A 72,089-nucleotide genomic window follows, 5' to 3' on the forward strand; every position below is an offset into this window, starting at 1 on the left:
TGAGATAATGGTGCATCACCTGCAGCATGAATTTATTTATTTACTTTTGTTTGTGATGAGCTTGCTCTCTAATTATGGTTTAAATTTTTATAGTTAATACAGTTTTCATGCACTGTAAAAAATATTTTATATCTTTTTTGTATTCTTTGTTATACAGTTATTTGTTCTTTCTGAACGAAGACATTCTACAATGGTTTTAAGCAAGGATAAATTCTAAATTACATTGAAATCTAATTATTTATATGCTAAATGTGGTAAATGGTCTTCTGAAATGCCTGTGGCCACAACTAATAAGACTTCTTAAATATAAGCATCATCTCTAACTCTTTTGTTACCAAGACTTAAAATTGAGGCATTTTTTTCTGTTGACTGCATAGTTTAGCATATTACTTCCACAAAATACTGATGAATATTGTAAAGATTTGTTGGCCTGAGAAACAGCAGAATATAGTCTCACATGTCCTTGCAGGATGCCCTTGAATAACAGTTTGCAGACAGTTTTTGTAACGTTGTGGCTCCCTCTTCTGGCAAAGAAGTGAATTGCATTTTGAGATAATGGTGTTGAAGGGTTAGTTCACCCAAAAATGAACGTTTTGTCATCATTTACTCACCCTCACGTTGATTGCAAACCTGTATGTGTTTCTTTATTCTGATGAACACAAAAGGAAGATATTCTGAAGTAACCATTAACTTGCATAGTATTTTTTTTTTTTTTTTTTTTTTTCAATACTATGAAAGTCAATGGGGACCAGCAAATGTTTGGTTACCAACATTCTTTAAAATATCTTCTTTTATGTTCCACACAAGAAAGAAACTTGTACAGGTTTGGAACAATATGAGGGTGAGTAAATGATGACAGAATTTTCATTTTTGGTTAAACTATCCCTTTAACTGTGTGCCTTATTCAACTACTCAATCTGAAGATCATACATAGAGCCCATGTATGTATATAGAGAAGAGACTACATGAGAGACAGCCTAGAGAAATACTTGCCACAGAAGAGATACCCTGATAATATTTGCAACAGTGATCTCAATGTAAAATAGCTAAATGTCTCCTTATTGTTTCTCTCTGTATACTGTCATGTCAGCATTGAGCCCATTGCTGATCCCTATATATAATGTGGTGCAAGCACGCAAAGTACATGTATTAATGACTTGAATTGTTTTAGAAGTGCTTATATATATATATATATATAGGGTAAAGTTTTCACTTTTGCTGTACTGATAAAATACCAGAACATGGGATTTTTTTTGTCATGTAGGCTAATGCAAACAAAATAAATGAAAATATACATAAATAATTCACATTTTCCACAATTCATTGTTGAAGACAAGGAGCAATGTTTGAAGCTCCATGCCGGGTACAGTTTAAAACACTCATTTGAACATGCTAAAATAGATATTAGGCCTATATTTAAGTGAAATTTGCTGACACATTTTATACTCTGGATTGTTTTCAAATATTTTGAATGTATCCATATGCACAGCGCCTAAAATTAACACTCGCCAAGTGCCAAATGTGAGTAAAAATGTGTTGGCGAGTATATGAAACGGTGTCAATTGCTAGTTGCTCAGTAACATTTTTATGAATGCTAACAATGCAATGTTGTAAGAACATGAACCTGAACAAATGTGAATGCTGCATCATCACGAAAGTTTAAACCTTGCCGATAAATATTCAAGCGTAAGAAGACACGAAAGGGAACTCAATTCATTACTCACGCGCTGAAAACATCCGAAGCACGCACCCAGAAAGCCATGTCTCAGACAGTGTGCGAATACTGAATTGAGTTCTCTTTCGTGTCTTCTTGCGCTTTAAAGGACAAATTCACACTAAGTATCCTAGTAAACATAGTCGGTTATGTCTTAATTGAATGTAAATAGTTTTCTAGGAAGAAAATGCATGCGTACAGTATATTGGATCCGTGCAGGTCTTAAAGTGACAGCAGCCTAATAATCCTGCTGCTGTCTGTGTCTTTAATGTTAATCAAACAACAAAAGATAAAGAGAATATCACTAACAGCTCTTGACTGAATAACTTTTTTTAAACTTAATAAGGATTAATCTATATTTAATTTATACAGAGAAAACTATGCAGTTATTTTACAAATGATTAGCCTAATTTATTACATTTCTGTACCTGAAAACTACAGTTAGACCTAACCGAAAAACGTACCTGAAAAGCACAGTTTATTTCATTTGTATCTTTGCTCTGTTGCATTTGTTTGTGCTATTACTGACTGTTTATTTGTCTTTAATAATGTTTTAAATTTATATTAGTTGGGCTTAGCAATGGTTTCGAAATTGGAATAGAGAATTGTGAAATTTTCACAGGTAGGCTAAAACTTCGGTGTCATTACTACCTGTTTTTGCATGGATGGTAAAAAAAATATCCCATAATTAATGCAGTTCAATATGAGACCACATATTGCATAAATAACTGATGATTCCTCAACAACTGATGATTGCCTGATTTTCTGAGCGACCTAGCATGACCCTACTCACATTAATAATTACAACAAAAACAGTTTGTTTTCATGATAAGACAAGAATAACTATTTCTTCACAATCAAAAAGAGTAAGGAAATGAAAAGCTTACCTATTTGATTGACAGGCATATCTGAAAACGAGGGCTTTGGTCCTCAATGAAGCTCGCTGAATTATATAATTAAATGACATGTTCTGCTTATATAAAGTCTTTATATGGTCATTTAGTTTATATATAACCAATCTCACTTTTATTTTGATCAAGTAAACATTGTGATATGAACCTTACTTTAGTTTAGTTTCCCTTCCAGAAGACGGCGCCGTGGTTCAGCCACATCAATGCCAAACACAGAAGAAGCGAAGAAGAGCGACTCCGGAAATTAGTAACCATCAGAAAAGACTTCGGGATAGAAAACCAAATCGTTTTATGTAAAAATGGCTTTTGTGTCCAATAGTGATGATTTATTTGACTCCATTATCATGGCCGATAACAGGTAAAATCAACTAGTTGTTTACATGCGTCACGTGAGGGTGTTTTCGTTTCTCTCAGTAGTTCAGTGTGTCAGTGGGTCTAGTTCAGTGACTGTAACTGTAAATGTTTTTGTATTTAGCCTCATAAATTCTCTCTTATTTTAGGTTTCGTGTTGAAGGTTATCAGGAAGGGTTTGAGGAGGGAACTCGACAGGGAACCTTCGAGGGTCGAAACCACGGGCGGCTACACGGAGCCAAACTCAGTGCTGAGGTGAAATAGACTAATACACACACATTATGCCATATTCAGTGGCTTTATTAATTAAATAAATATCATCTATCTTGTTCCTTTAGAAGGACTCTAGCAATACATGTCTTTACATGTTTCACATCTTTTCAGTATTCATATTGACCGACTCTTCTGGAAAAGCAGTGCCAGGTTTTTCCTATTGTGTTAGATTGTTATCACAATGACTTTTGAACAGCAGTTGACATGAGTGACAGCAGTGTGACGTACAGTAATTAATCTAAAATGACCTTAAACTTCATTTTTATAATTGTTAATATTATACATTTTAATTCCCTTTGTCTCATTCCTTTATTAATATTATTCATGATGGAATTTATTGAGAAACAACATCAAGCTTATCTACACTACCAGTCAAAAGTTTGGACTAAATAAGGTTTTTTTTAATTTATTTTTTTTATTTTAAATGTTTTTGGAAGAAGTCTCTTATGCTCACCAAGGCTGCGTTTATTTGATTAAAAAATATATATATATATATACAGTAAAATACAGAAATATTGCAAAATATTATTACAGATTAAAATACCTGATTTCTGTTTGAATGTATTTTAAAATATAATTTATTCCTGTGATTCAAAGCTGAATTTTCAGCATCATTACTCCAGTCTTCAGTGTCACATGATCCTTCAGAAATCATTCTAATATGCTGATTTACTGCTTAAGAAACACTTATGATTATTATCAATTTTGAAAACTGTTTTTGCTGCATAATATTTTTGACCATGATAGACTAAAATTCAAAAGTTTGGTGTAAGTATGATTTTAAATAAATTAAATAACTTTTATTCAGCAAAGATGCATTAAATTGATCAAAAGTGTCAGTAGAGCAATTTATAATGTTACAAACGATTCTGTTTCAAATATGCTGTTCTTTTAAACTGTTTATTCATCAAAGAATCCTGAAAAAAAAATTATGTTTCCACAAAAATATTAAGCAACAAGAACTGTTTTCAATATATAACTGATCATTATAAAGGAACTATTATTAATAATAAAGCATTAATAATAATTGAGCACCAAATCAGAATATTAGAATGATTTCTGAAGGATCATGTGACACTGAAGACTGGAGTAATGTTGCTGAAAATTCAGGAATAAATTACATTTTAAAATATATTAAAATAGAAAAAAAGTTATTTTAAATTATAATAATATTTCCCAATATTACTGTATGGAATAATCAAATAAATGCAGCCTTGGTGAGCATAAGAAACTTCTTTTAAAACACATTTAAAAAATCTTAATTATTGAATTAGTGTATATTGAATTAAAATCGAATGAATGCAGTTTTATATATAACTTTAACCAACTTTTGTTTCAGTGAAAAGGTAAATGCCTGTTACACTTTTATTTTTCCAGGTGTCTTTTTATTATGGATTTGCTCTTGCATGGAAATGTCTTCTTCAAAACAACAGTGATGTTAAAGCAAGGTATGTTCTGCAGCATTTAACAAACAAATTGAAACAAACAATCCATCTCCCTGCTAACTTTCAGAGTTTCTCCTAGAAAAAGGCTGAAAGCTATGGAGTCTTTGATAGCAGTGATCCAGAACTTCCCATACGAAGACCCTCAGTATGAGAAACTTCAGGAGGATATGGAAAGAGTGCGTGCCAAATTTAGACAGGTGCTCTCTTTAACCATATCACATTTTCTTTTTGTTTTTCATATTAATAATTTTTTTTTTTTCATCTATCTAACACATCTCACCTCTACAGGTGTGCTCTTTATTGAATGTGGCAACAGACTTTAGAGAATATTTGAGTGGATCATCAGGAATGTCTTTCTGAGACTACAGGAGCTTTCTAGCAGTCATGGCAAACTCCTATGATCACATGATGATCATCTGCAGACAGCCGCTCCTGATGACGGTTGGTGTTCACATGGAGTCAGTGTGTACAGGAGTGGACCGTCATCACTCTCACTGGATTCGTACGGCAGAATTCTGGAGCAGTTCTTAATACTGAATCCTAGACACTGAATGGAAGAGTTTGAGTGGTATTCTTAGGAGTTTGGTGGTTTTGAAGTGAGATATAAAGGGTTGCAATGGCAGTATTATGAGTCGATTTAATATACAAGACAAATCACTGTCTTTTATAAGAATATTCTTTCTTGCAAAATGATTTTTAATATTTTTAACCCTTCAGGTGTGCAGAAGAATGGCCTTATTGTGCATACAAAGGTGTATTTCTGCATTTTTAATGGACTGCTGTTCAAAGAAGAAGAGTATAAACTCCATCTTGTGGTGAAATTGGAGAATTGTTCTTGCAGTTAGGTGGCTCCGCCTGCTGGTGAACTGCAAGTACAGCAGGGTTGTCACTTGAATTAGAATGAATTAAAATCAGTAATAAAATGAATATAAGCAGCACAGACAGTTTTGCAGGAAATGCTGTACAAGTTTTGACTTGATTGAAATGCTTAATAAAATTGGCAAGTCTTTATTTCACTATAAAATTAATGATTCACATTTGTTTTATTGTATAGATATATATATTAATAATATAATTATATGTATGTACATATATATATAAATATATACATATATAATAAGAATCATAATAAATATATATATATATATATATATATATATATATATATATATATATATATATATATATATTCATAATATATAGTCAGTACCGGTGAAAAGTTTGGAAACATTATTTTTTTTTAATGTTTTTGAAAGAAGTCTCTTATGCTCATCAAGCCTGCATTTTTTAAAATAAAAAATACAGACAAAAACAGTAATGTGAAATATTATTACAATTTATAATAATGGTTTTCTATTTTCAATATACTTTAAAATATAATTTATTTCTGTGATGCAAAGCTGAATTTTCAGCATCATTACTCCAGTCTTCAGTGTCACATGGTCCTTCAGAAATCATTCTAATATGCTGATTTATTATCAATGTTGGAAATAGTTGTGCTGTAATATTTCTTTATAACCTGTGATACTTTTTTCAGGATTCTTTGGTGAATAAAAAGTTAAATAAGAACAGCACTTATTTAAAATAGAAATCTTTTGCAACAATATACACTACCATTCAAAAGTTTGGGGTCAGTAATTGTCTTTCTTTTTTTTTCTTCTTTTTTTTTTGAAAGAAACTAATACTTTTATTTCACCAAGGATGTGTGAAATTGATCAAAAGTGATAGTAAAGATTTATATTATTAAGCAGCACAACTGTTATCACTATGTGCTTAATATAAACATTTAGCACATATATAAATATTAAGCAGCAGAACTGTTTCCAACACTGATAATAAGTCAGCAAAAAAGTACATTGTATATCTTTTATTTCGAATATATACAAATGTCATTTACATATTTTTGTCAAGAGATTTTAAGCAGCTTTTTTGAAGAGTGCGTACGAGCTCTGTGATTGAATCTGGAAATAAAGCAAAATAACAGAAAAATGAGAATTAGTCCTCAGATGCCATGTCCGTAATTTATAGCAAAAAATGTAGCATTAATTCGATCTCAAACGGATTCATTTAGAGAAGTTATTACTCCACCACCTGCGTGACATCATTCACCAACGTGGCTGAACGACAGGTTTGCGACAATACGGTTTCGGGAAACAGTCATGACTAGCTAGTTATTTTGTTCAACGATGCATCGTGCTATGGTAGTGAGGCAGCGAGTTACGCTGTTGTACGGGAAACGCACCCCTGGTCAGCAGCGTCTTCTGACAGATAGTTTCCCTCCCCTCTCCTGGGCCCAGAATGGGGACAGTTGCTGTGGCCGCAACAACAATGCTGTAGTGGGGCCCGTGCGAGAGGCCAGGGGGCTGCGCGACGCGCTCTGGTTTTGTTCCGCTCCCCGCACACTTGAAGTCTGAGGTGCAGATCAGAATTCAGGCAGACAAGAGCTGGCAGCATATTAGAGGGTGTTTCTGGAGATGGCAGCTGGTCTTCGCCGTGGGCAGCAGCAGGTAAACACTAGGCCCGTTGGCGGCACCTTCTGAGCCCTGACAGATAAAACCCTGCTCTTCCCTGAAGACCTCCAGTCAGCCGCTGCGGGCCCTGCTGCTACATACAAGGTTTGAGGCATTAACTGGAAGCCAGAACTACACATATTATAAAATGACCCTTAGAAGTACTGGACACTGAATATCGTGACATTTATTTTCTGATGACGAGGGCGGGGCAACCTGTCACTCACATGAGATCGACCAATACCAAACCCCAATCAATTCCCCATGAACAAAATCAAGTCCCGCCCCACATTTATTCTTGTTCGAGAAGCCGTTTCACTATATGTCACAATAGGGAAGAAAAGTGTCGCAACTTCCGATTAAAACGAATTCAAAAAGTGTGATTTTAGTGGATGTATGTACAGTATAAAGTCAGTTGTCCTCAAGTTCACTCATAGTTCATCACACTAACTATGAATGTGTTACACTAATGTTGTGTCACGCTATCTATTGTTTTATCATCCACATCTTTATCATCCTTCTTGAGAAATGTTTTGCTCGAAAGTGTGCTTGTTCTGTCCTTCTTTTCTTGGTTTGATATTTTGGTATCCAATATAATGATTTAATGTTTCTAATATACTTTTACGTGTGATTCAAGTTTCTAAAAACTTTTGGAGCCACTATCCACCTTATTTTGCCATGCGGAAGTAAGCTATTTTAGACTTAAATAACTAAAAATAACATTAAATGGTAAGTGCAGTAAACGGTAAAACTATTTTTTGAAAATACACTGATGACAGTGCATTAAAATAATATGATAAATACCAGTTTGCAGTATCAAGCAGCATAACAAGCTATTTTGTACTGCTAAAAACAACTGGAGGCTGACCACACCGGAAGCATCACACATTTACTTTACAAATGGCCGCACCTGCTCTTACATTAAAAATATTATGTTTAAGAAATTGTCATCCACAAATGAAAATTTTGTCATTGTTTACTCATCCTCTGTCTTTCCAAACTTGCATGAACGAAGATATTTTGGTGTTGAAATGGCATGGATGCCACTGACTTTCTTTGTATGTAGGTAATATTTTTTTCTTCTGCAGAAGAAAGAGAGTCACACAGGTTTGGAATGACATGAGGGTGAATAAATGATGACAGGATGTTCATTTTTAGGGGCAACTCTCCTTTTAACCTTTTGTTTATTCTACACAAATATTATTAGAGTTTATGAGAGTCAGGTGTGTCTCTATCATTTGTATGATACATGATGTTTCTCAGATATTGTGTGTGTGAGCGAGGGAGGGAGAGACTAATTCCAAATGCAGAACAGAAGAACATGAACTTGGGGGGTGTAAGACAGAGGGCTGAGTCTGTGAAAGAGAGTTAGAGGAGCAATGTTTCTTTGGTTTCCTTTCAGTTGTGGAACAGAGTGGATGGGGCCAGCGAAAGGGAGGGAGGCCGAGAAAATGAAGCAGGACGCTGGAAGGTTTCAGAAAATGTTCAGGAATTTCAGGAGCAGGTGGCGAGTGGTGACATGAAAGGAGGACGTGACAAATGCAACCGACGGGCACTTGAAAAAAAGGCCCCAAGTTGAATGGTGGCATAGTATCTCCCTTTTTTGCCTTGGTGCCTCATACCCCCCACTCTTTCCCTCACACACACACACACACACAAGCTCCAATCTCAGCATTGAGCTGCTCGCTTCCTCGCATGGTTCATGATGTGGATGATAAATGCGCAATTCCTATTCACATCACAGACAAGAAAGGTTCAGCCACTTCACTCAGATGAAGGGGTGGGGGGGCAGCATGTGGCCAGGAGGGAGGCTGGTTGAGTTTTGGCTACTGGTCATATACTGTATACGCTAATATAACATTTCAGTTCTGATGTAATGATCTCACTGAGCACTGACGCCATGAAACTTTATCATCATTTAACACTGATCGGAGTCGCTGTAGACCTGAATATGATCGTTTGTGTCTTAAAAGTGAATTGCGTCTTGAAAATGAAAGTTTTTTAAAAATATCTTTGACTCAAATGTGAATAAAATGAGAGATTAGCCATTTTTTTGGTAAAAGTAGTAGAAATTCATTATATCTGTCTGTTTTACATGGAAATATCTATCATTAAATGATCTCCAGAATAAAACGAATAGCAAAACAAGGTTCCATGGATGTTAATAATAATAATAATAATAATAATAATAATATGTTTAATTTATATAGCACCTTTCCAAAGCTCAAGGACAATTCACAATAACAGTAAGGAACAAACAATCATTTCACACATAATCACTTAAAGGATTAGTTCACTTTCAAATGAAAATTAGCCCAAGCTTTACTCACCCTCAAGCCATCCTAGGTGTATATGGCTTTCTTCTTTCTGATGAACACATTCTGAGATATTTTAATATCCTGTCGCATCCAAACTTTATAATGGCAGTGAACAGGGGTCACGAGTATGATGAAAGTGCTTCCATCCACATCCATCCATCATAACCGTACTCCACACGGCTTCGGGGGGTTAATAAAGTCCTTCTTAAGTCGATGCGTTTGTGTAAAAAAATATGCATATATTTAACAAGTTAAAATTTATTAACCCCTGGAGCCATGTGGAGTACGTTTATGATGGATGGAAGCACTTTCTTCAGCTTCATACTCGTGACCCCTGTTCACTGCCATTATAAAGCTTGGATGTGTCAGGATATTTATTAAAATATCTCCGATTGTGTTCATCAGAAAGAAGAAAGTCATATACACCTAGGATGGCTTGAGGGTGAATAAAGCTTGGGCTAATTTTCATTTGAAAGTGAACTAATCCTTTAAATGGATAGTGGACATTTGCCCAGTCCAAGACATGAGCGATTGCAGTTGCATATCACAATACTAGTCCAAACAGTCGAAAACAAAAGCCATAACATTGTATTACAGACAGCATAGAAATGTGAACAGTTGTAGTATGTCAGCTGCAGATGCCTAATGGTACTCAAGGAAGCATTATGACTGGTATACAGAGTTTTGGAAAAAGTTTAGGAAGAAACACATTATGACTGGCAATATTGGTTAAACAAATATGTTTTGAGTTTAGACTTCAATTCATGCAGTGTGGTTAATGTCATAAGGGCCAGGGGTAAAGAGCTCCATAGCTTAGGAGCTAAAACGGAAAAAGACCTGCCACCCATAAGAAGTTCACAGCCAGAAGATCGGAGACGTCAAGTGGGAATATAAGGAGAAAGTAATTCAGAGAGAGAGAAGGAGCAAGACCATTGAGTGACTTAAAGGTAAGCAAAATAATTTTGTAAGTAATACAAGAAGACAGGTAACCAGTGAGGTTAAATATAATAGGAGTGAAATGAGCAGACCGTTGTGTGTAAGTTAACATTCTTGCGGCAGAGTTTTGAATATATTGCAAACGGGAGATAGAGTGTGCTGGTAGTCTAGAAAATCGAGGCGAGATGTGATAAATGCATGATTCAGCATCTTTTGTGCTGACATAGAGATGGATTTTGGCAATACGACGGAGTTGAAAGAATGCAGCTTTACAGAGTTGATTAATATAAGCATCTAAGGTCGGTGAAGAGTCAAGAATGATGCCCAAGTTTTTGACGGTGGCAGATGGTGTAATTGATGTAGCTTCAAGGTCAAGTCTGGGAGCATTAGTTATGTTTTTTGTTAGAGTTGGGGGACCGATAATTAAGATATCTGTTTTAGTCACATTCAAAATGAGAAAACTGGAGATTAGCCAGGTCTCACTGATACATTACGATAGTGATGCAGTCTGGTGAATAGAGTCCGGTTGGCAAGCAGTATCTGAATATAGTCAGCATAACAGTGGTATTGAAAACCATGGCGGCGAATAATTTCTCAGAGAGGCAAATGTAAATAATAAATATTAATGGGCCGAGAACTGAGCCCTGTGGAACACCCATGTTTGAGTAAGACAGTGGGAGATTTTTAATTGTGCATGGTGATGTAGTATTGTCTGTCTGTCTGTCGGGAAAACCAGGATAACAGCTCCTGAGATACCTCCTGAGACATGTTAAAGGGTTAGTTCATCTAAAAATGAAAATTCTGTCATCATTTACTCACCTTCATGTCGTTCCAAACCCTTAAGACTTTTGTTCATCTTCGGAACACAGATGAAGATATTTTAAAGAAATCTGAGCGATTTCTGTCCCTCCATTGACAGCTACACAACTACCACTTTGGTGCTTCATAAAGCGATCATAAAACTAATCCATATGAATTGAGTGGTTTAGTCCAAATTTTCTGAAGAGACACAATCACTGTATATGATGAACAGATTTAATTTAGGCTTTTATTCTCATATAAACATTCATCAACTCACACATCAGTTATGGTAAACGGAAGCTCAAGCATGTTTGCTTGAAGTGCGAGAACCAATGAGGTTCATTCTCGTGTTACGCATCACATTTGAGCTTCAGCAAGAGGTTTGTTCTCGTGCATCAGAGGTTCGGTGAGCTTCTGTTTATGTTCACTGATGAATGTTTATATGCGAATGTTCATAATATAAAGTGATTGTGTCTCTTCAGAAAATTTCGACTAAATTGCTCAATTCATATGGATTCGTTTTATGATCGCTTTATGAACTTTTTGAAGCGTCAAAGTGTCATTCAGTGGAGGGACAGAAATCGATCAAATTTCATTAAAAATATCTTCATTTGCGTTCTGAACATGAGCAAAAGACTTATGGGTTTGGAATGACATGAAGGTGAGTAAATGATGACAGAATTTTAATTTTTGGGTGAACTATTCCTTTAAAGGTTCTTAATGGTACCATCAATGCCAATAAAGAAGAGGAGGAAACTCCATCTCCATCCCCCATTCAACACCTGTATGACTTACTTTCTTCTGTGGAACATAAAAGAAGATATTGTTTGAGAATTATCTCAGTGTTTTCTTGTCCATGCAATGGAAAACAGGTTGGTTACCAACATTCTTCAAAATATCTTCCTTTGTGTTCTGCAGAAGAAAGATAGCCATACAGGTTTGTAATTATATGAGAGTGAGTAAATGATGACAGAATTTTCCTTTTTGGATGAACTATCCCTTCACTTTATGTATGAATGTCAATGTATTATAACCATGACATGTATAAAGCATGACCCATTCTTTAATGCTCTCTAATATGCATGTTATCACAAAAATGTTACTTGTACATTGTTCATGGAATTTGTTTTCTGGAATCTTTTAGTTGGACTTTCGTCTAACATTTTTAAATGTTACAACTTGTTTCAGAATGTTCAGAGAACATTCAAAAGTAACTCCCACAAAGTAATTCCCACAATGTTAGCAAAATGGAATGTTTCAAATAACCAAGAAAATACCTATTTAAATGTAAAAAAAATGGATGTTTTGAACATTCAGAAATGTTTTCATAACAAAACATTCTTAGAACATATTTTTGTTAGCTGGGTACCACCATGAAAAAGTTGGCAGGGAGACCATACCCACAATATGCTCTTTTCACATGTGAACAGAGTTTAGTTTTTGCATGCAGCCACAATGTCAGATCTTGGAAAGGCAAACCCTCAAAAGGTAGCACTTGAGCCTTTGAAACAGTGTGTATGAGGGGAGCAATGTTGCTCCTTCCTCTGAAACCACAGACACTGAGATGCCAAAAGCCAAAGACACAGTATTATCTCAGACTTCAGTCAGTAGCAAAGGTGCGTGAAATAGTCCGAGTTCTTTCTTTCTTGCAGTCTCCTCACTGATGTCTGCAGTGTGTTTCAAAACACAACATCAAAGACCGTCTGTCGGGGATGACAGATAATACTTTGACAATAAAAGAAGGGTATCTATCACCTGCTTGATACATGAGAGAACAGCGTTTATTTACTCAACAGACCAATCCTTTCTCACCTTAGCAAGGTTCAACATTCACTTCCTCTAAAATGTTGTTAATTTCTGAATCTGTATTAGCTGTACACATCAAACATATCTTCAATTTCCTGGTTAATTAATATTTAGTGAATCTAAAAGTTTTGAAGCAAAAACATAAACGGCCTGTTTCCAGCTGCTCATCTTTGAAGGCACGCGACTCAAAGACGGCCTGGCAAGCTTTTTTCTTACTAAACAATTGCGCATATTTTTTTTTAATATCTTTTTTCATATCTAACATTTAATTTTATAGTTTACATGTGCCATACAATAAGGGTGAATTCAGAGAAATTGGACTACTTTCCCAGCTAACGAAAATGTTCTAAGAACGTTTTTCTAATGTTGCTATTAAAGGATTAGTTCACTTCAGAATTCAGATTTCCTGATAATTTACTCACCCCCATGTCATCCAAGATGTTCATGCCTTTCTTTCTTCAGTCGAAAAGAAATTAAGGTTTTTGAGGAAAACATTCCAGGATGTTTCTCCATATAGTGGACTTCAACAGGGAACAATGGGTTGAAGGTCCAAATGTCAGTTTCAGTGCCGCTTCAAAGGGCTCTACATGATCCCAGACGAGGAATAAGGGTCTTGTCTAGTGAAACAATTGGTCATTTTCTAAAAAAAAATAAAAATGATATACTTTTTAACCACAAATGCTCATCTTGCACTAGCTCTGCGAGGCTCCATGCATTACGTGATCTTGTTGGAAAGGTCATGCGGAAGTACCGATCCAGTGTCTACAAAGCGAACGTGCAAAGACTAAGTCAAACGGCCTTTACAAAAAAAGGTAAAACAACAATGTTGGATGCTTTTGAAGTTGGAGGAGAACATGAGATGGAGTTTTTCACCCTACCCTACCGCGGTACTTCCACCTACGTCACGCGTGACCTTTCCAACGTGATTACGTAATGTGTGGCGCATCACAGAGCTAATGCAAGACAAGCATTTGTGGTTAAAAAGTATATAAATTTTATTTTTTTTAGAAAAAGACCGAAGGTTTCGCTAGATAAGACCCTTATTCCTCGTCTGGGATCATGTAGAGCCCTTTGAAGCTGCACTGAAACTGACATTTGGACCTTCCATCCGTTGATTCCCGTTGAAGTCCACTATTTGAAGAAAAATCCTGGAATGTTTTCCTTAAAACCATAATTTATTTTCGACTGAAGAAAGAAAGACATGAACATCTTGGATGACGTGGGGGGTGAATAATTACCAGGAAATTTGAATTCTGAAGTGAACTAATCCTTTAAATGATGAAAACGTTATTTCAAAAACATTCAAAACATCCAGTTTTTTTAAATGTTTTAAAAACGTTTATTCTTGGTTATGTTAATATTAAGGGGACATTTCATTTTGCAAACATTACAGGAATGTTACTTTTGAATGTTCCCTAAACATTCTGAAACAAGCAGTAACATTTAAAAAACAAACAAACAGATGAACTAAAATGTTTCTACTGCATGAACGATGTATAAATAATGTTTTTGTGCAAATGTTTTGAGAACATTTTTAAGGACCGGATAACTTTGAATGAACATTTGTTCATAACTTTGGGAGAACCTTGCCAGAACGTTAACTAAAGTTCCCTTCTGGGTTAGCATTTCTTTTCTTTTCTTTATTTTTCATGCTTATTAGACCAAAAGTTTTTTCCACATTTTTGATTCATTTTTTATGAATATCAAAATCATTAGTCTAATAAAACAATAAAATATCATGACCTAAAGGGATAAACAATGAAAGTATTTCATTGTATAGACACAAAAACACTCAGATATTTTCCCAAAATTTTTAGAGGTTCGAAATGTACGTGTGAGTTTTCATTTTTGGGTGAAGCTTGAACGTTTTGTAAGCTGTGCTAGCACAATAAAAACACAAATCACTCAAGACAAGTGGTTTTTGAAGCTCAAGTTTTATTCTAGTTAACCTCATGTCTAAGATGGGTCAGCAAGATTGTGCATTTCAGACCAGTGACCGGTTTGTGAACAATAACAAGAAACAAAAACAAAAATCAAACATTGTATTTCAGGATCAACACATTTTGATCCTTGGGAATGAATACCATATTGAACTAAAAGACTCTACAGGTTTGAGACACAAGGGGGATGGGAGGATGCAGTCAATCACTTCTCAATTCCCCCTAAACACATTCAAGAGAAAAGCTCGGGACCTCCATGGTCTCCTTTCCTCGATTGCATGACAGTCTCTTGGTGTGTGTTTGTAAATCGCACCGATATACATGCTAGTTTTCATCATTCAGTTGAATTTCCACCTTGAGGTAAAAAAAAGTTTCCTGATACTACAGAGGATAATATATCTGTGTCCCCTGGGTCCTGGATCACCTCTCCCATCATTCCTAGCTTATCGCCGCATCTCTTTCAGCAAATCATTTCTAGACTCAATACAAACATATAGCAGCACCATGTCAAAGGCTGAAGGGAATGAAACTAACCAAGCAACAAACGAGTGAAGAATCCCATGAGTACTGAATATGTGGATCTTTACAAGGACACCAATTTGATGCAAAAAAGATGAAGGGAAACATCACTGCTGATTGTAGCTGCGTCACATTTATTAAGACAACGTCTTGACGGGGACATACCAAGTCTCCTGTATTCAGAACAAGTCAGGCAGCCACTTATACATGAACATCTGCACTGTGTTAAGTTACTACAAGACAAAACTATGGCTTTGTAAGTACACATGGCAGTCACAAACGGTGTCATTTTTCAAATAAAAGCTTCATAAACTCATCAAGATGGACTTAAGTCTCCTTTAATGAAACAGCTAAAAAAACTCCAAAGAGTTTATGGCACCAATTCCATTCAATGTGCTTTCTACTCGCTCGCATCAGGACCCAGTAGGATGATGATTAACATGATCATTTACATTTTACAACAGGACTAACAGGCAAAACAATAAAATAAAATAAAATAACAATAGCACTAAAGAAAAAAAAATCCCAGACTAAATCAATGCTAAATCAAGACTGTAGTTTGAGGTATTGTGGGTATAACAGGAACATTTGACTATTTTTTTCATCTGTTTTTTTGTTGTTTTTTTGTCTTTTTTTGTTTGTTTGTTTCTTTGTTTTGGGAATAGCATAGCGTAGAAATCACATTAACAAAAATTGATCACATTTAAAAAAAAAAAAAAAAAAAAAACACTACCAAAAAGTTGTCAATAATATCATAATTTTCTATGAGAAAATTAAAACCTATTAAATGGCATTGTATTGACATTTTATATAAACAAAACCAAAAATAGCAGCAAAACAAGACAAGAGAAAGAAGCATGTCTTTTTCTTTTTTTGTTGTTTTCCATTTGAAAGTTTCATACTTGCTGGAAATCCCTCCATAGCAGCTAAATATGAGGAGTGTCTTCTCCCAGTTCTCCTCTTTTTAATTCCTTTCTGAAAGTTCTGCTTTTACTCTTTGATGTCCAGCCATCACCCTTTTTTGCCTCCCTCTGCCGTCTCTAACATCTCTCCTCCTCATCTTCCTCCCCTTCCAGAGATCCACAAGACAACTGACATCTCTGGGTTTGTGCAAAATCTACTTGAAGCCACAACTTTTGTCTGAACAATCACTAGACCAGAGTACATAAACTCGGAAGAAAAAAAAAAAAAACTTTAACTATGGTGTCACGAGTTAGCAACTAGCGGGTCATTATACATACTTCGAACTTAGGTACACTTGGGCATCCGTGCATACTGGCCTTAGGAGGGGAACTGAAAAAAATAAATAGTTCTTAATCTTTGATTTAACATCGTAGTGTTTCTATCGTTCTGTGAGTATTCATCCGTTCTGGCATCAAGGTAGCTGTTAAACGCACTTCAGTTGAAGCCTTCAACGAGCAAATATCTTCTCAGAGTCCCCGTCTTCTCCTTTCTCTAACAGACCACTAACACCATAGATAAAGAGACCTGCTCCGTCAACCCTTGCTCCATTCCATGTTTTCCCCCCATTGTTTTAACAACTGTGGATTTCTTTCTTTCTTTTTTTTTCTAAAAGTCAGCCTTAAACGACGGACTGAAAGTGCTTTTTTTCTTTTTTCAATGGAATGGTTTTAGATAATACATGAATCTAAACAAAAAGCAGACTGTGGACTGCACTGCAAGCTTTAGCCGGGGAGCAGGTACAACATAAGCTTATTGAGTCATGGCAGTGATGACGTTATACATTTAATGGCAGTGAAGTCAATCAAGGCAGTGATTCGAAGAAATGGTTCCAAGTTAGAACCTCAGCCCCTGGCAATCCACAGCCTTCTAGATCATAACAAAATACATGCGTAAAAAATATACTACGGTTACACAAACCATTTTGGAAGAGAAGAGAATCTTGTTAGGGAATCTGTCTAGGAATTATAATAAAGTGACTAAACGCATAGCAAGCGGGGATATATTTACACGGCTAGACTGCGGAAAAGGCAGGGAGCACTCGTAGCAAGTGTAACAAGGTACTATCTATGAAATCGAACATACAAACAACGTCTCTTCTCTTTCAAAAATAGTTTTTGACACGCTTGAAATTAAAACACCCAAGGTTGTCTTTTTAGCGACAAGTCGAGGCAAGTCACAACTACTGTTGTCGTTTATACAATTTTAAAATCCTAGATACCATTTTTCGCTTGTTTTTATTTTGGACTTAGGACATATAGAGGGGCGGGGCCAAAGGAGAGATTTCCCTGTCCTCCACTGGTGGTCCGGGCCAGCGATAGCCCAATCGTCAAAACCACAGGGGATGCCGCTCAGCGGTCAACAGTTAGGGCGCGCCGAGGGGCAAGTTGTCGAGGTAATGGTCGGATGGTGGGGTGCAGGTGGGAGCCCGTTTTCCCTCTTGTCCCGTGAAGCCTTTGGCCAAAGCCCATACCCAACAGAAGCAAAGATGAAGAGACTCATCGCACGCGAGATGAATAGCGATCCGTTCAGATGTTAATGTCTCTGACATCTGTGGGAGTGCAAGAGAGGTCCACGTCCTCCTCCACTCTTTTGGTCTCTGTGGAGATGTTGTGCTGCTGAGCTTGTCTGAGACTAGATTCCAGCAGGGACTCGATCTGCTCCTGACACGATCGCAGGCAGTCCTTTGGAGGAAAGCAGAGAGATTAGCAACAAAGCAACAGTGATCGGGTCTTAAGGTGAGCAACTTTTTGAGCAATGTTGCTTGGGCACTTTCCTATTGAGAATGGGCAACAAATTTCAATGAAGTATCCAGTTAGAACTTTGTTGTCCATTCTCAATAGGAAAGGGCTAAAGCAACATTGCCCGGCTTTACGCGGATAATAATACATAGAATGTGGCACACTTACAGGGTCACTTCTGATGACTTGGGAGAGGAAGTTGGTGAGGTTCTGGGACGAGAGGCAACTGTCGGTGCTTTTCAGGTACAACCCCTGCACCGCTGCGGCAACGCTGCCGGCCGCAATCATCGAGGGAGGGCTCGCGATGAAGTTGACATCTGGAAATAACAAACGGACCTGGTTAGTAAATTCCCAAAATAGTAACTGGTGAATGATGAGGAATATTGGAAGAGAGGCTGGGGTAGGGATTGGGCTCATAATGAAGCATAGCATGACTAAACTATAATGAGAGCAGGGTTGGTAGGGGACAGTCCGTGACATTTGGGGCCCGACGCCATTCTGCGGCAGGACTCAAAGCAAAGGACTTTGCTGTAGGTCCCGGGCCTGCTACCCCCTAGTGCGGTCCTCTCATTCCCAAAACATCCCATAAATCATGCTTCTAAGCACACATTGATACTAAAAGTGCATGAAATCTTGGGGTTTTCAAGAGTCCTACTTCAGAAAACACACACCCAACACCACAACTTCCTCAAAACGGCTCGTATCTTGAACGTGCCCTCACACGGACAATAAGCGGAGCTTATAAATCAAAGCCTCATATTCCTGCTTTGCGCTTCGCCCACACATGGTGAATAGAGAATTACAACTGCCTTTCTCATAGGAAGTCGTCTAGCATTGCTAGCTCAGAGACGAGAGGGCAATTGTCAAGACAAATTGAGCATAAAGGCACGGGAGCCTTCACCCCGGCCCATTCATTTCATTCACCAGCGCCCACCCCCTTCCCAGTATCCGTCCAACCACACTTTCCCTGGCTGAGATCCCAGGCTACTTCCCAAAGAAATGCAGGTCATAAACATAAAAGGGGAGCGAGCTGCGGTGATACCCACCATGTAAATGGAGGGACAAAAAGAGTGGGGAATATACCGGAGTAGTTCCTTCCTGACAGGTGATAAACTGACTGCTGTAGGTTGCTCGACAATGAGGCGTAAGGGCAAGAAAGTTTATCCACAGCCTAACATCTGAGCAGACGCTCTGGACATCAAGATGTCTAGACTTGGGAAAATAACAGGTTAAAAAGCCCTTTTTACAAGAAAAATGTCAGAAAACTGTTTCCTCTTTTTGGTTCACATGCACAGTGTGTGAGCAGTGAAGCAGGCAGGGCTTCTCAGGAGCTGTATATGTGCAGTCACAGCAATCACCACAAAAGGAAACAGACTTCCTCTCTCTTGCAGAGGCTCACATTGGTTTACAATAACTGCGAGTGAGGAATTAGGACAAGCGAGATGGCTCTTTCCATTGCAATAAAGAAGTCCGTCTGATAGCAAAGCACTGGATGAAGTAAGGGGAGGATCTTCAATGCGTGTTCACAGTGTAGTACTCAAAACTTGTGCTTGGTCAGCTATTAAATTCACTTTCATATATTCACATATAAAAAATGAACAGTGAAACATACCTGTTGCACAGAGGGCCACAAATGTCTGGGCATGCTTGCGCAGTATCTGCTTGGAACTCTGATGTATAGGCAGTTTGGCGAGGAAGTGCTCAATGAAATCGTGCGGTGTCACTGAGGCTAGATCCCACTTCAGTTTATTTAGTGCCAGCAGTTCCATTTGCTGCGAGGGAGATATAAAAAGGCCCAAGTTTACATTAAGGCTCAGACGATTTTCCATGGACGATTTTACACTCTTTGACCGCTAGATGGAGATGTCGATTAATTGCACAGTCACGCAGGGCCTACAATCAATTAACGCACACATAAAAGGTGCTAAAAAGTTTGTGGCATGTGCGTTGTTGTTTATGCAAATATCTGAGGGCTGCAGTCCAAACAAATTAGCTTAAGTTTTTTAATGCAAGACTTTCACGTGCATCTCTTTGAGCAAAATTTCATTTCTTACATGCTTTAAATTGCCTTACGTACAGTGATATAAGAAAACAATATCAAGCTGTATAATTATGCAATGTGGAATAATTACCAATAATTCGCTGGGACGGACGGAGTTGTCCGTGTATATGCACAACTTCTCTGCTGTTAGTGGCACAGTCTCTTTCATTTTAGAGGCCAAAAACATACAGGTTGCTCCTAAAAGCTGCAACCTGGTCTTTTTGGTGGGCTCCACGGATAAAAATCTGTCCAGGTAGTTCATAGCCAATGGAAAAACTTCCTCTTCGCATTTCTGTTCTTCACAGACCTTTAAAGAAAAGAAAGTACATGATATAAAATAAAGATCACCTTGGCTGTTTTTTTTTTTCTTTTTCCACTAAACATGCGGTAAGAATCGAAAGAAACTAATATTTTTGGTAAACATGAATTGAATAAACGAAGTGAAAGGATTTTTTTTAGCTATGCTTTGATCTTATCGAGTTATCCCACGTGTTTAGCATCTGCTCAGTCGTGCACGTGCAATGGAAAGGGTTAAATTAGAAAAGAGACATGTGCGAATGCTAAAAAGAGTATTTAATTAGTAAGTGTATACAAATCTAAAGTGTTGCACAAAGTATAAATATTGCAATTTTGCTGCTGATGCTAGTGGTCGTTGCTTTCCGAGGCAAAAAGGTGGCGTCCAAGCTAGGCTCAGGAAACAATTTTCTAGTTCGTCATCTTTTCAAAAAATATTTAAAAATATGCGAAAATTGTTTCGCTCGACTTAAAACACATGTAAATGTTGTGCAACATATGCTTTATTAAATAAGAGCAAAATCCTTCGAATTCAATGACAAAAACGACGTGAAATGAATTGAATTCTAAACCCCCGACATACAAAGAGGAGCATGCGACATTTAAGAGAAGCGGGTGTTTCAAAAATTAATATAAATTATTCCAAAGCATTAAATCTAATGTTAAACATCTGTAAATCCAAATTATGCGATGGGTAATATAATCCGACCGTTTAAAACACGATGTTGAACTTAGAAATGTAAAAAATATAATATTTTTAGATCGTCGTGCAGGAGGCATGGCAAACTGAAACAAAACTTTTAACATACAAAATGTACGTTTTCTTGCAAAAAATAGCTTTAAATTATACCTGTGATTTAAAGGACAACTAGTAAGCGCCTTTACGCAAGTGATGTCAATAATGTTTCCATTTTAGAATTTAGAGATATAAAAAACTTAAGCAAACGACAACAAAGATGGCGTATAATAGGCTACTGGCACGAGTGAGAATGCATACGTGTACATTGGTATTAAATTGAAATAAAAACTAAATTTATTTATGTTTTCTTTAGATTTTAGGAAACGAAACAGATGAATGGGGGGAAAAAAATAAACGATTTAAATAAAAATGCGATATCGCAAAGCAAGGAAAACATCTCACGTCTAAGATTAATATTAGTTTCGTAATAAAACATTTTTTACGTTATAAAAATCAGCAATAAAGATCGGACAGAGTATTCCCGTGTGAAAGTTCTGGGATGGATAACAATGCTGATTACATTTAAACATATTTACATTTATGAAACAGTTCTTGGGGTCCAAAGAGCAAGAGCAGAATCATCATGAGGCAAACTTACAAAAAAAAAAGAGAGAGACAACTATTATCCAAAACAAACCTCGAGCATCCATGTGGCGACGATTTTCCTCATTTTAGGCACAATTTCTTTCTGAACACACTTGAAATAATTTGGTGATGGAAGATAGTTTTCCTCTGCTTTGAGCATTGTCTGTAAAACTCGGTCATTCAACAGGTTGCTATCTTGGTAAGCTCTTCTTATGGTATCCACTTCACAGCAAAACAACTGGTGTTCCATGTCTGCAGTGTTGCCCGAGGTTTAGCGGTGACAAAGGAAGAAAACTGGATCTCGTTTCGGACACTGGTCCCGTGGATGCTTTACTGCCTCTGCTGAACCCTCTAAAAGTCTCGCTGCAGCTCCGCTTGACAAAACTCCCCTATGACGTGACTGTTGTTAAGGGAAGATCAAAGCAGCAGCGAGCCTGTGAGAGAGCGCGAGAGGCTGTCTGCTCAGGGCGTAGGATCACTCTTAAAGAACTGTCTTCTCGAGTTTGGGCTCCTTCCTTTAGCAGTATGGAAATAGGAGGTCCTATGCCGGGTGACGAGTGACCAAGGAGAATCGGCGGGGGGTAGGCTGGGGTGGGGGTGTAGGGGGCAGGCTGCTAGTGTTGTGGGTATCGGGGGTGGAAGACGGGGTAAAAGGGTCCGAAGATGTGCATTGCTTACGCGTTGGTAGGGGGCGGTATAATAGCCCAAATCAAGGTGCCCACTGTCGCGTTAAGAAACTCAGCTGCCCTCTTTCACAGTGTAGCGCACAGGAAAAGTTTATTCATCTCATATTCAAAGTCTAGCCCGTGTTTACAATCGTTTTATGCCCTGACACCTTTTTAGATGGTTTAAAAAGGGGCACAATAACTTTATGAAGTTTCGCAAGTTGCATAAACTCGTATACATGAGACAAATGTGTGGTCTGGGGTGGAAAAAACCTAACTCTTTTGGGTTATACCCAAAAAGAAGGAAGCACAAATTAGCCTAAACCAATGAACGAGAACAGCAGTTGCCAGGCAGAACTGCGGCCCCAGCTTTCATCTGAAACTAGATAAAATATAGGCTGTTCGTAAAAACAAAATCTCACGAGAAGCCTTCTCCTTGTCAACCATACTTAATAACGAAACGTAGTTTCAATAGAAAGTTTATAAAGAATGTAGCGTAGCCTATATACATGCATTACATATTTCAGAAAATACACAAAAAACATAAAAGAATGTCATTGAGAATCCTAAACAAACAGTGTTACTCTTTTTAAAGATTGTTGTGGCGTGTCATTGGCGTTTAAACACACCATCTGCACATAGCGTTAACAACACAAATTGTTTGATAGTTTGATCAAATAGGGGCGCTCTCACTTTAAAGACCTCACTGCCTCACTGCTGTCGCTTCAGGATGAATTGAAGCTTTACAAATTCCACACATTCCACTTTCAGTACCGTAAAACAAGTAATTTGGTTGTGCCAAAAACTTTAGAGGTGAAGAAAGAAGCTAGAAATAACAAAGCAATAACATTTTCATATTACACTGATATTACAATGTTGATTTGATAAATACAGAGATATCAACAACATGTATTAATTCATTTTAATAGCCTGTAAAAGTTAACTATGACCACTTTGAGATCAATTGCAATTATTACTATATTATATTTTTAAGATTAAGGTTATTTTAAGTGTCCATATCAGAACATGCATTCGAAGAAAAATCTAGATACATATAATATAGGAAATATATTTTGCATATATGTAAAAGTATACTTTTCCATAGCTAATAATAGGCTAGACTAGCTACATATGTGAAACATTGTGAGCTTTAGCCTATTATATGTTGAACAGAATGAAAACCTTTTCAAGAAAACAACTGGACGAATTTGTATAGCAATAATAATAAAAATAAATAAAGAACCGTGTTATCTCACAATAATTCCCTTTTTTCTGACAATACGTCTGAGATCCTTCTATCAATAGGCTAACAATTGTCAGAAGTTGAAGTTTTGAACTTCAACTATTGTAAATAAACGGTGAATAATTACTTCAACACGACAGAAAGCCCTTTCAGGCTACAGAAGGGTTGCTAACAATGAATGACCGACCATGTGAGTTTTTACTTGTACTTCTATTACCGTAAATACGGCGAAACGAATAGGAAGTTACAGTGCTGCTCCTGCACGATCGGAAATCGCTCTCTTCTGTTAGCTGCACGTGTAGCCTGCATTTGAAGTTTGGTTTCTATCTTATAGACTAGAGTACAAATTAGTCTCACGTATCTGAATGTTTATTGTGGATTACTGATGGAGTGTGGAAGGTATTGCAAGTGACAAACTATCACAATATATAGGCTGCAGTAACCGGACAACATTAGCACTGCATTTTCCCCTTCCGCCTCATTGACACCAAGTGCTAAAGGTTCGGAGGAAATTAGATTTGTCTGATTCTCGAGTGTAACAGTGAGATTTTTGGGACCCTTTATCCTAGCTAAGCATGTTTTAGTGACCAGCATGTTAAACTCCTGCAATGAATGCAAGATATACTGCATTATTAACTTTATATAGCAGGTTTCCAACAGTCATGGAAAACCTGGAAATATCAGGGAATATTAAACTGGTCTTCCAGGCCTGGAAAAAAAGTTAGTTTTAGTCATGCTCATACTGAATCATGAATGACTGGAAAAATAATGGAAATAATTTGTTTTAGTCAATGGAAATACTTGTTTTGGCCTTTTACTAAATATTATAGTTATAAATATTAAAATAAAGTTTTCCCTTTTACTCAGTGTGTGTATATATATAGACATTTTACGACATATTTTTGAGGGACAGCTCTAATCTACATACAAGGATCTCCTGTACAAACAACCATTAAAGGCTTTAAAAAATATAACAAAAGAGCAGGTAATGTTCAGGTGGAGTCTTAAGCTCATTAACCATTAGGGAGGTTTAGGGTGAATGTAGATGCCTGCGTATGAATGTAGGGATGAGTACACAATAAATAACTCTCTCTGGCTACCTAGAGGCAAACGACTCCTGGTGAGCACTGAGATTAAGAAACAAAAGTAGCCTGACAAAGGACTATCTTTTTTCAAGGATTCAAACAGGGTGTCGGTCTATTGCCAATAAGCGCCCATCTCCTCCCCCAACTTTGGATCATTTATACCTGTGAATTTTTACCTTCAGTTTGTCATCAACTGTATTATCTCCATCATGTCATTGGCAAAGGCTCATATACTGTACCATGCAAATATATTTGTGCCCTGAAACAATATAGCCCTTGGATGCATTAATTATTAAATCATAAAGAAATAAAACTTTTTTAATTCAAAACAAGAATACAATCTCATTCCCAATCTATTTGAGAGAGTTAAACATCTGTCCGCTGCAACAAAAGATATATCTGAGAGGTAGTTTGTTCGTCACCACACTGTAACAACAGTATTTTTCATGTACAATTAACCTATTGTAGTTAGGCTGTTTCAGTTATATTAAAGTATTAGTTCACTTTAAAATGAAAACTACCCCAAGCTTTACTCACCCTCAAGCCATCCTAGGTGTATATGACTTTCTTCTTTCTGATGAACACAATCGGAGTTATATTAATAAATATCCTGACACATCCAAGCTTTATAATGACAGTGAACGGGACCAACGAGTATGAGCTGAAGAAAACGGATCCATCCATCATATATGTAGTCCACACGGCTCCGGGGTGTGGGGGGGGGGGATGTGAATAAAGTCCTTTTGAAGTGAATCGATGCATTTGTGTAAGAAAAATACCCATATTTAACACACTTCCGTATTCAACTTACAAAGAAAGTGTAACGCCTCTTGCGCTTATGCTACGTCCTTCGCCTTCAGTATTCAACTTATGAAACAAGCATAACTGACGTGTCAGTTATTCGTAAGTTAAATACAGAAGGCGGTCTGGTGGAAACTGGTTATTTTACTTTATAACTTGTTATATATGGATATTTTTCTTACACAAACGCATCTCTTCACTTCAGAAGGTCTTTATTAACCCTCCGGAGCCATGTGGAGTACGTTTATAATGGATGGATGCACTTTCTTCAGCTTCATACTCGTTGGTCCCTGTTCACTGCCGTTATAAAGCTTGGATGCATCGGGATATTTATTAATGTAGCTCTGATTGTGTTCATCAGAAAGAAGAAACTCATATACACCTTAGGATGGCTTGAGGGTGAGTAAATCTTGGGGTAATTTTTATTTTAAAGTGAACTAATCCTTTAAATAAGCTTTTTGACTTGAATAAAACCAGTTAGAAAGCACGTGTTTTAAATTACCATACAAATGAATTGTTACCATTTATATAGAATTATGAGTAAAGGTCAATCATCCATGGTGGTTTAGATGTAGCATTACACCCTAAAGGTAAAAAATTAAAGATCTGTCCACTATAATGGACATTGGACACTGTGCATCAAAGGTTTATTTATCGGATGGCTTTGTAGATATGTATCTTTCAGAAAATACGACTCATCATGTTACTCTACAGCAGCTTGCAATACATCAGCCCCAAAGGTGATAAATAGTTAAATAAATCATTGTACTCGTACCAGTATTGTAATGCTCAGATGCTAGCGCACAGCTAATGGCTGCCTAATGAGCAGATTGCTGGTCATCAATCACTTGAGCTAATCCCTCCGCCTATCACTTTTACCTGCAGGCTCTCTCCTCTTCTGTAGTCTTCGTCTTTCTTACCACATATTACCTCTCATTAAGCTCTGGCTATTTGTCCTGTGCCCTCAGGTGTACAAGTACTGATCTTGTCCATCCTGTAGCAGACAACAGGCCAGTAATCTCTAACTCTTGAACACAAGCATTCAGTTCAGGTGCTTTCATTGTGGTTTGTGTGTGGCACAACAGCTTGGAATGTCAATGTATTGAGAATCAACAATATCGTAAAACAGAGATGATGAGCAGGACTTTATGATGAAAGGCCTGATGAAAAGTCGTGATGTCTCGCCCCACCATGATAACATCTTTATAATGTGAGGTCATACAACTACATTCACATTCACATTTATTTGTATAGCGCTTTTCACAATGCATATCATTTCAAAGCAGCTTTACAGAAAATGCATGTCAACATTACAATTTAGAGTAATCTGTTATCAGAGGTGCAAGTTATGTAATTTCAGAAACGTACATATACAAATCACGCAGTTAGCTAACATTCTATTAATTTAAACAATGTATTAATTTAAGGCAGAAACAATGGGCTCATTGAAGTAATGAATACACAACGCTATCTCATGACCAGTTCGTACATATTTTACGAGGTGGCTAATTTGCACGAATTCATACGACCTCACTCATACAAATTCATACGATTTGTCTACCCCAGTGACGGGTAGGTTTAGGGGCGGGGTTAGGGGTAGGTCATTCGTACGGATTCATACGAATTTGGCAACTCGAAAAATATGTACAATTTAGCAAAAAACGTACGAATTCATACGAGTGAGGTTGTACGAATTCACACAAATTAGCCACCTTGTAAAATACGTATGAACTGCAGTGAGATCGGGTTGGAATACATGTTAACAGTGATTAGGATATATAGGAAGATTTGCATTGGTGCGTGTTGATCCAGAGTTTGCGTCATCTGAAGTCCTCACAGTCTCTTCACAGGTGTTGAGGCATCTGAAGTCTTCATAAACTGGAGCTGATGTACTCAGGATGGGCATCCCGAGATAAAACAGAAGCAAATGGAAAATAATTAGCGTAGCTGCTGTTCATAACATTAATCAAAGGTAATCATGTACATTTGATCTGATAAACTGGAGTACAGGGTTATGAGATGCATTATGTGAATAATGGCAAAAAAGATGCGTCTTAAATCTAGATTCTGAGCCCCGAACATTATCAGGAAGGTTATTCCAGAGTTTAGGACCCAAATGTGAAAACACTCTCCCTCCTTTAGTGGACTTAGACATAGGTACAACCAGAAGTCCAGAGTTTTGAAATCTTAAAGAGCGTGATGGATTTTTCCCAAATACACTGGAAAAACAACTGTGAATGCATGGTCATTCAGACAGTAATGACCATGCATTAGAGTTTTAAAGTTTTAAAGTATAAAACAACAGTCACTTTTGAAGCACAGCCTAATAACAAAGTACTTTCAGGGCCCAACAGTGTTCTTTCACAGCTGATTTCTAAATTTGGGAGAAAGGAAGGATGGAGGGTTCCGCTTTTTTTCTGCAAGATAAGCATGATGATATAATTCCCTGTTTAGTTCTGCAATCATGTCACACCACTTCCATAATGCTCTTCTGCACATTTTTGAGCAGAACTAACAGAATTTCTAAAAAAAAAAACAAAAAAAAAAAACAACAACAGCCAATCATATAAAATGAGGCCCAAGTGGCCCCCAAAACCTTTGTTGACAGGATCCGTTACAATCCTAAAGCCAGTGCACTCTCACCCAGTGGCTACCTTTTATTCCACTAATGGCAATGAAGATGAATGTGGTGGAAAATGGAAGCAAATGGATTTCCCAACACTCATGCAGAAGGTAGAGCAGCAGGCCCAAATTTCAAACTCTTTCATGTTTGACTGGCATTTTAATTAAATGCATTGATTTTTGATATTATGCATGATATACAATGAATTAATGTTTTTAGTAGATGGTTTTGGAGTGTTATGTAACTCTCCAGAAGTCTCTTTGTGTTCATGTTCTGGTCATCTTAACAAAGACAGTCTGTTAAGATGATAACTGGGCCCATGGACCCTTGGTCTTTGCAGATATGGCAATGCACATACATAGAGGAAGCATTATCCCATGCCCATTGTATGACACCAGAAGTATCTGTTAGTTCAAGGGGCAAGTCTTGCACCAATGTACTACATACAGTAACACTGCATTTCATTGGCGACATCCTCCGATCAAGTGAGGAATGCATGCTATCATATATGCATAATTGTATGACTTAAGTCTGTAATTTGCTGGGTGGGTGTTGACAGGGGCACGCAGGGTCACCTTGCATTGCAGAAAAGCCTCTTCAGTGACCAGATCACAGACAATGCATCGTCTTCTAGTGCAAATGCTTGCCCATGAGATTAGGATTTGAGAATCTCTTCAAAGAATTCCTGATTTGCTAAAGCAGTACTTTGCTTTAGCCCATTTATCTGACAAATCTATATTTAGGAATGCTAATAACTGTGTATTTGCAGATCACATAAGAACATACATAAGTCTAATCTCACTTAAGGACAGTGTATGGTTAAAATGGTCACGCTGTAAAAAAGAATTGTTGGTTTAACAAAAGTAAGTTACCTTGAAATTTTGAATTCATTGAAATTAAAAATTTGAGTCAATACAATTAAGGCGATTGGTTTAATCAACAGAAACTCAAAATATTATGTTAGCTGAGCCACATTAATTATCTAAGTTCATTTGACAAAAAAAAAAAAAAAATTATGATAAATTGTTTTTTACAAGGCAGTTGCACTATTTGTAAAAGTTATAGTACATATAGAATATGCAAAGTTGCCATGTTACATTGCCATGTCAACGCAGTGACTCGGAATCTTTTACTTAAAAAAATGAATGTGGTAACACTTTATAATTCGATGGTCCACTTTAGTCATACTACTATAAGTAACTTTGCAACTACGTCAACTAGCATTTAGAAGACTGTCTGCTTAATATCTGCTGACACTTTATTTTGATGGTTCCCCAACAGACATTTTACAGACTATAAGTAACTTTGCATCTACATGTCAACTTATTCTAGTAACCCGAACCCTAACCTACAGTCTACTAATACTCCAATGAGAGTTAGTTGACATGTAGTTGCAAAGTTACTTACAGTTAGTAGAATGTCTAAAGTGGACCATCGAAATAAAGTGTAACCATGAAGGGTTATTGGGAAATTCAAGTAATTTGAATGATTGAAATTATGACTAAAGGTTTTGTACAGGCCTACTAGTAAATATATTACCATTTGTCCCCAAAGTCCGACCTCTAATCCAACCCTAATCGTTGAGTTGGGGGGAGGTCACTGTCACACTAAGTCCATCTTTGTCTTTGAAGTCTTGACTCCTCTTCATATCTTTGATATGTGCTGAAAAAAAAGAAGCCCTTGCAATAACAGACACAAAGTTTTTTTTTTTTTGGGGGGGGGGGGGGGGGGGGGTCTTTTACACCATCAAAATCCTCCCCACCCACTTCCAAGAAAACCCATCAAAAGGAAAGGAAAGATCGAGCAAGAGAAAAAAAAAGTTCCCCACTGAAAAGGACCCTTTTCTGAAGGCAGGGTGGCACCACAATAGCCCATGAAAAGATGGATAGAGTGATTGTCCTGTTTAGTGATCCGCAAACGGAGAGAAACGGGGTTCCGCCGCAGTGCAGGGGTGGCCTGCGTCAGGCCTTCACACGTATTGAAGCCAAGGGCATTGAGAAAAGGGAAAAAACCCTACGCATAATAGAGGTCCTTGGAAGAGACGGCACATCAGCAGCAGGACTGGCCGCCGAGGTCCATGTGAAGACCAAACATAGTAGACAAACCCCAACACTTCCTTTCCTCTGAAGATTTAGGACATACTTCTAATTTGAAGCTTTATTTTACACATTACTTGACTTGAATAAAGGGGGTTTGACTTTTTAAAGGATTTTTTTTAATGATTTTTAGGGCGCAATTGGTTGAGGTTCATCTTGCATAGTGCAAATGTCTTGTGGGATCCCATCACCCAACCCTCAACAATCTTAAAGACATTTTACATTTATGCATTTGGCAGACGCTTTCATCCAAAGTGACTTACACTGCATTCATGGGACACATTTACATTTGATCATATATTGCTTTCCCTGGGAACTGAACCCATGACCTTGGCATTGTTAGCACCATGCTCGAATTTTTGAGCTACAGGATATAAATATATATACACACAGTTTTTAGTTATCTATCTATCTAACCTTTTGTTTTGACTTTCTTTAATGGGGTTCAAGCCTTAATTAGGAGTTTTGACACCCCCAAAATTCACACCCTGAACATGGACGTTGGATCATTACCAACCCCCCCCCCCCAACAACACATACACACATGCAAACTAAACACACACTCACACAGAGGCGCACAGACCATATTTACACATGTGCTAAAGGGGATCAATGTTGGCTGATTGATCAGGCAGGCCCATTCTCCCAGTCAGGGTTGCCACCGTTCACTTTCTTCTAGGAATGTTGTTTACGTTGTCACCTCCGAAAGGGCCAGATGGAGAATTAGAACATTCAAAGCCAATTAGAATGGAGGAATGGAATCATCCATCTTGTTTTCCAGTCATCCTGACAATGCCATGGTGGTCTTAAATGGAAATCCCATTTGCATTTGGAGTTTTCAGTGTATTGCAATTTGTTAAATATTGTTGCCATGCTGGGCATGATGTTATATTCTGACATTAATGTGAAACAGACATGATGTGTTGTCAACAGATGTGAACCCCTTTATTAGATCCAAAAAGCCATCTTCCCAATCCATCCATCAAAATATTTCAGTTTATCAATAACAATATGATCATTCTGATCACTGTTTTCTAGTGCTCTGTGAGAGAAATGTGAATTCCTCTTGGTTTTGCTAAAAAGTATACTTGTCCTGAACAAATTTGACAGAGAGGATATATATATATATATATATATATATATATATATATATATATATCATATATATATATTAGCAATTAGGAGTTGAATATGTGAATAGTGAATATGTGTACCCTAATCTAAAGTGTGACCATACATAAATATGGTATAATATTACACAATGCATGTATAATATTAATGATCAATGTTAAATCATTTTAAATATTAATGTAGCTCTCAGTTATGGTTCATTTACATATCAATTTGTCTCAGATGTTTTTTCTTTAAATAATTCAAATGAATTTTAAATTAATGTTGATATCGTAGCTCAGTTAATTTGGCTTTAAGCCTATTTTTCCATTTAATCTTATTGTTTCTATGAGATGTTTGAGACTTGAGATATTTAAAGAGCTCTCATTTGTGGTTTTCTTTTCTTATGGGACCAGCTGACTACACCATCCATGTATATTATCGACAACGACACGGCTTTACTCTTGTTTTTAGATTCTCGCACAGCTCTTTCTCTCTCTCTCTCTCTCTGACAGTCTCTGGACGCTGGTTCTCTGCTCATTTGCTTCTGAATGCCCTCGTAACCCTCTTTTTTCCTGTCTTGAGGTGGACATACAAAGAGCACTTGCATTCTGTCACACACACACACAATATGAGCATGCTGGGAGAGGGGGCTGGAGAGCGTTATCACCTGCTCCTTCTCCCAACAGCCATTTGAATGTCCTGCTCAAAGGCTGTCAGTGTGCCCCAGGTGACCTGATAAATCTTCATAGCTCTCTGTCTGCGCCCTCGATATTCAAGAGCCCCGTCGTCTCCAGACTGTATTTACATACATCACTCCATTCAGTCTTTGACTTTGGGAGCAGGGAAATAAGCTTTATGGTCACACTTTATATTGGGTGTCTTTAACTACTATGTACTTACATTTAAAAAATTGTTAGGTAGAATGTACTTTGAGGATTAGTTCACTTCAGAATTAAAATTTCCTGATAATTTACTCACCCCCATGTCATCCAAGATGTTTAAGTCTTTCTTTCTTCAGTCAAAAAGAAATTAAGGTTTTTCAGGAAAACATTCCAGGATTTTTCTCCATATAGTGGACTTCACTGGGGACCAACAAGTTGAAGGTCCAAATGTCAGTTTCAGTGCTGCTTCAAAGGACTCTACACGATCCCAGATGAGGAATAAGAGTCTTATCTAGCAAAATGATCGGTCATTTCCTAAAAAAAATTTAAATGTATATACTTTTTAACCACAAATGCTCGTCTTGCACTGCACCCTGCATTACGTAATCATGTTGGAAAGGTCACGTTTGAGATCTCCTTTTCTCCTCCAACTTCAAAATCGTCTGACAACATTGTTTTACCTTTTTTTTTGTAAAGGCCGTTTGACTTAGTCTTTGCACGTTCGCTTTGTAAACACTTGCTCGGTACTTCTGCCTACATCACGCGTGACCTTTCCAACGTGATTACGTTATGTGTGGTGCAGAGCAGTGCAAGACGAGCTTTTGTGGTTAAAAAGTATATCTTTTTTTTTTTTTCTTGTCTGGGATCGCGTAGAGCCCTTTACAGCTGCACTGAAACTGCAATTTCAACCCGTTGATAACTACTGAAGTCCACTATATGAATGTTTTCCTCAAAAACTTTAATTTCTTTTCGACTGAAGAAAGAAAGACAAACATTTTGGATGACACTGGGGTGAGTAAATTATCAGGAAATATTAATTCTGAAGTGAACTAATCCTTTAATGTGTTCATGTATTGCAGAACACTTGTGCTGCTATTGAGGTGGGATACGGGTAAGGTTAGGGACAGGTTTGGTGGTATGGTTGGGTTTATAGGGTGGGTTAAGCGGTAAGTGTTAGAGGGACGAGGAAGGTTTAAATCAGGTCATTATCCATGTTATGAGATAATGCAACCAGATATTGATTAAGTGGTTGAATGTGAGATGGAATGTGAAGGGTCTTGAAAAGTGATGTAAGGAAGATGAAAATGATGGTACCCTGGGCTTTAATGATCATTCTTCTATTATATTTTACTTAATTCATACTTTATGATTTTAAATATGCTTATGTTGAAATCAGTGATGTATCCTGTGAAGGTCGTAGAAAACGTCTTCTCACAAAATAGCAGGCTTTGCAGGAGATGTCCATCTAATCTATAAATACTCACTCACATGATTTAATAAGAGTCAGAATCAGAATGAGCTTTATTCGTCAAGTGTGCACAAACACACAATGAATTTGTTGTGTGTTTTTTCAGGAGCTCTTGATACATACATACATACATATACACATACTTATATGACACGAGAACAGAAAGAACATTTAAATAAGTAAAACTAAAAATAAAATAAATAATAGTAATAATGTGGTATACATCTGGAACAGAAGATATATGTACAGATTTGTGCATTATGTATTATATATACAGCAGGATGAATAAAATAAATATTTGAATTTACACAACTAATTTTTTACTCTCTCTCTAGTACTAAGAGTGAATACTAAAAACAGGGGCAATTTCTATGTTAGCTGTTTAAGCTGGAGATAGCATGGGGGAAAAACTGTTCTTATGCCTAGATGTTCTAGTGCACAGAGATCTGTAACGTGTGCCTGAGGACAGAAGTGCAAACAGGCTGTGTCCGGGGTGAGAGGGATCTGTAATGATGTTACCTGCCTGTTTCTTCACTCTGGAGTTGTACAAGTCCTGAAGGTTGGGCAGATTCACACCATAGACTTTAGTGATTAAAGTCTATAGACTTTAGTGATTGATATCAGCTGCGGTATGAGTGTAACAAATCAGAATGCTGTGGAGCACATGCTCGTCTCATGCAACTTTTTTTAACTTAATCTGCAAGGTATGAATGTGTTTATATTTTCTGGCAGTTGAGTTGCTCTGCTGTGTCTGAAGTAACTCCCGCACGGCTGCTAATAAACTTTATTACTACAAAGAGTAACTTGGGAGTGGTGTATTGCTAAGGAAGCAATAAAGAGTCTAGCACACACTATGGAAGTGTTAATGCAGTGATTGTGGCTACTTGGACGGGATGCCGTCCACCATAGACAACTGGGTTGCTGAGCACCTTAAAGGCCCGTTCACACCAAGGACAAAAACTGTAATGATAACGATAAAAATATAGTTCTAAAAATCGCTCTAAATGGCAGAGTTCACACCGCAACTAAAATGATAACGGCAGAGAAACAAAATCACTTTCAGAACGATTTTTTTCTAGCTGATTAAAACATTTACAGCCAATCAGAATCCATCCAGCTTTAAAGAGCTTGAGGATTTAAAGTGGCAGACGACAAAACAGCAGCACGCTTATAATAAACAGAACGATATCGTGCGTTTGTGTGGACGCTAATATATTTATCTTTATAGTTATCGTTCTTGCTGTGAACGGGCCTTAAGTCAGATAAAATTATTTTGAAAATTTGGTAACACTTTATTTTTTGTCCTTATTACACGTTACATGTAGTTACTGTAGTAATAACTACATAGTTACACTTTAACAAAGATACCATAAGTACCTTTAAGTACTGAGTAATAATAATTAACTACATGTACTTACTATAGGGTTAGGGTTAAGATTAGGGTTGGGTTTAGGGTTAATTGCATGTAATTATGCATAATTTGTAGTTATTACTATAGTAACTACATGTAACATGTAGCAGGCACTGTAAAATAAAGTGTTACCAAAAATTCCGGTGACATAGTTACATTGTACTTACTCAAATAAGTACTGAGTAATATTAATTAACTACATGTGCTTACTATAGAGATACAGTTAGGGTTAGTTACTTGTAATTATACATAATTTACTGTTATTACTATAGTAAGTACATGTAGTAACGTGTAACTGCATCACCTTAAAATAAAGTGTTACCAAAATTTCTAAGACAGTCAACAATGTAATTATAGATGAAATTAATTACAGCTGTTATTACATGCAGGTATTTTTAAATACAAGTGCATTGTAAAAACATGCATGTACACAATAAGTGCTTTGTATAAAATTATTAATTTTAAATGTTAGTAACTACACAGTAGTTAAAGACAGTTAGTATAAAGTGGGACCATGTTATTTCATAAACACAAACAGATTGATAAATCAAGTAAAAAAATGTTTCGACCCCACTGGCTTTTATTACATAAGCAAAAAAATCATTTTTTGTTCTGCAGAAGAAAGTGGGGTTACACTTTACTTTAAGGTGTTTGTATTACAGTGTAATTATTCATGTAAGTACTGAGTTATATTAATTAACTACAAGTACTTACTATAGGGTTAGGGTTAAGATTAGGGTTGGGTTTAGGGTTAATTACATGTAATTATGCATAATTTGTAGTTATTACTATAGTAACTACATGTAACGTGTAGCAAGCACTGTAAAATAAAGCGTTACCATAAAGTGTAACCAAAAATTTCAGTTACACTTTATTTTAAGGTGACGTAGTTACATTGTACTTACTCAAAAAAGTACTGAGTAATATTAATTAACTACATGTACTTACTGTAGAGTTAAGGTTAGGTTTAGGGTTAGTTACTTGTAATTATAAATAATTTACTGTTATTACTATAGTAATTACATATAGTAACGTGTAACTACATCATCTTAAAATAGTCAACAATGTAATTATAGATGTAATTTCAGCTGTAATTACATGCAGGTATCTTTAAATATTAAAAGTGTGTTGTAAAAACATTTATGTACACAATAAGTGCTTTGTATAAATGTATTAATTTAAACGTTAGTAACTACAAAGTAGTTAAAGACAGTATAAAGTCAGACCATGTTATTTCATAAACACAAACAGATTGATTATAGAGTAAAAAAAATGTTTTTGGACCCCACTGACTTTCATTACATGGGAAAAAACATTCTTCTTTTTAAAGTGGTTTGGAATGACATGAGAGTGACACAAGTGGAATGACACTCTCCCTTTAAGCCAAACAACTTTTCATGCGTAATATCAATGATTCTCACACTGGTTGACGAAGACCTCAGACCTTGAGAGCGCCGCCTGCGTGGTGATGTGAGAGATTATCTTCAGCTGGACACAAATGAAATACAGGCCTCTTTCAGTAGAATTCATTTAGAGCATGGATTTGACTGCACGGCTGAGGAAATGCAATACCACCAGCCCGCCTCAGGCATAACGAAAGCAGAAAGGAAGATGAAGGCAACTCGTTGAACGTCAGCTTTTGTTTGACCCTTCATAAAAATGTTGATGCGGTTGTGGCACGTTCCAAGCTGCACATTTGCATAATTTTGCATGTGTTTTGCCTTGGCTGCCTAAAGAAGGCAGACCGTTCCTTGATAGTTCATAATGAACTGTTTGAATAACCTGGAAAAGCACTGGGGATACTGTTGGAAGTGATGCGAGCCAAAGCCTCCAGCACAATCAGCCTTTTAGATCTCAAGCAAACAGCACGGTTTTTATTGTGTGCATTGCATTTTAGAAATCTTCTAATAAGGCAACCAAAAAAAAAGGCTTGGGGCCAAGATGAAACAGAGCCAATATTAATTTAAGTAAATACTGCGTAGTTAAAAGGGAATAATTCTTCTTTGTTTAAAAAGGAAGTTTGCTAAGTGTGGAGAACATTCACCATGGTTTTTTTTTTTTACACAAAGCATAACAAACAGTGAAAGGAGCTTGTTTACTTTGCGACGTGAGTCATGTGTCAAGTACAGGTGCTCTAGATAAGAATGAAGAACAGCAAATGTACATTATGACTCACAGACCCACCTTCTAACTGTAGTGGAAGATCCATGCAGGATGCTCCAAATTGGTGTGACCGTTTTAAATCTACACCTGAGGCCGTGGCTCCAACTATTGATAGATTCAGAGTTCAGCGGCTTGCTTTATTTACCTTCTGACAGATGTTTCGAACACCTGTCTTCCAACGAAAGTCTTTTGTTTGCAGTCGACCTCTGATCACGCAAGGTCGAATGATCAATTGTGCGTTATTACTCTGCTCTTGAGTGGGTGGGAACGCAAAATGTGGGTTTTTGCATTACAACTCTATAATAGTTAGCTGTGGCGGTACAGTGTGAGTTATGTAATGAAACGCCCGACAGCTGTAAACTGGGACTCTCTTGCAGGCATTGAGATGTGGGTATTGTTTGTCATGGGAATGTGCATATTTATATTCACTCGGAGCAGGCGTGGGCCTCATCTCCTCCATCTCAGATAATGACACTGTGCTCCTCCTGTGATGTGCCCTTTATGAGCCATAACAGGGCATGAAGGTTTGATCTTTCTCTTTCTTCCTCTGAGGCTCCATTCTGGATCTTTTTCTGCCGATCAGTTCCCACTCTTGTCTTTTTAAACATGTTCAAGAATGTCAGAAGCGCACCGGACAGGCTCATTATCTTCCCCCTCATTCTGCGATTGTTGCGCGGCCATTGGAGAGCTTTCTCGTGGTTCCCTTCTGTTCACGGGGACGTAATCGCATTTGAACTCCCGCCTGGGTCAGTGACAAAACGCAAACGCGCACACACAAAGCAGAGGAGCGATGCGTGCCGCTAATCAGGTTAGCGTAGTTCACGGCGCTGGATGCTGGGACTGCGGCAGATGAGTGCTGCTGCGCCGCGGGGTTTCCGTCATCCACCGTCCCATCCCTTTTTATGCCCCGTAATAATGCCCACAATGTGTTTATTAAGAAGACAACCCAGGACGGCCTCATCGCCACTAATCTCAATTATGTTAATAATCTCAGGATACTGACAAACACTTTTTGTGCTCCCCTCTTGAAAGTAAATCTTCCCCGACACTAGACTCTAATGGAATTTGTATCAAAGAAACATCCTCCCCTGGAAAATAGACAAGTCCAATGTGATCTCATAATGACATATTGATTTTTATACTGTACAAACTGTATGTTATATCCTCTAACCCTAAACCTACCCATCACAGAAAACTTTCTGCATTTTTAGATTTTCAAAAAGCATCACTTAGTATGATTAATAAGCTGTTTTCCTCATGGGGACCAATAAATCCAAATAGATTTTGGATATTGCCATCTTTGTGGGGACATTTGGTCCCCATAATGTAGGACCACACACACACACACACACACACTGGTTTCCATGTTTTATGTGGACATTCCACAGACATAATGATTTTTATACTGTACAAACTATATATTATATCCTCTTACCCTAAACCTACCCATCACAGAAAACTTTCTGCATTGTTAGATTTTGAAAACACTTAATTTAGTATGATTTAGAAGCTGTTTTCCTCATGGGAACCAAAAAAATGTCCCCATAAGGTCAAAATTTACTGGTATTACTTTTCTTGTGGGGACATTTGGTCTCCATAACGTAGGGAATACTAGGTACACACACTGTTCTTTGTAACATCGGTAGTGTTTTACTTATATTTAAAACTTTGATGGTAATAAAGGGAACAGTTCACCCAAAAATGAAAATTAGGTGTATATGAATTTCGTCCTTCAGACGAATACAATCAGAGTTATATTAAATAATGTCCTGGCTCTCCTAAGCTTTATAATGGCAGTAAATTGAGGATGAGATTTTGAAATCCAAAAAAGTGCAACCATCCATCATAAAAGATATCCACATGGCTCCAGAGGGTTAAAACAGTCCTTCTGAAGTGAAGCGATGCATTTGCGTAAGAAAAATATCCATATTTAAAACTTTAAAAACTAAAATAATTAGTTTCTGACAGGCAGCCGTATGCATCGATTTGCGGCGAAAGAGTGAACTCTGACCTGACACATGATACACTGACGAACACGGAAGCGCTGAGGATAGAGCAAAACAAAACACCGGTCATGAATTAGAAGTCTAAAACGAGAAATTTTAAAGAGAAATGTCGGAGGATTTCGATATAAGAGAAGAGTAGCTTGAGTTTGTTGCACAGCCCTATTTGTTTGAACCGCGAGAGGCGTCAAACATACATCGCGTAAGGGGTTACTCTTTTGGCGTAAGTCGATGTGCGTATGCTGTCTGCCAGAAGCCAGTTAGTTACATTTTTAAAGTTTTAAATATGGATATTTTTTCTTACACAAATGCATCGGTTCATTTCAAAAGGCCTTTATTAACCACCCGGAGGTGTGTGGTTGCACTTTTTTGGGCTTCAAATTCTCATCCTCTATTTACTGCCATTATAAAGCTTAGGAGAGCCAGGACATTGTTTAATATAACTCTGATCATGTTCATCTGAAAGAAGAAAGTCATATACAACTAGGATGACTTGAGTGTGTGTAAATCATGGGGTAATTTTCATTTTTTGGGTGAACTATCCCTTTAAATTCAGCCATACAAAACAGTGCAGCTGACTTTACTGTTATTAGTCCCATCACATATGAATGAATTACCATTAAAAAAGATCTCTGACAAAGTTTCTCCAGCATTTATTGATAAATGAGACCCGCGCTATGGGATCATATTTCAGTATTGGACAGCAGTACCCTCAAAAAAAGTCTTTTAAAGTTCTTCACATCTTCAGAAGATTTATAAAGATTTGTGTGAAGTTGTCAATCGTTACGATTTCTTTAACAGTTTTGTGGTAAAAAGCCAAATATCTACAAAATCATTCTTCTAGGACACGATTAGATGGCTAGGGGAGTGTGGGAGTGTTAGCACGTCTAACTGGTATTAAACCCTTATAAATATTAATTATTCCAGTCTATAGCCAGGGAATGTGACCTTTGGCTGTGAATCGCACAAACTTTCTCTAAGGAGCTTTTAAGCCCACCCCAGTTCGGTGATCTAAAGATGCATTCCAGAGCCAGTTCCTCTCCCATAAAACCCTGAGGAACTTCCATATCCCCCACTTGAATCTTTATTTTGAATTTTATCAACTTCAGTGCAAACAGATTGACCCTCAGAACATAAAAAGTTGTATTTCTCTGATCATCTTGCCAGCTTTTCTTGCTACATAAGTCTGAGATCACCCATTTGTAATGCAGAGCGGCTGATATTCATTCATGGTTTGGTTGGGAGAAGACTGGGGACTCTCTTCAAAGTGAAATGCTTGTTTGTTTGTTTTCCTTTTACCTTCCTAATTGGAACCATTGTCACCCAGTGTGAACCCTCACTTGCATTTACATATTGATTCTGTGACAGTAAACATAGGCAGGAGACAAGGATGTGCAAACCAGCGGAGCCAGATTTCAGGGTTTTGTTGACATTATCATGCATTTGGAGAGATTAAGGTGAGAATGGCCGGGCCTTCATTTACATTTGGGCCATGCATAATGTGTCAATTGCTTCCCTGTGGTAGAAAGTCCAGTCAGGATAAGCCAATAGGCAATAGTTTGATTGAGGTGTAATTCAATGCTTAACTGAATGTGCACGTAATTAGAAATGGCTTTTCATACGAACAAGGGTTAATGACATACGTTCTTAGAAACATTACACCAAAAACTACAATTTGCAAGACAAGTTTCAATATACGGACATAAAAATTAACAATATATTTTCCTTACACATTGAATGCATATAAGTGGACACACCTTAATAATTATTTTTTAAAAGTTTTACTTTTTTTTTCATTGTTAATATTATTTTATAATTTTTTCTGCATTATTAATTCACAAAAATCATTACGTTTTGGGGGAATTGCTCCACATAGCATTTTGCAACATGAACAAAACTAAAAAAAAAATCATCTGATATTTTGAGACTTAATGACCTTGACACACAGTGTATGATGTCATTTCCTGAGACTTTGATAGCTTTGATTATTTGAACGTTTTTGAAGCAGATTGTGAAAAATATTGCAGTAAAGCAGTGTGTTTATATATATATATATATATATATAAAAAAAAAATAAAAAAAAAATTGGACAGTTGCATCACCCTGACAGTTTTGTCTTTATGCCTAAAAGACGACCAAAATGAATTTTAATTTAAAAATAAAAACATGCTCATCATGGAAGAGGTTTGTTTAAGTCATTGTATGCATTGCATTTTAATTTATTTTTGATAAAGAGCACCATGTCATTGAGCCCAATGCATATCTATTGGCCTATAGACTTCATTCACATGTATAAGCCTGCAGTGTTTATAAGTGTGTTGACAACAGCATGTGAACATATTTGGATTTGCTTCAAGCTTAAAGAAGCTTCAAGAGAAGTTGTGGCATGTTGTAATGGTTGACATTCCCAGGTTCGACCTGTGTCAAAGGGTTCTGGTGTACAAAGAGCGGTGACTTCAGCAGGTTTTATAGTCCATTCTGATGGACTTTTACAGTGTTGAACACCACAGAGCAGCAGCAGTTAAAGCCATCACAGTCAGAGCGAGGACGCCCCCCTCACGGCCTTCACCCTCCAACACAAACGACATCTCTGGCAGCGAGAATGAAAAACATTTGGGAGAAAAAAAAACATGAATGGGGTTTAGCAGTCTCTGACCATACATTTTGCACCCTTCTCCATTTGTTCCAACAGCATGAGTGATCACCATCTTCCAGCGAGAGGAAAACTATGTTAAACCTCTTCATTCTAGCATGAGCCTGCAGCTCAACAGGTCTGGTCCAGTTTCATCTGGGCATTAGTTGGTGGTGCTGAGTGGAAAACCACAGCAAGCTTAAAGTTGTACTGAAGTCCATTAGTCCAATGTCAAAAGCACTAGACAGCTGACTGAACTAGGAAGTGGGTGTTTATTTACAGATTGGGGTATAGACTAAAATTGATCCAAAGCCTTGGATAAAAGAGAAATCCATGGGAAGCTCTCTCTCATTCCAGTGAATGTATGGACACCATCACCAACCATTTTTTTTCTAGAGGAGTTTCAGTTAAAGGGGATTTGAGAGTGAATGACAACTAAAATATTATTCCTTCTTCATAATGGGTATAGATAGTTATGTGATGTTTCATAAGCATTTAAATACTAATGGTATTTTCACATGCATATGTAGTCTGACACGGGTCCAAAAGATTGAGACCACAGTGAAAATCTAGGAGTTACAATCTAATTAAAGGGTTAGTTCACCCAAAATGAAAATTCTGTCATAATTTACTCACCCTCATGTCGTTCCAAACCCTTAAGACTTTTGTTCATCTTCGGAACACAAATTAAGATATTTCTAATAAAATCTGAGAGATTTCAGAGGCTAGAGGCTGCGGTCTTTAGCATCCTTGTTAGTGTACCCGCCTCCCAAAAAGCTGATCTGAATCCCATTTAGAGCAGTGCGAGTAGGACCAGTCACATTGGTGCCGTAACCCGGATGGGAGTGAGGTTTGGGTGGGAGTGTAATGGAGGCCAGCTAGTAAGAGCTGTGAGAGTAAACCTCATTCCCCTGACCTCAAGAGGTGCACTAGCGACTGATGCTAGAGGCTGCGATCTAAAGCATCCTAGTTAGTGTGCCCGCCTCCCAAAATGCTGGTCCGAATCCCGCTCGAAGCGGTACAAGTAGGACCAGTCACATTGGTGCTGTAATCCGGATGGGAGTGAGGTTTGGGTGGGAGTGTAACGGAGGCCAGCTCGTAAGAGCTGTGCAAGTAAACCTCACTCCCTTGACCTCAAGAGGTGCACTAGGGACTGATGCTAGAGGCTGCGGCCTTTAGCGTCCTTGTTAGTGTGCCCGCCTTCCAAAACGCTGGTCTGAATCCCGCTCGGAACAGTACAAGTAGGACTAGTCACATTGGTGCTGTGACCCGGATGTGAGCGAGGTTTGGGTGGGAGTGTAACGGAGGCCAGCTAGTAAGAGCTGTGCAAGTAAACCTCACTCCCCTGACCTCAAGAGGCGCACTAGCGACTGATGCTAGAGGCTGCTGTCTTTAGAGTCCTTGTTAGTGTACCCGCCTCCCAAAAAGCTGGTCAAAATCCCACTCAGAGCGGTGCAAGTAGAAACAGTCACATTGGTGCTGTGACCCAGGTGGGAGTAAGGACCTCAAGAGGCACACTAGCGACTGATACTAAAGGCTGCGGTCTTTAGTGTCCTTGTTAGTGTACCCACCTCCCATGCCAGAAACGCTAGTTCAAATCCCACTCTGAGCGGTGCTAGTAGGACCAGTCACACAAGAACCAGTGAGGTTTGTTCTTGTGCGTCAAGCAAGTATGGTTGAACTTCTGTTTATGTTCGCTGATGAATGTTTATATGTGAATAAAAGCCTAAATTCAATCTGTTCATCATATAAAGTGATTGTCTCTTTAGAAAAATTAAACTAAACTGCTCAATTCAGATAGATAAGTTTAATAATCTCTTTATGAACTTTTTTAAATGTCAAAGTGGTAGTTGCATAGCTGTCAATGTAGGGACAGAAATTTCTCAGGTTTCATTTAAATTTCTTCATTTGTGTTTCGAAGATGAACAAAAGTCTTACGGGTTTGGAACGACATGAAGGTGAGTAAATGATGACAGAATTTTCATTCTTTTGGGCGAACTAACCCTTTAAACTACAAATCAAATGAATGTTTTAGAATCTGAACAAAGAAACATCCTAACCCTATGTAAAATTCAAAAGCAATGTGAACTTTGTACAAAAGGTCAGATGTTCTCAAATCATGCTGGAAAACATGGTCATCAGGTTTTGCACAAACTTGTGGAGTTCATGCAGCTCCACTGCTGCTAACCAAATAGGGACAAACCAAATACTGAGACATGAAATTCATGTGCAATTAACTCAAACTGTTATGCTGATAATAAAATATGTTTTAATAAATATGAAAAAAAATAAAGCAAAAAACTTGCTAATCTAAAAATTGCTAGTTAGAAACGGCAAGTAACACATTGAATTAAAGGTGAAATTTTAAAGAAGACTGAAATATTTTCTTGTAAAATTTATTCCAATAATCTTTGTTTTATTTAACCTCCCAATTTTTTTTTACAGTATAGTGTCATACTCACTAATACTTCATTAAAGGTGAACATATATATACATACAACTTATCTTGATCATCAAATCAAAGTAAAATACTCCGTTACTATTTTCAGTTTCCAAAAAATGTTACGTGCATGTTTTAACTCAGCTCAGCCCAGTTTTAGACCAATGTTCTCCGTGTTCCCCAAAAAGGGGCCCTCAAAAAAAAAAAAAAGAGGGTTGCTGCCAAAAACGTCTGAGGTTGGACGGATGACCTCCGGATGCCACCTGGGCGGGAACTCAGCCGTTGCTGGGGGAGGGTCAGTTCGTGCAGGCTGCATGGGCCCCATACTCTGATTATTCTGGCCCCCCAGGGACCCCTGAGCAGGGCTACTGTGAACTGCGGCTGCCCTGCTGAGTTAAACTAGAGTTGGACACCCTAACCATTGCCATAGGGGTAAAATGCCCTTGAATGACATCAGTTTACCTCCATTTTATTAATTGTCCTCTGACTATATATGCATACGTAAGTTGACATGCTTGAATATCCCTAATACTGAAACATTGACAGTACCACAAAGAAAGCACCCACACAGCGTTCCTCTCTATGCTTAAAATGAAATCAATGACATCAATGGGAATGATTCTTAAAAACAAGCCCGTACAGGCCACGGTTCTCCAGAGAAACCGGACTTTTGTTATTTTTGGCTGCCACAATCAATCTTACGATATCCTGGCGGACTTAGAAATGGGGGGCCAATATAATGAGACACGTCCAACCCCCCCAAGAACTCAGCGCTCCTAGAGAGTCTGATGGCCTTCTAATGTCGGCGGAGAGCTTTTCATTCTTTTCAGAGTCAACTTTTTTCTCTGGCTCTTTTCCCTTCTCTGTAACACTCACTCACTCACTCCTGGAGCCCCTCTAAGTGGTTTCAGATTTTGTGCAGCGCACAGGGCACAATCTTAATCAGGTTTGGTATGATGAAAGAGAAAAGTCTGGTTCACACAGATCAGGCAGGCGTAGACAGCAGACAAAATGGCCTGTCGCAATGTATGTATTTTCTCATGCCACCCTCTTTTTCGGATTTGTTACACAATGGCTGCAAGCACTACCTGAAATGCAAGTTCAGGTATAATTGGTGTGAAAACCTGTTTCAGTAGAAGGATGTTTGCAAAAAGCTGGTCTTTGCATGCATGACAAACTGTAAAAAGAAGATAAGACACGCACAAATGTAAATTAAAAGCCAATATTTATACAAATATGCAACTACAAACACACATAATGCATTTAGAACTATAACAATCTGCTGTGCAAACGATTTTGAGGATTCATGCTGTATAGTGGATGTTCTTATAAAAAATCCTGTCATATTGTTGGATACATACCCATTGTACTCAATTGTAAACGGTGATGTTTGACCTCAAATGCCTTTGTAAATATCTGTGGTGTTTGAGTCCTTCCTGTCTAAGCAAGGTTTATCCTTGTCATTCAGCTTGAAAGGAAATAAAGGTGTGGGGGCCATGGCTGCTGCCACAGGGCTGGTTTACCTGTCACAAAACCACGTCTGACTCGGCTGTGTGCTGAAGCTTGTCTGTGCTAAACATCCTTTCCCTGGCAGTTAGACAGATCACTCCCACCAAACGGAGACAACTGGGTCAATACCAGGCTTGACAGAGCTGCCTTCAGGTGCTGGTGGCCTACCCCTGTTCCATCATCATGTCAAAGTTAACGCTGAGCTGTCCTTTTAAAACTCTCTGTTTGGTTCATGTCCAGTCCTATTTTTATATTATTTCATAATTAGCCAAAACAGTGGGACAAATCAGCACAATCTAATGGCGTTTTGTAACTATTTTATGTTTTAGCAAATTGGTGATTAATTAGTATGATCTCATTCATATGTTTTTGTATGCCCCAGTGATGGGTATATTTAGGCGTGCCTACTTTTGGTAACACTTTAGTTTAGGGTCCAATTCTCACTATTAACTAGTTGCTTATTAGCATGCATATTACTAGGAAATTGGCTGTTTATTAGTACTTATAAAGCACATATTAATGCCTTAAGCCACGTTTCCACCGCAGGAACTTTGGGGTGGTACTCGGTATGTTTCGACCACAGGAACCAGGGTCTAAATTAAGTTCTGGGTAAAAATTTCCCCCTCAGAAAGTCCCTGTTTGCGAGGTAGTACTTTTTCAAAGTTCAGGAACTTTTGGAGGTGGGACTTGCTGGGGGCGCTGAACATGCTGACTGGTTGAATCCACGCAGGTTGACTCCATGCAGCATTTTATTTCAACCACCATTTTTAAAAGACCAATGGACTGACGACGAGGTATTAAGCTTATATGCAGAGGACGAAATCCAGCGGGAACCGGAAAGTCATGCGCAGTCCTACGTCACCGGACTATATGCCTAATCTTCACAGTACTTTTAGACCATGATGGACATGCAGACAGCATCAGGTCTGGGGGAAAAAAATCCCTGGGAATTGTTCCGGGTAATCTTGGTGGAAAACCATATTCTACATCCCTTCATCCTAAACAACTACCTTACTAACTATTAATAAGCAGTAATTAGGAGTTTATTGAGGCAAAGTCGTAGTTAATAGTGAAAATTGGACCCTAATCTAAAGTGTGTCCTTGCTTTTTTCTAATAATCACATGTTTTTGTATGATTCACATTTTACTACCTGCAATGCAGTTTCAGAAGGTGCAAAATGCTCCGAAAAAGTGCTGCGTCATGATTATTTACATTGTGATTCTTATTCTTTTTAGCACAAACATCCCCTCTTTTCATGTAAATTTGGCATATAGCTTGTATATTATTCACACTACCCACAGCTATTAGTCTGGTGCAAATAGCATTGCACTATCAGCGGCCAATAGAATTGCATAATTTTTCAAGTGATCAAGGAAGCAGCAATTCATGAGATGAAGGAGAAGATCATTAAAAATGGCATATATCCAGAAAAGCATCAGGGCTTGACATTAACTTTTTTGCACACCAGCCACTGTGGCTAGTGGTGTTTCCAAAGTACTAGCCACTCAGCATTTTCACTGGCCACAATTCTGCTGTTGGTAAATTACATTTTATATGAATAAAGTTGACTTTGGTATGCTAAAATTGCTTGATTTTGAGTCATTTTACTTGAGTAGCTAGATTTAAAACCCTTTCAAACGTTCAAATGCAGACTGACCACCTAAATCAAGACTAGGCCTCTTTTTTCAGATACAGTATGTGTATTTAACATTTATTTAATATCTTTTGTTGTTTGATTACATTAATGACAGACAGGTATTTAATTGGGCTGCTGAATGCATGGACATAATATACTGACACATATCCAGTTTTTACCCACCTGTTTACGTCCACTTAAGCCATATCCGACTGTATTCACGCGAGATACTGCACACGATGGACATTTTGACATCTGTGTGTGCATGTATTTGACTATTCAGGCGCAAGGAGATCTGATCGCTAGCCTTCTACAAACGCAGAATACAGTGGATCTACACGGAGTGAACGGCGTGTCGGCGCCACCATGGAAGTTTAACGGCCACCAAACGAATGTGTACCAGCGCTGAAGCACGATGCAACATCGCTTTCATGTGTAGCAATGTTGCCACTGACTACAATAGGAGCACTACTGATCTAATGCACAAGCGTTGCAGCTGTGGTTGTCACGCTATGTGTTTGATGGATTGAAACTTAAATGCCTGACAGGCGAGATGGCACAAGGTAAAGCTGTTTTTTTGTAACCTTTCAAAAATGAATATATAAGGCTGTCATTTAATGAACTGGAACATTTTGGCTACTGATACCAGTTTTCTTCCCACAGATCCTGTCACGTCCTAAAATGTTACTAGATGATTTTGAGTGTTTTATTTTGATTGTAAAAGATTGATTTGCCATTGAATAAAAATATTGTATATGAACTGTTCCTGTCCTATATATAACAGAGATTTTAGAATGCATTTTTATTATTTAAAATTAAAAACTTTCAATTTCAAATTAACTAACCTAGGACTGCCAAAAAACAACCCAGCAAAAGGGTTAATGTATAAAACTCAACAAGCTCAGTAAAAATAACCCAGCTGTCCAATATTTACCCAGCGCTGGGTTGCCAAATAACCCAGAAATGGTTGTTTTTAACCCAGCATTTTTTTAATGTAGAGATCAAGCATCATTTCAGATGTTGTTATTAGGGTTTAATGTTCACAATATTACTCTTTTGTTTTGTTTGGGATACTTCTGTGTTCTGTTTCTGTCTTGAATGCGTGACATCGTAATAACGAACTCTCGAATTTCCGAGTTGATGAACTTGAAGGCAGGCTCAATACCAGCTGGAAACAGGGCTTTAATCACAGTGGGATAGTGATGATGTACAGTCTCAGTAAAGTATGTCAGATTGTGGTAGTTTGCTGCAACTGGTCTTCAGTGTGGAAAATTGTGTCATTATCTGATTTGTATGATTCCTCAAATGATTCTAAAATGCAGATAGCTTGTGCAAAAACGCAACACTTTCATTGTAAATTCCCCTAGTATGTTGCTTGGGCTGCAACTGAAGTTTGAGCTAATATGGCGATAATTGAGTATAGTGCTATTGTTGAGAGCCTACGCTACTATTTGAGGCAATTTAGAGGAAGCCATCATCCGGTCTGGTGGAGATATGCTGTGAGGAGTCTGCACCAGATGAAATCAGAGCTGTTTCTTGTCTTGCTTATCAAAAAACTGCAAAGGCATGTTTTCCAATCAAAACATGCGGATTGCAAACAGACACTCATATGCTTGATGTTAAAGATTCCTATGTAATCCATACCTCGCAAATAAATGCTTGCGGAGATTGAGTTTTTGAGAAAGCAAGCAGCAGATGATCTTCCCATGAAGGGGGGTTATGGTCCTGCCTGTCAGACAGAATTTGCATGTTTTTTGCTTCATGCAGTATTGATCTATAATATATGTCTATCAATGCTGCACATGGCTGTCTCTCGCCCTCACATTCAAGACCATAATCAGGATAATTGGAGCTTCCACATTGTCCTTATTGATTGTCTTTGACTAACGTTTGTCTGTAACTGGCAGCAGTGGCCTACCGCAAACCTTGACCCCCTCCCTCCCCATTTAACCATGAGGTGAGGCCCCACCCACAAGTGGTGACATCATGCATGGATGATTATGTCAGAGATTAAATAATACATTTTAAGGGAAATGGACAGTGCTGTTATTTTGGACATTGTAGGTGTATTCTGACTGCTCTTTGATTAAATATTTTCTGTCATGTAGAAAGTGTAAATATGGTAGACTACACCAAGTCTAGAGCAGGTTAGTGCTGGAGATTTACATTTTAAACACAATTTCCAACACTAAGAGTCTGATTCAGTGTAAATGGATTTAGGCAGCTTACAATGGATTACAATGGATATTGGCACATAATATTTCTAGCAAATTTAACCAAACTATTATTGCCTCATAACAACGTGAGAGAGGCCCCCGCAAATGGTTGGGGCCCCATGAAGGACTTTAACTAGGCCATTTGCTCCAAATGCAAAACATGAGGACTATTGATCTATCTGTTCTAATGCGATTAAGTCAAAGAAAGATATTGACTTAACACTGACATTGAAGAAGAACATCAAATTGAATTGTATATGTTTGTGCAGGTTTCGTGGTGTAAGAACATTTTGGATATGTTTTGCATTAAGCCAGAATGATGTATAGAGGTTCTTGCACTGTCAAAAAAGAAGCCAGGGATAAACTGAAATCTCATACTAATGGTGTAGATCTGGCCTGCTTGCACTCTTCTTATAAACAATCGTATTTACAGAGGCCTCTTATCGTTAGTCTGGTAACGCTACCATACCACCAGGAAAAATAAACAGTTGCTGCCTCTGTAGAAGGCTTTACTAGATGAAACACATGCTGTTTGCGAGACTGGCAGAGTCCCTCTGCTTATCCATCTTGTGTGGCTGAAAGAGGAAAAAAAGTCAAGTGTTGCGCCTCATATGTCTGTCTGAGAGGTTGGTTTAAGAGTGTGGCAGAATGTGAAACACACAGTGGAAGAGTCCCACCAAACATGTGCAAGCAGCAATGTAGACTGGGTTAAGGAAATGGGGGGTAAATCCTAAAGTGGAAAACATAATAGCACTGTCTTATAATCTCAGTCCAAGAAACCCAGAGTTGCCGTTGTTTCGTCCGCAACTATTTTGTGGTGCATGCTCAAAGCATGTCATTCTCCTCTCTCTTTTTATGCCTTCACTTCCATGGAAAAGTAAGGAAGTAACGGTAACCATTACCTTCATGTTCCTCTGTGCATTTTAAGAAGACCATAAAATAGAAATGGAACAAAATTTAAGTAATTGTTTACTCTCAAATATGCAATTTAATATGCAGCTCTTTAATCAAATATGGCACCTAAGGCACCAAAGTTACTTACAATTAGTAGAATGTCTAAAGTGGACCATCGAAGTAAAGTGTTACCAAAAATAATAACAACAGAATCTAAAGTCTATTAAATTATCTTCATTCGTTGGCATTTATCACCAAATATTCATATATATAAGGAATATTGCTGCTCCCAGCCCCCTTTCCAGAAGAGGGCGGAGCTTTAACAGCTCATGCTTCGGTTGCTCAACAACAACAAAGCTGGAGAATCTCACGCAGCCAAAATGAGGATTGTCAGCCTTACATTGTTCAAACCGGAGTCGGACACTGATGGAGAGACTCAGGAAGAAGTTATATCTTTTAGAATGAAACTGGACGTTTCTGAATGGTTAGTGGATAAATTTATGTAGTTGCTGTAGAGTTGATTCAACTCATCGACTAGCATGTGCCGTCATGTTTATCTTTTGTGCAAATCCAGAGTTGAATTGACCCTCGTTTGTGAAGCAGTCCGGCGTAAAATGACGGCATGATAACAACACTCCACTACAACAACTGCTAGGGGCCAGTTCGTGTAAATTTTGGGGTTTGTGATGTCACCAACTTGGGAAGGAGCTCGATGTAGTCCCTACCAGCCATATGTTGTAGTCCTTAAAAAGCGATTTCTGTAAGAGAAAATATCTTCTTTTGCATTGAACTTTGAGCGTCGTAACTTTGCAGATGTTGTTTATGCTCAAAAAGAAACATTACACACTATAACTAAAGTTTAAAAAGTGAAATCATAATCAAGGACCCCTTTAAAATTTAAACTTCTAAAACATGTTTTTTTCTTCAAACCTCTATTATTTATTAGATCTTAACACTTTAGTTGGAAATAACATTTCAACATGAAAAACAAAGTTAAACACTATAATAAAACAGTGTGTTTATTTACACTAAAATGTTATTATTTAATTAAAGGCCTGGCCATAAATTGTAAACTAACCAACAGGTTATGATAAACTTTACTTTTTGAAAATAAAAACATAATAGATACATCACAGATTCTGAACAAATTGACACTTAAAGCAGGGAATAGAACATCTCTCTTTTTCTCTGAAGGTTTGGTTTTCTGCATTCATTTCCCTTTTATGGAATCTGACAATGTGTCATTTAACACATTAATGGCTATACCTCAAGTCTCTGGTATTCCAGGCAGTGATTTAATGAACATTTTTGAAAAGGGCTTTAAAAATCCCTGACCAAGAGTTTGGAATGGCTTGTGGTGTCCAAGTGGGCTGACAGTGACCTTTTGACCTGTGGGCTGTACGTCTTCTCCTACATGGTCATGCCTGACCCTTCTTGCACACCTTGTCTTCATATTGGTGTGCAAATCTCAAATGGGAATACTCAACAAGACATGAACGCTCACACATTTTTACAAGTGAGGTTTGGTTATAAAACTAAGTCAAATCAAAACTACGATAAATCTTTTAACACATCAGTACAATACAGTATTTGAATGTATCAAAAACCAAAATTACAGCTTGTATTCAAAGATTTGAATGCGACCAGGGCGCATTATTAAATGAATCTAAAAAAAAAAAATAACACGCCATTGCTAATCTAAGCTAAGCATATTGTTGAAGGATCACATTGTTGCATAAGAAACAAACCACATCTGGCAGTGCAGTTCAATAGGCATCAGTCATGATGGAGTGATGTCATTTAGTGGGAGGGCTGGGTTGGAGAGAGCACAATGCTAAAAGTGAAAAAAAGTAAAAGTAAAAAACGATTCTGACCTAACATCCGCACAACGTTAAACCAACATTAAAAAAAGGAAAAGCGAGGAGAATAGAGGCCTGAGGGAAAAGAAAATGGTTGAACTTTCTTCCAGAGCACATCTTAGATACTGCAGCAAAGGGGAGAGTTGATTATAATAACATTTTCTACAACGTGCACTCCTCCTCCTCGCCTCCCGCCCCTATTTTTTATGATTTGTTTCTGTTTCTGGGAGCCGTTTCAATAGTAACAAGTAGACGGCCCAGAATGCCTGTGGCGGGCCCACTTCCTCCCTGGGTGCCCCTAACTCATCACTGATTGGCCCCTGCCGCCTTTCATCTGGGCTCATGCCCTAATCAGAGAGGCTTGTGTGTTTTTGCTTTTTTTCTTGCCTCTCTCTTTTGGAAATGAGGTTTGTGTTCTGCTTCCAGCAGTCCGGCCTGCTTGGGGGGCCAGCCAGCCGCCACGCTCCCCTAACACACTCTCACAGATTTGGCAGCAGAGCCTGGTGACATCACACACACTCACACAAACACACACACACACACACACACACACACACACACACACACACACACACACACACACACACACTCAGACTGCCAGTGAAAATGAGGTCTGCTTATGTAGTGCTTCCAAAGTGCCTTCAGTCCTCCTTTATCCTCCTGTTCTTTTAGCTTCTCTGTCTCTCTCATTCTTGTTTCTTCCTGGCATGCTCCGAAAAGTCACTGAGTGCGTTTACATGCACGTTCTTAAACCGATTATGCTTTATAAGCCGACAATGCATGCGATCATGTACCCGTTTTCCTTTATCGGAGTAAAGTCATAAACAGCTTAAGCATAAACCGATCATCACAGCTAGATTTTTGCCCTTTATGCCGATTTCGCCCAGCATGCAAACGCTGTTTTCTTTCGGTTTATTGATTTATGTGACAGGAACGCATCTTTACTGAGGATTTAAGCACATCCAGACAGAGCAAGCGTTTCGCAGTAAGGGTGGAGGAAATATATTGCAAACTCGAAAGTTTCCCGCTGACGTTGCAATACTCTTCTTCAGTTTTTAATGCTTTATTTAACATCACAACCGACATAACAAATGAAATATTCGGAGGCAGATACACAAACTATTATTACGTTTTGACGTCACTACCAGGAAATAACCTGATTTATGAACAAAGTCTTATAAATGTGGTTTACTTGCATTGTCGGGTTATTGGTTTGCATGTAAACCAGGAGAAAACAGGTTATTTCAATAAGCTGATTTATGTGAGTTATCGGCGTACTGGTGTGCATGTAAACGTGCTCACTGTGACGGCTCCAGCTTTAAAACAATGACATTGCAGGTGTAATGATGACAAAAGAAGCATAGTAGTATCGAATGTGTGCTTACTTCAAATCTTAAATGTGCATTTAAAAAAACATACTTGCGGATAATATAATATTAATCACATAAAAGGCCACTTAAAGGCCCTCACGGCAAAGTTCTTTTTCGCTCTTTGCTTTGGGGTCAAAAGAAGCTTGAAATACGTGACCTGCTGTGGTATACTGTTAACGAACATCCTGACGCTGCCCACACTGCTGAGAGCAGTGTTTAGATGAATATGTAAATATGTGGATTGCTTTAAAGCAGCAGCTTTACAGTATTAAACATGAAAAACAGCGCCAGTGTCTCTTTCAATTAGAATTTTTACTATAAAGTACTATATTCAATTAGATTTTCTACTATAAAGTGGCTCTCCAGTGTATATTATTTTGCATAGATGTCTGACCTCGATGGACTGAACAGAAGAAATCAACCGGAGAACATTTCCATGTCAAAGAAGGCGGAGCTTCAGAGCCACACCCACCAATTACGTAATCGCCATGGACCAATGGGTCAGAGCAAACTTTTCCGGAAAGTTCACTTCATTTTGGCCTGTTTTTTTTTTTTTTTTCTCGAAATAATGTCACATCAGTTTATTTTTTGATTTCGCTTGAAGTATATCGGGGCCTTAAGTGTACTTTCACCACAGTGTTTCTTAACATCACTTACGTACATTTAAACAAAAAACGCACTTTTTTAAATAATGTCAATTTTTAAAGTACATTTTAAATCATTGTTTTAATCATGCTTTAAATAAGTACACTTATTTTGATTCTGAAGTTCATATATTTTAAATTGGTAACACTTTATTTTAGTGTCCTTGTTACAGGTAGTATTAACTATAAATTATGCATAATTAAATGCAATTAACCCTAAACCAAACCCTCATCCTAACCCTATAGTAAGTACATGTAGTCATTATTATTACTCAGTACTTAAATGTATAATTACACTGTAACATGAACACCTTAAAATAAAGTGTAACCAAATGATATTTTAGCTTATCATAAATACCTGTCAGTACATTCGACAGTACACTTTAACCATATTTCAATGAAAATACTTAAGTCCCTCTTAAGTGAGTCAAAAACACTGTAGAAAATGTTTAAATATAATACATTTTCATTTAATTGCAATTAACATGCAATTATGTGTCTGTAAAAAAACATTACATACAGTACATTATAGGGCTACTCTTATTTCAAGTATGCTAAAGTGCACTTCTTTTTCTCAAGGAACATGACACTGCATGTCTGCTTTATAGCTTGATTAAGTTTCTGTCATGATGGAACTGCTTTGTGTTTAGGGAAATACTAATATGCCATTGGATTGTTTGTCAAATTTCAATTTGCTAAAAACACAACAAAGGCTAATTCTTTCTAACAATGACTTCAAATCAACAAAAGAATATGAACAATACAATGAATACAGAATTTGTTCTCAATTCAGAAAAGTTGTTTTGCCATTTAACTCATAATAAGTGGTGGAAACAGTACTTTCCTAAAACTTACCTTTTGAGTTTATCTCGCAATATGTACATTTATGGGTTCAAACTGCATAGTATACACTACTTGTGTGCAATCAGTGCTGAGAACTTATTTAAGTAAGCAATTGGTCTGACAATATCAGAATTTTTCATCTATTTAAATATATTTGTAATTACAAATTTGTAATGAGGAATTTTGTACATTTATTAACTTTAAAAGTAATGCTGAATAACACACTTCAGTTAAAATTATAATTAAAAACTTTACATGTGCTTTAGTTTGTTAGTCAACACATCAAAATATGTGTACTCTTTAAAGCATGACAAAAGAATATTAAAACACAAGGATTTAATATGTACTTTGAAGTAAAAAATTAAATTTTTCATTATTACAAAGTGCTGTTTTTAAAAGCGTACTTAAGTGTGTCATGAAAGTGCACTCTGTTTAAGAACCCTTACGTGGACTTTTATTTCATTAATGTTATATTATCTGCAAGTAAAGTTTTTTTTTTTTTTTTTTTTAAATATACTTTTAAGATCTGAAGTACACTGCGAGTGTACACTTTAAAAGCAAATCTTTTTCACAAGGGCAGGTCCAATGGCACGATTTTTTCTCAGTGATGCAGAATTCATTTTTGGTATTGTAAGACACATGACCCAGCATGTTGATTTGTGGGCAGTATATGTGTATTTGGTGAGGTCAGAAGGGCAGGGTGACTATCGTGGACTGAGGCCTGAGTGACCCCGACCCCCCCACACACAGCAGAGCTCTGGGCCCCATAATTTCAGTGTCCATCTTCCCATCCAGCCACTAATAGGATCAAACACTAAGGTCAACGGCAAAAATCTGCTATGGCATTAGCACTTACCGCACTCACCCCGTGCCCAGAGCGCGCCAACCTAGTCCATCTGCCCCAGACATGGGCCTAAATCATCCCAAGGGGATTAGGGAGGGATGTGGTGAGTGTCCAGTCCTCTTTGAGTGTGTGTGTGTGTGGACTGCTGCTGACACTGAGGATGCAGATGGATCACCCCTCCACTTCATCATCGTTTAATTTGCATTGTTCTCTCTCTCGCCTATTGAGGTGAGACGACCAGGTGGAAAGGCTAGTTATCCCCTCTTCCCTCCCTTCAAAAGCAGCCCAGGCCAGCCGGAATGTCCCCACCATCTGGGAAGTGTGGCGCACATCTAGTGACTTAATCCCCGTTGTGCGCCAAAAACACTTGTGTCAGCACATTCACGCCAAACTGATGGCCATACTGTGTCTGATGAATGCAAAGCTGAAATCAAGATCGCCACAGGAATATTTTTGAGGATAATATGTTATTATTCTGTTTGGTTGACAGATATTCTAAGTTGCTGACTTTGTGAAATTAGCCTTCAAAGAGCCAGACAGATTTTTGAACTAAAGGCAATTCTAATTAAAATAGTTTAAACACTTTAGATTATTATTTTATACAAATATGTTTCAATTTTAAATATATTTTAAAAATGTTTAACATTTTCAACATCACAATATTACATTTTAATGTAATGACGTATACATATATATATATATATATATATATATATGTATAAATCATTACATTAAAATGTAATATTGTGATGTTGAAAATGTTAAACATTTTCTAAATGTTAAACATTTTTTATTATTTATTATAACTATGAACTATAACAATGAATCTTTTCATCTATGGCAACCTGCTACTACTAAAATAATTAGTGAAATATTATATGATTAAACCGGTACACTTTATTTTCAGGTGTATGTAAAGGTGTACTTTATTTACATTGTAATTACACATTAATTAACTACAAGTACTTACTATAGGGTTACGGTTTGATTTGGGGTTACTTACTTGTAATTATGCATAATTTAATATTATAACTGTAGTAAGTACACATTGTAAACCCTAAAGCTCACAATACTTAATTGGTTTGAGTAGTACAAACTTAAATTAAACAAATTAGTTCAGTTAAATTAACTGTTATGAGTATTTAGCACTTTCCTTTTCTTTTGCGTTCACAGCACTGACATATTTCAAGTAAACTGAACTGTTTCATTGTTTTGAGAACTAATTTCTTTAATTTAGACTAACTTAAGAGTAACTGAAACTGGGCTGAGATTTCTATTTCCCAGCATGCTTTGCCCATGGCACTCGAAAGAGAGAATAAATGCTAAAATTAAGTATTATATAATGTTTTTTGTGCAAGTCAGCATGAAATGGAAGTTGCAATAGTTTCTTTCCTATTGTGATGTATATCTGAGTGAAACGGCTTCTCGAACAAGAACAAATGTAGGGCGGGACTTGATGTTGTCCACGGGGAACTGATTGGATGGTTGCGGTTTGCTATTAGTCGATCTCATGTGAGTGACAGGTTGCTCCGCCCTCATTCCAGTAAACACGTCATCAGAGTAGAGATGTCGCTGCAAGATGGAGGGGAAGTTATTTTGATTAAATATTATGAGAGCAGGTAAGTTTTATGTTTTAAGTTGCTGTACTAATTCACTAAGTGCTATACCATGCTATTGTTAACATGTTAACAAATTAGCAAGTTGGCATTTTCTGAATTAGTTTGTTATAGCTAGCAAAATATTTACGTTGAGATAACCTGATAATTTTAAGTTAAATGCATAAATCATGCTAATAAGCAACTGGTTAAAAGACCCTAAAATAAAGTGTTACCAAATTCTCATTCTGACAACTTATTAGAGTTTACAGTGAAGTAAATAACTCATTTGATTTGCAAGAACTCAAAATAAAAAAGTTTATTAACTAAATCTTTTATGTTAATTGCTATTAAAATGTATTAGTTAGCTAACTCAGTACTTCAAGTTAGGAGCAATGACATGCATGAGTACTACAAACTTAAAACTTGATAGTTCTGCTTACTTAAAATTGGGAACATCATACATTGATGTAACTGATTACCTCAAATTTTTTGAGTTAGCCCAACTTATTCAGGTTTACAGTGCATGCAACATGTAACTGCGTGATCTTAAAATAAAGTGTTACCGTTTATGTAAATAAACTAATGGCTTTGTGATGACACTGCCCAACAATGCTGAGAGCTGCAGCAGATGCAGATAATCACACATGCTCTATTGCTTTCTTTCTCACACAAACACAACCTTGTTACTCCAATAACTGATTAGAGTGACACTTTTGAACTTTAATGATGGTTTGTGCTGTTTCTAAGCACTTAAACAGTGGCATAAGAAACTTTGGTAACATTTTAGTATAGGGAACTACGATTTTTCCCTCAATAAACTTCTAATTTACTGCTTATTAATAGTTAGTAAATTAGTTGTTAAGTTTAGTTATTGGGTAGGATTAAGAATGTAGAATAAGGTCTTGCAGAATAAGGCATTAATATGTGCTTAATAATTACTAATAAACAGCCAATATTCTAGTAATATGCATGCCATATACGCAACTAGTTAAAAGACCCTAAAATAAAGTGTTACCAAGACACTTTATGGTTAAAAAAAAGGAAAAAAAAATGTCTTGATATAAACTCATGTAAATATGGCAACCCAATAACTGAAAATGAATGCACACCTCTGGGTTTGCATTCATTTTGAATGATTTACCTGTCTGTCCATATAGCATCTTTTTAACTGTTTAAAGCAAATTGTCTGCAAAGATTCAGTTTCAGCATTCTCCATGCCACTCCTTGCTTAACTTGAGCAATATAAACTAAACGACAAACGAGTGCACGACCAACATCTTACTCTAGTGTGATAATTGCACTGCCATATGGACCGAGTGTGATATGAGACACAGAGGAAAAGACTGTGGGGGAGAGGGGCGTCTTGGGAAAGCGGAAGAATGTGAAGTGAACACTTGTCAGAAACATGCTCCCTGTTCTTCTTTACTCTCTGCCCTTCAGAGGAGCTTGTTCCCTGGCCATTGTTGAGAGTTCCTTGGCGCTTTTTTTTCACTGGCCCGGTGCTATGTGGCCCCTGACCTGTTCTGTCTTTGTGCCTGTGAGCTGTGTTTATAGTCCGGGTGCCTCTGAACTAGCAGCTCTCTTTATCACATATTTTCCCACTAGAGGATGATAAAAGAGAAGGGAAGCACTTCTCTGTTTTCTCCCCCTCCTCTTCTTTCCAGTTGGCTCACCTCCAGGGGCTTCCACATTTCGGCTAACCTCACTTCCACACACACACACACAGGCACTGATGCAAAAAAGAAAATAAATAAGGATGCCAAGATAAAGATGTAGACATGATAAGAGGTGAGCTTCTCGCCAAGACTGGATGGTAACGAACGGAAGTCCTTAGTATGTAGCGTATGTTTATGAGAGCAAATATTTGGGGTATGGCGAGATCGCTGTAGGGCACTTTACTAGTTTTTCTCAGGCGGTATCTAAAAGGATGTTTTCTTAACAAACTTTGTCCTCCCAACACAATCTTTTTATCATTAAAACACACTTGGCTGCCTGAAGAACAACACCCAGCGGTGTCATTGTTTCCCATTGGCTTTTGTGTCCTATCTATAGTGACACTGAAGAAAAAAATGAACCCTTAAACACCCTTTGTTAATTGTCTTTGTGCATATTCATTAGTTTTATTTGACGCAACTAAAAAAGCGAGTGTTGCGAGTTCCTGAGTGTGTCATTTGTGTGTCAGAAAAATCAACTTTTTGGAAACTCTTAAGGCCTGTTCACACCAAGAACAATAATGATAATTACATTAGTGTCCACACCAGCAGACAATATTGTTCTGTTTATTCTTTCGTCTACCTCTATAAATGCTCGAGCTCTTTAAAGCAGGATGGATTCTGATTGGCTGTCAGTGTTTTTATTGCTCATCGGCTGGAAAAAAGCGCTCTAAAAGTGATTCCAATGATATTGTTTCTCTGTGTCGTTATCGTTATAGTTGTGGTGTGGACTTTGCTATTCTTTTATATTTAGAAGCATTTTTAGAACTATATCTTTATCGTTATAGCCATCGTCCTTGGTGTGAATGGCCCAATCACACCAAGGACGATGGCTATAACAATAAAGATATAAGGCTAATCCAGATACAAAATGGTGCAAAAATTTAGCTTTTTGAAGATGCGCTCCCAAGCGGATACGTTTGAAGATGCTGTTTTCAGGTTATCGCGTGGACCGTAAAAACGGAGGTATTTGAAAATGATGACGCATGTTTAGTCATGTGACACATATTGTACTGACTGTCTGCTATGTGCTATTTACTCTCACAGTGTTCCTAAAGATAAATGTTGCTTTGTTCAATCTTCATTTAACATTCCTGCAAAGATGACAGAAAATGTACTCGCAATTGCTGTCCTCATGCAGCAAAATGTGACAGCAACTGAGTTTAAGACCATAAATGGATTGGCGACTGAGTGCAACCTGGATGCACTAGTAAGATATTTTGCGAATAAAATGATCATGCCAGAAGAATATCATGAGAACTTTATTATGTCTGGTCTCTCAGTATCATCTCAGTGAGCTTTTGTAACATTTTACACGTTTTCTGACATTTCAGTGTGGATGAGATACGCTTGAAAACGTGGACGGAGAGTGTTCTGAAACGATTAATTATCCAGATGAATGTAGACGTAACCTAAATGAGTTTGATCTCTCTACATGAATCGTTTGAGCCTGAAAAAGGTGACATCACTGAGCATAAAGACCTCTGTTCTGGGCTCAGCGTGCCCTGTGTGGAGCGGTGGTCTTCCACAAGGGCATGCGGCTGGTGAGAGTTGACCCTTTGCCTCCCTCACTCTTCTCTGTGCGAGGGGGTGGCTTTGGGGACAATGGTGTCTCTCTCTCAGGCCTCGCATGGCTCACGTTCGGCCCACATTCCTCTTGCCCACACCCCACCCAGGGCGAACAATGCCTGTCCTTTTTACAGACCCCCTCAGACCGTTGTCTTCAATGGACCGGCCAACGTTAATGATGGCACCATACTCTCAGCAGGGAGTGATTCAAAGGTCTACATCTCTTTAGCCACAAGGGCAAAAACTTACAAAGGCCTCCATCAAACTAAAATAACTTCATGAGAACTGAAAGTAATGGCAGGGCAGTGCGGTAGCGACAGTTTAAACTAGCAGATCCGCAATCGATCACTATCAAACCCAACTTTAAGATATGCAGGGAAACGTAGGACAGTAGAAACCATATTCCTGTTTAATACAAATGACATTCTAGCAGTGTTAGGAAGGACTAACCTTAGTTAGTTCACAATAGTGCAGGCTTTCCTACTTTATACAGCAATAGTGGTGTAGCATAACTAAACATTAGATCACTGATTTTAATATCTGAGCTGATTGAATAATTAAACTCTCAGCTAAATGGTCTTCTCTCTTATATGTAATGTTGAAAGGTCTGATGCATTCTGGTTTATTAGAACGATTCTTTAAAATGAACAGATTCACAAAAAATGATTAACCAAGTTGAGTTCCTCTACTATCTATTCAGCTTAGTTATCTAAATTAGGGCTTTTTTTTTTTTTTATAGTATTTAGTATAAATGTACCTGTTCATCAAGTTTGACATGTCTTACTAACTGATTTTCACTCATTTTAAACCCCTCATTGTTTTTGAGTGAGCAAAAATACAACTCTGATTAAATTACAAATCATACGCTGGGCAGTTAATTATTTTAATTCTTTTTTCTTTCTATTTTTCTTCCACAGATCATTATATTTTGAAGAATGTTTGTAACCAAACAGTTTCAGTGATCATTGACTTTCACTGTATGGGAAACCCTTGAGACATTTCCCAAAATATCTTCTTTTATGTTCTACAGAAGAAAGCAAGCCATACCAGTTTGGAATAAGATGAGACTGAGTAAATGAAGACAGAAATGTCATTTTTTTTGGCTGAACTAACCCTTTAAGTAACTTCAAAGTAGTAACTTCAAGGTACTTAAAAAAACAAACAAAAAAAATGACAGTGGTTTAACTACTTCAAATTATTAACTTGGCAAGCTACACTTTCAAAGTAGCTTTCCCAATACTGTTCTAGATACCTATATGATTTCCATATTGTGTCATGAAGATTATATTATAAGTTACCTTTGAAATATTGTGCATAGAAAAGCAAAAGTAATGTCCTGATAGTGACGTAATGTTGTGGATTCTTACATACGAATCAGAATCCATTTGGGCTTGGACTGCTTGCTGTTTACATCCCATTGTTCTAACAATACCAAGCTGACAATCAAAGGAAGGTGAAAGATCTTGTCCTATGACTTCCTTCATATATTTATGGTTTACACAGATGGTCACCTGAATATCATCTGTTGTGTAAGCTTCAACTTTCACTCAGAAAAAAAAAAATGGTACAAAAACTGTCACTGGGAGAGTACCCTTTAAAAAGGCTCTATTTGGAACCACTTAGGCACTAATATTGGTACCAATATGTACCTTTTACATACTAATATGCACTCTTTAGGTACAAAGGTGTACCCTTTGAAAGTGTACCACCCCAGTGACAGCTTTTGTAACTTTTTTTCTGCAAAATGTGTCATACACAAAAATGAAGTTTTTGAAAATGAAATTAAGTTATAACCGTACTTAAACTAAACTATACCTGTTCTATCTCCATGCAGCATGTATTCTCTGGCTCTGTAGGCATCATTGTCCGACTCCGGTTCGAACATATAAGGCTGAACATCGCTACTGACAGTTTCTGACATTTTCAGTGCGTGAGATTGTCCTGTTTTGTTGTTGTTGGTATGCCGCAGCATGAGCTCTTGAAGCTCCGGCCTCTTCTTGAAAGGGGGTTGGGAGCAGCAGCCCAATTGCATTTAAAGGGACACACACAAAAATGGCGTGTTTTTGCTCACCCTCCAAAAGTGGCTATTTTAACATGCTATAAAAATGATCTGTGGGGTATTTTGAGCTAAAACTTCACATAAACACTGGGGACATCAGAGACTTATTTTACATCTCGTAAAAAGGGGCATAATAGGTCACCTTTAAGCTATTTACTCACCTGCATTTCTCCACTTAGCTGCTCCTCAATAAATAACTATTTGTGTTCGATAATTTGTCTCTAAGTCTGGTTTATCCTGACAGTTTAAGGCTTTTTGGATAGTAATAACTTAAGTCACACTTTATACTACTGTATGTATAAGGCTTAACCATTTGATACAATATACTTTTTAAATGTATGTTGGTGCATTATAATTACATACTTGCATTTAATTAACATCATTGTTACACCGTTAACTTTACCCATAACTGTAGCCCAAACCCTTACCCCCAAACTCTAACCCCTAACCCTATCCTTTAGGACGATTACTATAATGATAAGGATAAAGATATAGTTCTAAAAATCATTTTAAATATAAGAGTCGACATCACAATTATAATGAGAAACAATACCATTAGAATCACTTTCAGAACAAATTTTTCCAGCTGATCAGTGATAAAAATTGAAAAATTGACAGCCAGTCAGAATCCATTCTGCTTAAAGAGTTCGAGCATTTAAAGTGGCAGGTGAGCATTATCTACATTGGTGCAGAAGTTAATATAGTTATCTTTATAGGTGCGAACAGGCGTTTCCTCCTAAACCCAACCATACCCCACACTCTTTAGCAATAAATGTGGGAATTCTCCAGAACAACATGTAGTTAAACAATAAATACATAGTCTTGTGGGTATTCATTGTTACACAGTAGTTAAGGTCACCTAATATAAAGTGTTACAAGAACTTCTTCTCTTTCACTTATCCCAGCCTTTCTCTGTCAGTTTTTTATATAGAGAGAGAGACCTATTTTTAAAGTTTGGAATCAACTGATCTAAAATTATTCATGCTTATCAACGAAACCAAGGTATTATCTAAAGTCTATGCGGTTGCACTTCATTTGACAGTATGTGCACTTTCAATGTACTTGCAGTGTATTTACCAAGAAAGTACCGAATAATATAAGGTAACTACATGGGTTAAGATTAGGTTTAGGGGTAGGTTCAGGACTAGTACCTAGTTATTACCCAGTTATTGCAATTACTGGAACAGGACTGTAAAATAAAGTGCTACTGTCCACACACTTTTGTTTCACATTACTCTTGTCAGTCCTGCATAGTCTGTTTTAGTTACACTATGATCCAGCCCCTATTGTTAAGATATTTTAACATTTAAACAGTCCACTTTTTTTCCCCATGGCACATATTTCAGATACTAGATTATTTTAAACAGTTCAACAATGGTAGTTGAAAACAATTCAGTGCTTTGAGAATTTGTAATGATTTACACACTACTGAAAACTGACTGATATAACACAGTCACTGCAGCAACAAAGAACAAAGAACAAAGAATTATATATTTAGACTGTGATGTGAGTAATAAAAATATGGTCTTCCAGAAATAGCGTCTGAGTCAGCTCATTGTTTCTGCTGAGTTAGATATGAGGGTCTGTAACAATAATTTTAGCACTGTGTTTCATATTTTGGTCGAGTCTTATACAGTGCAAAACACAGTGCATATCCTTTACTTTCCTTTACATCATTGCATATTAGAGATAATTAACATACACAGCACTAAAACCAATGTGAACCTGCATGCTGTAATAATAATAGTTTTAACTCTCTTAAGCCATTCATGTTTTTAATAAGCGAGTAGATGTTGCTGAACCAGATCTTACAAACCGAACCTTGGCTTAATTAATTATATTATTGGCAGGAATGAATTAAAGCGCATTAAAGTGTTCACTGAGAGAGATTTAAGTATTTCACTACAGGCTCTATGGCTGTCAGCCACATTGATTATTTAATTAGAAATATCACTGTGCTCATTGCTAACTCAGATGCACAAACTAGCTCATTGCAATCCAGATCATTACACTATGCCCTCTAAGACTAATCCCAATACACAGATGCCAGACTTATTGATTATCACACATCTATCAATTAACTCCTAAATATCCTGCAGGACGCGCCTGTTTTAGTCTCACTAATCTGGGATCATGAGGTGAAGTGGGGTATTGAATGGACAAGGTTTAGAGAGCTTATGCGCTCGCTAAAACAAAAGCAAACAAATACGGTTTTATTCTTTGATTATCTCAGTTCAAGATTAGGAGAAGATTAGAAAATGGGGGTTATGGGTAGGGTGGGATTTGGGCTGTCTGTTGTACGTTTATGGCCTATAACATTATTTATTTGAAAGAAAGATTTAACTCTTTTTGAGTTACTTCACTTTACGTCACTTCCTGTTATTCCCATAGTTAGAATCCTTCTTTGTTCAATAAGTAGATATTATAATTCTAAGTAAATAAAAATTAATTACCCAGGTCTGGTCATTTTCCATGACACAAATTTGTGGGCTACCAAGCTCTATGTCATATTGATATGACAGTTGTCCAAAACAAAACTTGTGGACATTTATCTTGATTTGGTTAACATGATAACATATGTGATTTTTTTTAGTGTGATAAGGCCATTAAAAAAAATAAAATAAAATAAAATAAAATAATAAAATAAAATAAAATAAAATAAAATAAAATAATGTTTTCTCACATTTAAAGAAACACAAAAATATTATCTCATCCAACGGAATTAAATCAACCTTTGTTCAGAAAACAATGCGTTACAGAAGGTCTTTGATGCTCTGCCGAATCAATAGGGTTATGTCTGTTTTAGAGCCGTCATGTCGTTTACATGTTTGAGTTCTCAATGTGTGTCTAAACATATGTATGTAAATGCATCATGTTAGCGATCACCTTTTGTTTCCTGATTTTTCATCTGAGAGCATTTACACAATGGTCTCCGTTTTTCCATACAATTCTGCGGCCGGTCCATATTGTTTCCCATGGGTTGCCATACAGTTACATAATAATAAGCTCCATATGCCAACCATCACTAATTACATCCCTGGATGCAATGCAGATTAACCGTGGCAACATGGGATTTTCAGGCTTGTGTCCTTCTATGCTTAGCCATATTTTTAAAGCACATCACCCCTCCTTTTTCAATCAATCTACAGCTCAAATTGATTCTGATAGCACAGGCCCTTGACCTAGTTTGGAAACAATAGACAAGGGTCCAAAATTTACGGATCGAGGAGCACATTGCAACTGCTCCCGTGTCCGATCCTGATGGCAAATGTGACCCCTGTTCCCCCTAAAGTGCCCACCCTGCTCCCTCAGACGCCTGCCATCAGCCCTGCTGAGCAGTGACGCAGTCTGACAGGTGAATGGCAGCCATGTTTGTCATGTCAGGCCCACTAATGAGCACTGGAACTTAAAGCAAGAACAATATCCCTAAAAGACAACCACTTTCTTGCTTTGAAAAGTGGGTTTCGGCCTTGTGGGTGTTTGGTAAGGGTTCATCTGCATATCTGTTTGTCCACAATTGGAACCAAGTATCCAGCTGAGCTCTTGAATATTGATACATTCAGTAATTGAGTGGCGCAGTTCTGATAGAGAACGCTCTCAGAACTCTGAAAATTATAAACAAACCTCTTCCAGTAATGTTAATAGAATGCTCATTCAAAGTTATCTAGTCTTTAATAATATGCTTAAAACGTTAGCACAAAAACGTTATTTATGTTGTTAATTGAACTTTTTTTTTTTTTTAAATGTTACTACTTATTACAGAATGTTCTAAAAAAATTATAATTTTCTAAAAAAAGTAACATTCCCATGATGTTTGGAGAATGATAAAATGGAATGTTTCCCTAATGTTCAGAGAACATTCAGAAATAACGTTAGCAAAACACTTTTAGAACATATTTTAGTTAGCTGGGTCATGGTACATCACAGAGAGGCACAGAATCACTTTCCAGAACGTTGTCCTTCAGTGTTCCTTGCTGGTGGAATGATCTTCTTAACCGGACAGTCGTATCCATAAAAATATTCAAGCTGAAAACTCATCTCTTCCATATGGAAGCTTGTTTCCGCCACAGAATAAAACAATTTAAAAGATAATTGCGGCTTTTTATGTCACAATTGCTAGTTTACATCTCGCAATTCTGACTTTTTTCTCAGAATCTCAGAATTGTGAGATATAAACTGACAATTGCAAGTTATAAAGTCCGAATTGCGAGATCTAAAGATATAAAAACTTCTATGCTTTCACTATTTCTTAATCCCTCCCTGTTCTAGCTTGTACTGTTCTGAATGATGTTTGAAACTTTGATGAATCGCTTATTCTATTCACAAAATCTGGAAGAGTGTCTTAATCAGGTTGTGTCTGAAACTGAAGGCTGCCAGTCAGTCAGTCAGTGACTTTTTAGACAGGCTTGTAGAGTTCCACGACAACTAACAAATTTAAGTGCACTTTAGGCATAACCATGCAAATATTTAGACACTACAATCTGTAGAAATAAAACAAAATTACATATATGACTACATTTACGTTAAATTCCATCAGATGGCTTCCTATGCTACATTTTTTAGGATTTGAACACAATCTCTGTCTCTGTAATTATTTGCTTGGTGTCTCAAAAGAGCAGATAACAATTTGTATATATTTACAATATTTTGTTTTGCTCCATACATATTCCTGCCAAGTAAGTCTGGATGTGGCATCCCACAGCCAGACTGGAATTCCTGTAGTCTGTGATCACACCATCTGGATGTGTGATTTTGGCAATAATTATGCCATTAAAGAGGGCAGGCCTTACGAGTGTGGTTATTTTGTTTTTACCATTAAAGAGTCTTTGAACCTAACATGCTGCCAATCTGACACCTGTCGTGATCATGTCTTGTTTAGTTTCATTATCCTGTCCTGCTTAGTTTCTATGTCATGGTTTTCATTGTCATTTGTTGCATGAATGTATGTATTGTCATCTGTATGTGAAAAACGTTTTTGTTTTTAGTGCAACGTTGTTGTGTAAATGTATCCTAAGGCTGTTTTTTTTTTTTTTTTATCAAAAACTGAAAAAGCAAAAGTATTATGAAATATTTTTACAATTTCAAATAACTTTTATATTTTAATGTATTTCAAAATGTATTTTATTTATTTGATGAATAGAAAGTTCAAAAAAAACATTTTTTTGAAATAGAAATCATTGTAGCATTATGTCTTTACTCTCACTTTTGATCAATTGAATGCGTCCTTGCAGAATAAAAGTATTAAGTTTTTTCAAATTGAAGAAATAATATTAATAATAATAGGAAAAAGGTTGTTAGTACTGAGTAATATTAATTAACAACATGTACTTACTATAGGGTTAGGGATAGGGTTTTAGGTCAGTTTCTTGTAATTATGCATAATTTACTGTTATTACAAGAGTAAGTACATGTAACGTATAACAGTGACAGTGTAAAATTAAGTGTTACCAAGAAAAATTGGTCACACTTTAGTTTAGGGTCCAATTTTCATTATTAACTAACTATTAACTATGACTTTTGCCTCAATAAACTCCTAATTATTGCTTATTAATAGTTAGTATGTAGCTGTTACATAGGTATTGGGTATTAAGGGATGTAGAATGTCATGCAGAAAAAGGCATTAATATGTGCTTTATAAGTACTAATAAACAGCCAATATCCTAGTAATATGCATGCTAATAAGCAACTAGTTAATAGAGAGAATTGACCCTAAACTAAAATGTTACTGAAAATTATTTGCTGTGGGTCTGCAGAAGTTAGCGAGAAAAGTACATGTATAGTCATATATGGTCACATATATACAGATATAGCCACACTGAATATCTTATCTTCAGGAAACTGCCCGCTGAGACCTCCATTTGTTTTTTACAAATAGCAATTTTAACCATGCACAACATGTGCAAAAAAAAAAAAAAAAAAAAAATCACATTCCCATTACTTATCCATCACACGTCTCCAGGATTTCCAGGGGAGGAACTGAATAAAAGGAGCTAATAAAAATAAAATACTAAACAATGAAAAGCTCACAAATGAGAAGTATAAACAGTCACGAGATTTACAAAGACAATGGCAAACATGCAATCAGGGCAAAGCGTTGCTGTTCCGGATGGGAACGTTACATTATCCAAGATATGTTTCTAGATATCAGTAGAACTGAATAACGCCTCAACGTCTCGCTTTTTTTCATTCTGGAGCATGTTTGAACCCAAAGAACTTAAGAAGCATGTGGCTTGCATGGATACTCTGCAGATTCCACATGGAATGTACCTCAGACAGGTTTATCCATCATTCCTAAACTGAAGGTGTCATTGATTTACATTACAGAGATCTTGTTTTGAAAGAGTCTTTCCTAAGAAACGGCTCATGTGGGGCCAAGAAGCGACTGTATTAAAATGCACGCCTTGAAATGACTGAAGTGGTGAGATTCTAGTGAAACACTAGACTGGCAGCAACACATTCCTCACCACACATCGCTTGTGTGGGTGGAAAGTCGTTTTGTTGTCTACTTTTGTTGAAACGCTAAAAAAGCATACCAAGAGACTAGAAAATAACAGATTCAGTATGTTAGTTTGTCAGCTAATGCTAGTGATAATGAAAATGAAAATGAAAATATGATGCATTCAGTACAAATTTGTCACCTTTTCAAATGGCAGCAGAGCTATGGGAATTCCCTCTGTGTTAAAGCAGAGGGATGGAAACAAAGAAAAAGTGAGGAAATGCAGGAAGCTATCACTCTAATCTTTTGCGTGTTTTCAAATGGAGGGAAGTTTAATTAATTTGTTGGGGAACTGCAAACAGGTGATTTCAATCAGCAGGGAAAATTTTGTGTGTGTGTGTGTGTGTGTGATTCTGGTAAACCCTAAAAATGTCCCCTTAAAGATGGCAATATCTGAAATACTTGTCCTTGTGGGAACATGTATTGGTCCCCATGAGGAGAACAGCTTATAAATCATACTAAGTGCACATGAACGGCCTCTGATATCGTGTTTACCACTGGAAGTTGGGAAATAATTTTGATACCATGATCCCCGTTCATTCCGACACCAAGCACTTGAATGCAACAAGCTCGTGGGAATTATGAAATTTCAGATAGCACGTGAAGGCAGCATTACCCTTGAAGCCATGTTTCCACCACAGAAACTTTCCCTAGGAACTATAGGGACTTTGGGGTGGTACTCAGTATGTTTCGACCGCAGGGTCTAAATCAGGGGTCAGCAATTAAGTTTGGCATTGGGCTAAAAAAAAATTTCGCCACTGGATGGCGGGCCAGAACATAGTCAAAGGATAATTTAAATTAATTGATAAAAAATGCAACTAGAATTGTCTGTGTCAGACTGTTCCAGTGTCTTTTGTAACTGGTATTGAGCTGTTACTCTGTGTTAAATCCTGTAGTAGGACAGTCATTAACAAAAAGCCACATTTGTGTGGCAGTGTCCGGGTTTTACACTGGATAAATTAATAAAGCGAAGTAGTGACCTGGCAAGTATCTTCATTCACCAACTTGCAACACAGACCGCCTTGCTAAAACACACATATTTGGGAGATGCGGAATGGATAAAAATAACTCAAAAAATAAAAGAGGTCTTGAATAAGCCCATTAATGGCATGTTTGAGTCATGCTCTTAATGAACTATGTTTTATTTCCTCTACCATATTGTGAATAATAAATGTGTCTCATTTTAATTTGCTTGTTACACAATGGATCCTAACTTATTGTAATAATTATTTGACATAGCCTACTTTTACACTCAGAATTATTCCTTGGCATCCTCACATACTAAACTGCTTTTCTTTTTTAATTGTTTGCGTGCTGGAGGTACGCTATTACGTCGTGTGCAGAGTGATGTTAACATTTAAGTTAGCTGGTGAGAGAAAATGGCACTATCAAAGAGTCTAAAGAGGAAAGTTGACAGCGAAAATAGGGCACACAAAGAAGAATGGAAAGACAGCTATGCGTTCTTACCTAGTTTTGTGAATGCAAAGCCGGTGTGTCTTATCTGCAACGAAGTTGTCGCTGTTTTCAAAGAATATAACACCATGTGTACACCGGACGCGAGCGGTGCGTCAAATGATAATAGAACCCATTATAATCAGTAATATTGTCTACACTGGATGCAGCGCGGTGCGACATGAGTCATTCCACCACACATTCCCGACAGTGAACGGATTCCCCGTTCTGTTTCTGACGGAGTCCAAATGCTTTGCAACGGTCGGTTTGTCGAGTTCAGTGTAGACAGCTTTTGGCTGTTTCGGCGTGGCGAAATGCGAAAAAAGTCACGTCTGGTGTAGACACAGTGATAATATTAGACGGCACCACAAGACAAAGATCTATTTCAGAACCAGCCGCTATCAAAACAACCTGGCTGCGGGAGCGGGCCAGATATTATTGCTGGCGGGCCAGTTTTGGCCCGCAGGCCGCCTATTGCCAACCACTGGTCTAAATTAAGTTCTGGGTAAAAATTTTCCCCTCAGAAAGTCCCTGTTCACGAGGTAATTCCTTTTCAAAGTTCAGAAACTTTCGGGGGTGGGACTGGGGCACTGAACATGCTGATTGGTTGAGTTCATGCAGCATTTTGATTAGTTGACTCCACACAGCATTTTATTTCAACCACCATTTTTTAAAGTCTGTTGTGGTGTGTGCAGTAAGAGTTGTCTGCTATTTGAATGGAGTTTAAAAAATACGACAGATGGACTGATGAGGAGGTTCAGGCTTTATTAAGCTTATATGTGGAGGACGAAATCCAGCCGGCACTGGAAAGTCACACACAGCCCTACGTCACCGGACTAATTGCCTAATCTTCACGGTACTATAGAACACGTGTGTGTGTGTGTGTGTGTGTGTGTGGTCCTGGTAAACCCTACATTAAGATCGTAATATCTGAAATCACTGTCCTTGTGTGAGGACATTTTTTGGTCCCCATGAGGAAAACAGCTTATAACTCGTATAGAATGAAGTTTTTTAAAATCTAAAAATGCAGAAAGTTTTCTGTGATGGGTAGGTTTAGGGTTAGAGGATAGAATATACAGTTTGTACAGTATAAAAAT

The 72,089-nt window shown here is 37.4% G+C and overlaps 3 protein-coding genes across 3 annotated transcripts in view; 2 read left to right on the forward strand and 1 right to left on the reverse strand.

Moving 5' to 3' along the window:
- Positions 1-723, forward strand: part of fgf19 (fibroblast growth factor 19) — a 3,704-nt gene extending 2,981 nt beyond the window's left edge. The window contains exon 3 of the mRNA XM_051901304.1: positions 1-723. This exon is cut by the window's left edge and continues 522 nt beyond it. The gene's annotated coding sequence lies outside the window, so the exon portion shown is untranslated.
- A 2,083-nt stretch (positions 724-2,806) lies between these two features.
- On the forward strand, positions 2,807-5,718 carry lto1 (LTO1 maturation factor of ABCE1). The gene is made up of 5 exons (XM_051901415.1): positions 2,807-2,983; positions 3,126-3,231; positions 4,627-4,697; positions 4,774-4,891; positions 4,983-5,718. The coding sequence occupies exons 1-5, from the start codon at positions 2,925-2,927 to the stop codon at positions 5,052-5,054; spliced, it is 426 nt and encodes a 141-aa protein (XP_051757375.1). The 5' UTR covers positions 2,807-2,924; the 3' UTR covers positions 5,055-5,718.
- A 9,262-nt stretch (positions 5,719-14,980) lies between these two features.
- ccnd1 (cyclin D1) lies at positions 14,981-22,408 on the reverse strand. Its single transcript, XM_051900344.1, has 5 exons — positions 21,938-22,408; positions 20,359-20,574; positions 19,839-19,998; positions 18,395-18,543; positions 14,981-18,169 (listed from the first exon to the last, which is right to left on the reverse strand). The coding sequence occupies exons 1-5, from the start codon at positions 22,133-22,135 to the stop codon at positions 18,014-18,016; spliced, it is 879 nt and encodes a 292-aa protein (XP_051756304.1). The 5' UTR covers positions 22,136-22,408; the 3' UTR covers positions 14,981-18,013.
- Positions 22,409-72,089: the final 49,681 nt, after the last annotated feature.

The sequence above is a fragment of the Ctenopharyngodon idella genome, chromosome 7, assembly GCF_019924925.1.
Source record: "Ctenopharyngodon idella isolate HZGC_01 chromosome 7, HZGC01, whole genome shotgun sequence".
Taxonomy (NCBI): Eukaryota; Metazoa; Chordata; class Actinopteri; order Cypriniformes; family Xenocyprididae; genus Ctenopharyngodon; species Ctenopharyngodon idella.

Coding starts and splice junctions, on each gene's coding strand:
- lto1 (XM_051901415.1), top strand. CDS start 2,925: ATGGCTTTTGTGTCCAATAGTGATGATTTATTTGACTCCATTATCATG. Junction 3,232..4,626: donor GAGCCAAACTCAGTGCTGAG/GTGAAATAGACT, acceptor TTATTTTTCCAG/GTGTCTTTTTATTATGGATT. Junction 4,892..4,982: donor TGCGTGCCAAATTTAGACAG/GTGCTCTCTTTA, acceptor TCACCTCTACAG/GTGTGCTCTTTATTGAATGT.
- ccnd1 (XM_051900344.1), bottom strand. CDS start 22,135: ATGGAACACCAGTTGTTTTGCTGTGAAGTGGATACCATAAGAAGAGCT. Junction 18,544..19,838: donor TGTGGCCCTCTGTGCAACAG/GTATGTTTCACT, acceptor TGTTATTTCCAG/ATGTCAACTTCATCGCGAGC. Junction 18,170..18,394: donor AAGTCATCAGAAGTGACCCT/GTAAGTGTGCCA, acceptor TTTCCTCCAAAG/GACTGCCTGCGATCGTGTCA.